Below are 72,089 nucleotides of genomic sequence, written 5' to 3'. Positions count from 1 at the left end.
AATCTAAACGGCCTTCCTGGGAGTTTCTTTTAGGCCTAGTGTCGTTTTTTATCAATAATCTATAGAATAAGACATTACAACGGAGGATTTGTAGGATTTTCCAAATTTTGGACAACCCTTTATACACAGTCAACTTTAATATCGAAATTTGTCATTCCCCAACTCGAAATTTGGTACGCAGTTGTAGGACATTATGACAATGCAACATACCATATTTCGTAACATATTTTATGTCGGAACACCTTGAAAACTAACGCAGTTCCATACCGACTTTTGCGTTAATCTATTTTACGGGAGCATAGCACGCACATATACACAGTCAACTTTAATATCGTTACGGGACTGTAGCACGCACCTATACATAGTCAACTTTAATATCGAAATTTGTCATTCCCCCAACTCGAAATTTGGTACGAAGTTGTAGGACATTATGACAATGCAACATACCAAATTTCGTAACACATTTTATGTTGGAACACCTTTAAAACTAACGCAGTTCTATACCGACTTTTGCGTTAATCTATTTTACGGGAGCATAGCTTGTATACCTATACAGTATACATACTCAACTTTAATAACATAAAACGACTTAGCACAATTAGCGTTAAACAAAATTATGGCAAAGCCGAATGTGACATCTCGTAATTATGAAGGTGCCATTATATGAACAAAGAGATGTTGCAAAATACTTTAGTGATTATATCCGCTCGTTTAAAAATCCTCACGAGCGCGAGGCGAACATGTATGACGAAGTAGCGTGAAGCCAGATAGCCTATTCCGTGTCATTACATAGCTATGTAAGACAATCCTAATTTCGCTATTGGTCTGACGCTGAAGTATCATCTAGGTTCTGTGCATCTGGAAAAGGCAGCTATCTTCGTACATCTGTTATAATTGGTTAGGCCAGGTCGTAGAGGCTATAGCGTGTATACCTTTACAAGTGTAAATACTTCGATAACATACACTGTGTAATCAATGTTTAATGAAAATATTACCAAAGAAAAAAATATTGAATCATACTTATAGAAACAAAATGTCATCAGTGTCCTTGGTCTGTACAGTCCTCGCATTTCCAAACCGATGCTTGAATATCTTCTGGTATCTTGTTTTTTGTGCATGATGGATGATACCAGTTGTTGCAATCTGAACACTGAATATAGGAACCGTAGTTCGAGAGTCTGCACTTGCAGTATAAGTTGACCGACAGTTTTTCGCGAGGCTCTTTGACTCTTCCGGTCATTTCTGAGGACAAATTGATCAGAGTTTTATCCCTGAATCCCTGATTCGCTCAGAGACGTCGTAGCGTGCGGACGAATCGTCGTTTCAGTTCATTTAAGCTTAGCAGATTGGGTAATCAAGACAAGTGTCCGACTAGCAATTGACGCTTCGGCGTGTAGCCAGATGGATATGGAGACAAGTTCCTCCGCAAAGAGGAAGTCTTCAAGTACCTTCACTTATTCTGAGGAAGAATGCGGGGATGGGGAGTGGTGCGAAGTAAGAAGCAAAATACCTGCCAAGAAATTTGCACTGATGGATAATGCAGTTGGGAAGGAACGGGAATCTAATAGCCAAAAAACAGCAAATCAGCAACTTGACGTGCTACTATCGGGGTCTGATGGAACACGCATGGGACACCAACATCCTACAAAGGTATGTGAGGCTCTTAAGATGAACATTGGCAATTTTGAAAAAATACGTAGATTGCCTTCTGGAGATCTAGTTGTAACTTGTAAGACCAAAGAACAGGTTGATAAACTTCTCACTATAGACCAAATAGGAAAGGACTCCAACTTGATCGAAGTCAAAACCTCATTATTTGGTGCCAAACCTTATGGAGCACGAGCAGTGATATCCGGTGTTCCGCTGGATATAACAGAAGAAGAGATATTGAAAGAGTTCTTTGAAATTGGCGTCAATTTCGTTAAACGGTTAAAGCGCAAAGTAGATGGAAAATATGAGAGCAGCCTATCGATTTTGTTATGTTTCGCGTCTGAGACAATTCCTGACTACGTGCATTTTTCATACCTACGGTTCCGTACAAAACCTTATAACCCGCCACCGGTCAGATGTTTTGGATGCAATAGATATGGCCACACAAAAGAGAATTGTCGTGGGAAATATTGCTGTTCAAAATGTGGGGGTCGTGATCACGAGGTGGAGAAGTGTACCAAAGATTTATGTTGCATTGATTGTAAACAACCGCACAGTGCTGCTTATGCCGGGTGCCCAGTATACAAAGAACAGGCAAAATTACAAATCATAAAAGAACGTTCCAAGGTGACTCACTCCGAAGCTAAATCAATACTAAATTCCGAAACACCCGAAACACAAGATACGCGTCTTTACAGCGAAGTGGCGCAGGATAGCGCAACGCGTGTCAACAATCAGCAACGATCAACAATCAACAACCCAAGTCACCGAGCCACCATCAGGAAGATTCCGCGACAAACAACCTCTAATCACATGAACAAAGACAATAAAAGCAACGATCCAAACAATCATCCTGATTTGCAACCAAATAATCAATCTTCGTTAGCGTATATTGATCCGATCCACCTTATCGCTTTACTGGCTGAAATAGTGAAGCTTACATTGGCGGCCTGCAAGACGGACAAGGAGTGCGACGTATACAATATAGTATCCAAAGTTTCTTTGAAATATCTCGGTCGACAGGCAGATGTTGTCACGATGAGAAACATTTTCGAGCCCTTCCATGATATCAATGACACCAATCCGATGACAAATCCCATAAACGATGGATAATATAGGACTGAACTTTTTACAGTGGAATTGTAGAGGATTATATAGGAAACATCACGAACTAAAACACTTTCTCACGACTCTGGAACATGCTCCAGATGCGATAATTCTCCAGGAAACACACCTTATCGAAAAATACTCTCCGAAATTTCCAGGATATCACTGTCACAGAAAGGACAAATCCCTTCATTATGGTGGATTGGCGATCTTCAATAAATCTTCGCATAACTCCAGCATCGAAGCAGTTGCTACAACCGACATCGAGGTACTTTGTGTGAAGCTTCACGGCCTATCATTGTACAATGTGTACATCCCACCCGACTGCCGCTTACGCGACAGTGATGCGAACATTTTCGAGACGTTACCACCAAAATCCATCGTCTTTGGCGACTTCAATGCGCATCATTGGTCGTGGAGTCACCAAACGAACCAACGAGGGACTAAACTTTTTAATGTCCTCGATCACGCAAACTTAGTCATGTTAAACTCTTCAACTCCAACACATATCAATCTCGCGAGCAATGCTGTTAATCGTTGGTCATTGCTAGATTTAACACTCGCTACTCAAGATATAGCCGCGAGATGCCAAACTGAAATATCTTCGTCGCTGCTAGGAAGTGATCATTTCGTAGTATTCACGAAGTATATGATAAACTCGGCGATAACTTCCTTTTATCGACCACCATCGTGGTCTCTCAAGAAAGCCAATTGGAAGAAGTTCTCCCGAATTGCAGATGAAATGATCGATTTGTCCGATCAACGAGATGTTGAGTCTGCAAATACTATTCTAACAAAATGCATAACGACAGCAGCGAATCGATCAATACCAAAGACAAGGAATATGGACAAGAAATCTGTCCCTTGGTGGAGTCCCGAATACGTTATAAACTTCAAAAAGGCCAGGTCCGCATGCAGAAGAACTATACTCGAAGCAAAACGCTTTTGCTGGGAGTCTTTCTGTTCCTCGCTGAATAATAAATCACGTTTAAATCACGTATGGCGGGTTATTCGTAGCATCGCTGGTACAACAGTGCATCAGCAAATTCCTCATATCCGAGTAAATGAAGTTGATCACATCGAAGACACGTCAAAAGCAGAAATAATAGGCGAGCACTTCGCTACCATAAGCAGATCCGATAACTACGCTTCGAATTTCCTCCTATCCAAGAGTGAACGTGACCAACATATCACATCGTGTCTACCTTTCAATGTGAATCTGGAAGATTCAATGAATGCGCCGTTTCAGATGTCGGAACTTAGGGAGGCACTACAGAGTCGGAAAATCTCTTCTCCTGGACGGGATTCGATAAATTATCAAATGCTGCAAAATCTTTCGACGTCCGCCCAGACCGAGCTTCTTAAGCTATATAACATTTCATGGAGAGATGGAAAATTACCTAAATCCTGGAAACATGCTGTAGTAGTTCCTATCCTAAAACCACGAAAGGATCCTTCTGAAGCGGGATCATATCGACCCATCTCATTGTCCAGCCATCTCTGTAAGGTTATGGAAGTGATGATAGTAAATAGACTTCAGTGGTTTCTTGAGGCGAACGATCTTCTTCATTACTCCCAGTCGGGTTTTCGTCACGACCGCAGTACCCTAGACCAGTGGTTCTCAACCTTTTTGGCTTCGCGGACCCCTTTTGACCGTCACAGACCCTCGCGAACCCCCTCAAGTTTTAGTTCAATTTTAGCTCTATTATGGAGCAACCTTCATCTGCCTCGTGCAAATGTGAACTGCAGGCTTGTGATAAACAGCAAAATAATGATTTTTCTTGAAGATAACATCATACTATTTATGTAGAAATTGGTGGACTTTTATTATTTCAATGCTAATTTTGCTGCTGTATTTCTTGAAGTACGTGGTCGTGTCTTGAAAATCCGCGTCTTCGTTTTGATATGAACGAGGAGTGCCGAAAACCATTTCCGCAAAGATAGATGGAGGCTGATGCAATATTAACGCATAACGCTTCCGACGATACTTTTGGTGTGATCGCAACATTCACGGCACCAAAATGAGGAAAAACATATTTTATGAACATATCACGTCCAGCATCTAGCGCAGGGACGGGCAACATACGGACCGCTGGCCGGATTCGGCCCGTGACGGCATTTTGTTCGGCCCGCAGAAAGTTTCTACCGTCAAAGTGAAATCCTAATCTAAAAGTATAGACAATTTTTATGCTCCAAAGGATGCGATAAAAGTTTTCTAACCAGAGAAAGACTGTCATGAAACGACTTGTTCTCTTCGGGTTTACTATTTACGAGCAAACATTTTCGACCATGAACAATTGAACATTAACAAGACAAGGCTGCATACCAATATAACTGGTGATATGAATTTCAGCGTTGGAGCGTAATGCTTTGATAGCAACGAAACACTCCTTGTTCATCAGAAAATCAGCCTTGTCGATAGGGCATCCGCAATAAGAATGCGCAAAATCTGATAGCCGAGCTTTAAGAGCAGGTATATCATTGTCCGATTTATGACGAGTGTCAGCCGAAAATATTCGGGTCCATTTCAATATGAATATTCAATTGTATATTAAAGTTCTCTACATCCAAGAAGCTGTTCCCTGCATTGGGACAAATTATGGAAATACTTCGGAAATTTTTATTTAAAACTACTGTTCACTAATTTGATGAGAGTAACAACTTCAAATCGAAAAGGTTTCGCAGACATTACAAAGTCACCCTGATTGACGTTACTGTATCCATATTTTCATTTTTTCCACAAACCCCCCACAAAACTTCTCTAAACAGTACTATGTTTGTATCAGCAGGTTATTGGAAAATTGGCAATGAAAATGAGTTTCCACACTACGATAGTCCATGTCAGACGATTATTATGATGATATGAGTCATGAGGTTTTAGCACTTGTGGTGCGAAACTGCCTCATGCTTTCTCAAATTAAAAAATAGAATACAAATTAGGTTATAAGTCATTTTAAAAATTTAGAGGTCTCGCGGACCCCCTGAAATTGCTTCGCGGACCCCTAGGGGTCCGCGGACCCCCGGTTGAGAACCGCTGCCCTAGACCATATACTTCGCCTACACGACACCATATATAAGGCACTGAACAATCAGAGATCAGTAGTTGCAGTTTTTCTCGACATCGAGAAAGCCTACGATATGGTATGGCGAAATGGTTTGCTCTATAAACTGTCTGCCCTCGGCATACATGGGAGGTTGCTGAAATGGATATCAGACTTTCTACGTGACAGATCGTTCTCGGTTCGCATTGGTTCTTCGCTATCCACCCCATTTCAACTTGAAAATGGTCTTCCGCAAGGAAGCTCTATAAGCCCCATCCTCTTTGCAGTAATGATAAATGATTTAGCACCCTTATTGCATGTGGGAAATGGTCTCTTTGCTGACGACTGTGCAGTATGGGACAGTGAGTTGTCGTTAACTGACGCAGTGGCGGAAGTTCAAAAATCATTAGACGTGATACACAAATGGTGCTCAGATTGGGGTTTCAAGATCTCTACTGACAAGTCAATTGCAGTGATATTCACCAGAAAAATTAAAGTTGGTCATCATACGCTAGATTTTGGTGGAGTTCCGTTGAGATTTGAAGATAAAGCGAAGTATTTGGGAGTCACATTTGATAGAAGACTAACATACAAATATCACATTGAAAATATTGCCTTGAAATGCACAAAGCGATTGAATATGATACGACTCCTAACCGGCACTTATTGGGGGGCAAGTCGATCTTCTCTGTTACAGTTATATCGAGCGATGATTAGGAGTACAATCGATTACGCGATGCCAGTATAGAGTATGACTCTATAATGCCAGCATACTTTTTTGCCGCGAAAAAACATTTGGATAGACTGAATATAATACATAATCAAGCTCTGAGGCTATGCTGCGGTGCAATGCGAAGCACTCCGATTTGCGCTTTAGAAGCCGAATGTAACGAGATGCCGCTTCACACCCGGCATTTACACCTCTGCCTTAATTATCGCTGTTTTCTTCTGGCCCATTCCGCCGACAACAATCCAGCATCGGAATTATTAGATGATACCTGGCACGAAATATACAGTTTGACAAATCCAAAATTTCGAACTTTCAACCTTATCTCAAAAATCGACTTGCTCCAACAATTCACAATAGATACGTATCGACACACAACTGTACAACCATGGAAAATTCCTGTTCCCTGCGTAGATTTTCATCTACTGCATTCCAAGTGGTCCGATACTTCATTTGAACAGTTACGTCAGAATTCCTTGTCATATATAACAGAAAAATACATTGGATACGACCATATTTATACGGATGGCTCAAAAAACGACTTCGGAACGGGATGTGCAGTGTATATCCCAAACCACGTGTCGATAACCAAACGATGTTCCTTGTATTCGTCAAGCTTCACAGCTGAACTAACTGCTATCTCCGAGGCACTGAAGTGGATTTTAGAAAACGGTTCGTATGTCAAGAAATATTTACTACTGTCGGACAGTTGCAGTGCATTGCAGCATCTACAAAAAGCGCGTTTCCGAAGGATGAGTAAGGTATCAAATGAAATTTCGACTAATCTACTTGAGCTTCAATTCCAGAAAATACATATTATCTTCGTTTGGATACCAGCACACGTCGATATTAAAGGCAACGAGACGGCAGACCAATTGGCAAAGTCCGCAGCAACGTCATCTGAAGGGCGGAATCCTACAAATACAGTTTTGACAAGGCATGAAGCTAAGCAAGTCATTCTGAAATATTGCAAGCAAATTTGGAACCAACATTACCTCGAAGAAGATAAAGGCTCTCATTTCAAACTTTTTCGTGAATCCCTTCATCATAGTACACCAAGTCTTGAAAATCGCATTTGCGACCGAATATTATTTCGATTGCGCTCTGGTCATTGCGGACTGAACGCACACTTGTTTAAGATTGGAATCGCACCATCGCCACATTGTAGCTCCTGCAATGAGCCTGAGACGGTTGGGCACTTTATAATAGACTGCCCATCGCAAGAATTTCATAGAACGTTCCTGCGCCGTGCTTGTGTTTGTATGAATATTCCATTTCGTCTCGCGAACTTACTAACGGATCCAAGCATTTTAAAATATGTGGTAGAATATGTGCTGAGTTGTGATCGATATATTTAAATTGCTGCTAAATTAAAATTTAGTAATGTCGTGGCGCACAAGACCTGACGGTGATAGGCGCCACTATTTTTCTTCTTCCAACAATAAATACATACATATACATACATCCCTGAATCCCGCTGCAATTATTTCGCGTATATCAGTTTCACTGACACAGCAAGTTGTGGGATTTTTTCCGCGGCATACGGCTTCTGCGAAAGCTATTGCAAATGGTCCACAGTTTCCTAAGCCAGCCGTCTGTATCTGAACATGTGGGAAATTGATCTCGACTTTGTCTTTACTTGGCCGAAGCAATTTTGTTATTTGAAAAATATCAAATTCGTCATAAGTGGCTGGAGCACTATCGAAAACATCGACTGTTTCGCAAATAGTTGGAAGTGAAAATATGTTTGAAACTGTGACCCAGTGATTCCGATGCACGTTGATGATTTGAATGAATTTTTCCTTTGGTGTGTAAACAGCACACCCCGTTGTACTGTAAGCACTGGAACTCTGGAGACCATCAATGTCTGGATACATCTGTTTCAAGATTTGCATGGATGAGTCGATGTGAACTGTGCAGAGCCAATTCCCCTTGCCTGCCAAAAGTTTGAAGTCTTCTTGCAACATACTTGTTATTATAGGCGTTTTATTCAAGATCCCGAATCTTGCTGTCAGACCCGGCGGGGCAACATATCCCGTAATTTGAATTTCGTTCGTACAAGTTTTCGTGCTGAAATTATTTGTTCTGCACGGACCCTTGAGTGCTGGCTTCTTGGGTTTCTGAGAGTATTTCCCAATCTTCTTGCTTGGCAACGAATGTCTGTTCCTTTTTTGCCATTTTTCGGTCAGTTCTTTTTTTGTATCTTCGTTTTGGATACATCAAACTCTCTTTGAATTCTCTCAACAGTGCTTAATTGAGAGAGTGATATTTGGTAGCAATCTCGTCAAGACGTTTGTAGCGACGGTTTTCCAAGCGGGCTCTTTTCAATTCCTGTTGATTTTTCTCCATTATCCCTTGCGTTTTGTTGTTGGTGGTGATATTTTGAAATTTCGAATTCGCAAGTTCCTTGTATTGCGATGAAAATGCAGCATAGACTGCGTTATCACCAAATCGACAAAGGTCTCCGGTCATCAAACTGGTCCATAACGAAATTTTTGGTAATTGCTCCTTGAGAAATCCATTCACCAGTTCCGGACAATAAAAAGCATTCGTCACAATGTCCGTATCGTCAACTATTGACACCAATGCATTGCTCATACATTGATTGAATAGAACTGTAAATGGATTTTTGACTTCCAGCTGCTCCTCAAACACATCATCTGACACGTCATCAGGAATGTCACTAGGAACGGTTTCAGGAAGAGATAGGTAAGATATATCCACCTTGTTCTTCAACCATTCCCAAGTCTCCTCAGCCAGGGCCGATGATTTGATGTTGAAAAGACGAACAACATGGTAGATATACACTTTCAACTCATCTAGTGAACCCATTTGGGCCATGCAACAGAAGATGCTCATGAATTCCCTTGGTCGCATTGGTAATTTTGAGAATTGTTGCTTGGTTGTAAACCTGGCACACATCCGTCTGAAATTGTTGACGATGTGACTGTAGCATAGTCTCAAAAAAGGCTTTTTCAGCATCGCTGGGGTGGCAGCTCCCGTTGCAACATGGTATGTACGTGAAGCATACTCAGCAAGAGACTCACCCATGAACACAGTTATGATTGAAATGATCAAGGCCATGCTGCCATCGCATATGATCAAGCGGGGTTTTTCACTGTTAAAGCCTTGAAACCTTGATTGGCCGTATCGTAGCGTGCGAAACATATAGTACAAAGCTACGAAGTTGATGGAGCTAACAGATTTCCGAAGTCATGATAGTCCCGCAACATTGTCACCAAGTGCAATGAAATCGGTATGGTCAAGAAAATACAAAAGTATCTTTAATGTGATGGATAACAGGCTTCATATTCTTTGTGGTGGCATAAAAGGTACATAGTTAAACTATAGAAATTAAACATGGAACGGAAACGACCGATTTTGCAGCTTCGTTCACTTCGCTGAGGCTGGAGTGGAGAATTGTTTTGCGTAAGCGACTGTAGGATTTATGGCAATCCAAAAGCTATCTTCCCGAGCACAGAAATTATTGAATCTGGTTTTGATCGAAAGCTACTGTTGCACCGATTCCGAAAATATGAATTAAAATAATGATCAGGCACTGATCCACCTAGAATCCGTCCTCAAGTCTGAAATATCGGCATTGTTCGAACAATCGGAGAGTCGCAACGGGTCATTGTTATGGCCATTGTGTTGCGGTTACCCGATTGTTCTGAACAATGCCGATATTTCAGACTTGGAGGACAGATTCTAGGTGGATCAGTGCCTGATCATTATTTTAATTTATATTTTCGGAATCGGTGCAACAGCAGCTTTCGATCAAGACCACATTCAGTAATTTTTGCGCTCGAGAAGATAACATTTGGGTTGCCATAAATCCTGCATTCGCTTACGCCAGTGGTTCTCAACCTTTTTGGCTTCGCGGACCCCTTTTGACCGTCACGGACTCTCGCGGACCCCCTCAAGTTTTTGTTCAATTTTAGCTCTATTATGGTGCAACCTTCATCTGTTTTTTGCAAATATAAACTGTAGGCTTGTGATAAACAGCAAAGTAATAATTATTCTTGAAAATAACATGATGATATTTATGTAGAAATTGGTAGCCTTTCATTATTTTATTAATTTTGCTGCTGTATTTCTTGAAGTACGTGGTTGGACCTTGAAAATCCGCGTCTTCGTTTTGATATGAACGGGGAGTGCCGGAAACCATTTCCGCAAAGATAGATGGAGGCTAATTCAATATTAACTCATAACGCTTCCGAAGATACTTTTGGTGTGATCGCAACATTTATGTCACCAAAATGAGGAAACATATATTTTATGAACATATCACGCCCAGCATCTAGCGCAGCGACGGGCAACATACGGGCCGCGAGTCGGATTCGGCCCGCGACGGCATTTTGATCGACCCGCAGAGAGTTTCTACCGTCAAAGTGAAATCCTAATCTAAAAGTATAGACAAATTTTATGCGCCAAAGAATGAATCCAAGTTTTCCAACCTGAGAAAGACTGTCATTAAACGACTTGTTCTGTTCGGGTTTACATATATATATTTACGAGAGGATACATTTTCGACCATGAACAATTAAACATTAACAAGACAAGACTGCATACCAATAAAACTGGTGATATGAATGACAGGGTTGGAATGTAATGCTTTGATAGCAACTAAACACTCCTTGTTCATAAAAAAAACCAGCCTTGTCGATAGGGCATCCGCAATAAGAATGCACCAAATCTGATAGCCAAGCTTTAAGAGCTGGTATATCATTGTCCAATTTATGACGAATGTCGGCCGAAAATATTCGGGCTCATTTCAATATGAATATACTATTCAATAGTATATTGAAGTTCTGTACCTCCAAGAAGCTGTTCAAATAGTGGTTATGTATATATTACAGGATATAATGGGTTTGGTGGCGAGGTTTCAATTCCGGCGATGGGACAAATTAGGGAAACGCTTCGGGAATTTTTATTTCAAGCCACTGTTCACCAGGGTTGTATTGACTCGAGTCAGACCCGAGTCACGATTTTCAGATGACTCGACTCGACTCGAGTCATTTTCTCAAAATACGGAAATGACTCGACTCGACTCGAGTCAATCTGTGTATTGACTCGACTTGGACTCGAGTCATCGCGCATGACTCGAGATTCAGACGGCTAAGACCACATTGCATTGTAATTTCGAAGCCAACACACTTTTGGGATTTAGTTTGTTGGCACTAGTGCTTAAAAATGCGACCACAAACTGCTGAAAGTGAGGAAAATCGATATATTATAAATGCGAACCATTCGATATCACCAAACAGAGTTTAAAAAGTGGGTTTAGGAAGACTTTAACTGGAAACTGAGCAGTCAACACAATGACCTGGACTCGGACTCGAGTCATAATACCATGACTCGGACTCGATCCTCTTTTCGCTGACTTGGACTCGGACTTGACTCGGTGGTAATTGAAAATGACTCGACTTGACTCGAGTCAAAAATATAAAAGTGAGATTGACTTGTGACTCGGAGCCTTGTGACTTGGTTACAACCCTGCTGTTCACCAATTTGATGAGACTGACAACTTCAAATCGAGAAGGTTTCCCAGACATTACGAAGTCACCCTGATCGACGTTACTATCTCCATATTTTTATTTTTTCCACAAACGCCAACAAAGCGTCTCTAAACAGCAATATGTTTCTATTAGCAGGTTATTGGAAAATTGGCAATGCTAATGAATTTCGACACTACGATAGTTCATGTCAGACGATTATTATGATGATATGAGTCATGAGGTTTTAGCAGTTGTGGTGCGAAACTGCCTCATGCTTTCTCATATTGAAAAAAAAAATTAGGTTATCAACCATTCTAAAAATTTAGAGGTCTCGTGGACCCCCTGAAATTGCTTCGCGGACCCCCGGTTGAGAACCGCTGGCTTACGCAAAACAATTCTCCACTCCAGCCTCAGCGAAGCGGAACGAAGCTGCAAAATCGGTCGTTGCCGTTCCATGTTTAATTTCTATAGTTAAACTTTCACATATCACGTTCTGTCATGACGTCATAATGAGTGATACTCGATTACTCGACTCGACTCGAAGCATATTACGTGATTCAGAATCGAATCACTCCGGTACTCGATTTTGCCCAGCCCTAGTAATTGCATCCCGTCATGTTATTATTATTATTATTATTATTACACACAGTACTACAGTGACGCTTATCGCCGTTTAGGCCTTGTGCGTCACAACACAGATTTATTGTACAGTTCAGATGCATTGACTTTGTACAGTTATGAATGTTCATCTTCATCTTCAGCTTGATCATGGGACGTCTTTCAATCACTCTTTCATTCAGGGCTGCTAGATTACGATACAAAGGGTAATTGCCCGATTGCAAAACGGTAGTTTCTAGCGTTTTATGGCCGTAGTTAATGTGATGAAATTTGATATGGGCGACAGTGCCGTATGAGCGGAACCACACAATATGGAACCCAATTTATATTCACCGACATTTCGTGGAAAACGTATTCGTCAATTTACAACGACTGTGCGCGAAGCGAAAAAAATCCTGGCTTCACTTGACTTTGATGAAATTTTAATGTCGGTACTCCGTGAAACAGCTCTGAAATTCCTCAGGCTATCTTCCTTATTGGAGGATCACACTACTTCTACTTGACAACTGAATAGCGAAAAGTAAGCAAGTAGATCACAAAATATTACGAAGTAGAAGTAGAAGTAGAGAAAATCATATCTAGAAGTACTTCGTGACGGGTCACCTATGTTGACGTGACGTATAAGGCAGGTAATTCGATAATTCCAAATTAAATAACAAAGGCAGCACCTAACAGCATTTAAGGCCGTAAAAGTGTAATAACGATATTGGCGACATGAGAAGCATACAACTCACGCAAGTATTGAATTAAAAACATGCGGAGAGATAAGTGTGATAAAATGCTATCATAAACCTTCCAGGCTAAGGATCCACCTTACTGGACAATCTAAGAACGTCTAAGTAAGCTACGTGGCGCGTCGATTCAACTATATACTTTACAATCATGTAATGAGATTGGAATTTGAGTTACAGACGCGTTCTGCGAAATGAGAATGCCATACTTATATAAAAAATAATTATTGAACATTTTTCGTGGGATACGGATATTTAGAATATTTGAACCGAAATGAGCTGTTCCGTTATCTATAAGTAGCTAGACGTGATTTCTGATCAATGATGAAATTCCCATGACAAACCAATTACGGTGCACTCCATTGGCGGTGTCAACTTAAATTTAATTATAATGCAGAATTTGCAATATGTGGAATAAGCGATTTCTGAATCGCATAGCCTATATTTGATGATCAACGTTACATTCGAATGTATTCAAATTGGACACAAGATTTCGTATTGAGAATCAGATCGGTTCTGTACCTGCAGAATCGTCGCTATAACAAGTCGCATGCTAGCTCTGTGGTCATTGAGACGTGCTAGCTAGTCACTATCTCAACTTCCGCATGTTCCCGACTGAACAGCGGTTCGGTATGAGGAAAAAACCATTACCAAACATCTGAAACTCAAACACGGTGACTTCATCTCAATTCTTGTTACATGAGGTAAACGTTGTCCAAACTGCATTAAATGGGGGAATTCTTGACAGCAAACCGGGGGGAAAGCAATTATTGCGCAATGAGCTGAAATCCCATACATCGGCGATGCTAAGATCATATAACAATGTCCTTCATTCGATAAACAAAGTCAGATAATCACACAATTCGGAACGCAATTTGAGGTTAAAGAACCGTATACCCATTTTTAAAGCATGTACAATCAATTACGCAGAAACCCTATATGTCTAGTTGTCCACTGGACGCTCAAGGCCAATCCAGTGTCGTATGAAATCGAATATGGCGCGTTACTGAGCCAACTTCTCTATAACTACCCAAGTGAACGCACTAAGCGCTCTAGGATACCTCAAAAATAAACGAAGTTTAGCAGAAAATTTATAATACGTACTAACGCAAGATCACGCAAACGTGAGAGGTGAAAGCAATTCAAAACCACTTCCTGTATCGCGGCGCGTGAACATGTACGCTTGTAGAAGCAGTTAAAAATGGACGGCGTGCAATTCTAATTACAACGTCCTGAGTCTGCGATAAGCGCTGTATCGCTGAGAAATGTGAAAGGCAAAACCAATTTAATAAGTTTGCCTAAATGTCAAAATTTAGCTCGCATAATATACCTTGTCAAGCCTGTAAGAGGATCTGAGACAATTCTATATGAAAAAAAAACCGAGCACGTGTAATTTTGAATTAGCCGCGCCAGGTGAAATCTCGCGGAGTATATCCTGTTCGCGACACTAATACGTCCTGTTCTATATCGCGGGAAACAGGAAAAGGTTTCATGTAACTCGAATTTGAGTGGGAGCAATCATGTTCTGAAACAAAAATTGTGGTCGTCTGGCTGCAAAAATAAGAATTTTCCCGCGGTCTGTAAATTGCGACATGTATGGAAACGTGTCTCTGACGTATAACGTCCACGTGGTACCGACTGCACCACGCCCATGGCTGAATCGGTGAAATAAAATATGGCGCTTTTAAGGCCAAAAGGAAATCATGTTCACGAAACAGTCTCATGTAAAATGGACCCTGTAAAACTAAAGACAGAACAAAAATAACACGGTCAAATTCCGAAGCGGGCAGAGCCAGATGCTGTAACAGATTCTACCACAACTAAAAATCCTGAACCTGCACTGATTCTGTCAATTTTTTTACAAAAATCAATCCAGTGCCAAGAGCGAACATCAGTACATTGGCGTGCCTTTTTATCGTAATTCGTGTGACGCCAGTACATAATGTGCCTTCTCGCTGCAAATTTAAGCGAGTTTTTGATTGAATGAAAAAGCTGTAATGCTTTCCGAATTCTACTGAGAGCCAATTTGAAAGGCATGAATCGCACGGTTTGCGCACAAGCGCCCAAGCCCGCTACATTATTCTGCTGTGCACTATCTAACATTTGAGCAGAAATAAATTGGGCCATAGTTAGCAGCGCGTAAACTAGACGCAAGCGTAATCTAGTCGATATATCAAGTTGTGCGGCGCGCGCGTTTGTATTCAACTGCGATTTCTCGTCATAAAGAAAACTGTCCTTGACGACGTTGGTGGCAATTTGTGAATTAACATTTAAAATTAAACTATCCAACCAACGTTCAACGTTAGCGTGAGTATCAACTACTTCGTCACGCAAAGCGGAAATATCTAATTTATGATCCTCAATATCACTTATATTAGACACGCTCTGTGAAGCTGAATCAAATATAACCACAGGAAAGATCAAATCTGAGAAGTTATCGCTGTTAGACACATCGTCATTCATTCCGTTAATCTTACCTGGTAAAGCTCTTACGCTTAACAATGTTAGGGATATCAACGTTAGAATTAACGACTGTAGGTAGGTGTAGTTACTAGCTAAGGAGACATAATAACATGCGCACAATATATAATAATATATAACATGTAATACACGAATTGGCTAGGGAATTATAGGCTGTCGCGATACTTATTTCAGAATGCAATATAAGCACGTACCGTATATTGAATAATGTCCGGAAATTGATAGTTCGATAGTTCGATGGCAACGTCGAAAGTCCTCGTACTCAACGTAGCAGCGTTTAAGATTTCACTCGGGGCACCATGCCGCAGTATAATGGGTTGTGTCCTGGTGAGTAGAAGTATAGCTAACCAAAGTATTATAGGGTTAGCTGGCTGACTACTTAACCTGGAGTCCTGTACTGTTCCTGGTGAGATCTTCTTAAGACGCCGTTATACGCAAGACATACGAATATATTTCAGACGTTGTTACAAGTAGGTTTAGCAAATGAGTCTCCTGATCCGAGAGAATCAGTAGTTTTATACTAGAGGCAAATTACTCTAGAACAGGATGTCTCTCGGTTACGAGATATATACATTTCATGGTTGAACGACAACAGGGCTCTGTTACAAGGCATATATCCTCTTTCATGCGTTCGTCTTTCAAGTCACGGCTGCCGACTTTTTTAAGAGCGTGGCTTATACTCTGTGTCTGGGCTTTTCAATACGCTGCTAGCACAGCGGGATCGGCGGTGAGGAGCCCAGACAACCTCCGGTACATAGAAGGGTAATTGCATCCCGTCATGATCTTCTTGGGGGTAACGTTATGAAAAAGGTCAAGAGCCACTGACTTAAAGGATCGCTCACACGTACCGCAACCATTTAAAAGAGAAATGTCCTTGGTGGGATTCGCTCAATTCTGAATTTGCATTTATTCACAAGCGCTATATTTATTGCCTCCGCTCGTCGCATTGGTACGATGGGACTCAGGTTGAAAAGACTGGGCCGTCCGCGCGATCTTCGACCAAGGTAATTCTATCGCCATGTGTTAACTAAACCTATCTGCATTAGGTGTCTTGTTGGCGCCTAATGCTTCCGCAACCGCAGCCAGCACACAGTCACATTCAATTCTGCACATCAGGCGTATGTTTATTTAGGTCTATTATTTATTTTGATTTATCGAGAGACGAGTACCCAACAATCAAATTATATAGCCTATCACACAACGCGCGTGGAAAAATTTCAAGTTGAATACATCTGCTAAAACATACTCCACCTTATATTAATTTAAGAAAAAGTTTCAAATATTTTGGAGAGGCCATGGCCCCTCTGGCCCCCTCCTGGCTACGGCAATGCCACCTATACAAGGAATAAATGGTTAATGAATTTATTAACGTTATGTATACTTTGATAGTTGTTGAAGTCGAAGAGACATCTGTGGTCGATCAAAGTTTTCAACTAGTTCTTTGAAGTTTGCCTGCGCGTAGGACGTACTAAATCCTGCATGTGAAAATAAATTAGATTGTAACGCAGCTTTGTCTTGGTAATGTTCATGGTCGAAAATATTTGCTCGCAAATGTATGTAAACTGTAGACCCGCGTACCTCATTATCATGTAAGACCGGAAAGCGTCTACGGGCCGTTGAAAATCCCTTCGCGAACCGATATCTGGCTAATTGAGCGGTTCCGGGGCCATGAGCGAAATATAATTTATATTTTCGAAATCAGTCAGTACAGCACAATTTGATTGAATTGCAACCCTAGCTTTAAAGATTATCAAATCTACAATTATTAAACTGCAACATTGGAATATTTTCTTCGTGTTCTGTGCTTATTCGGCTATTTCATAGCCAGGTGTGTTTAACTCTACGTTATACCGCGCCAAGAGATAGAGCGGATGTAAGACATCCTGCATACCGGAAGTGTGAATTGTTATTGTTGCTCGAGGAACTGTGTCGGTCTTTGTTACGTCACAGGCGCAACACAATTCCAATATTTCGAAGTTGACTAGCTGATTACTAACATTTGGTCCTGATGAGAGTTATTCGAAATGCATTGAGTGGAATAAAATAGGGCGTATGAATATATTGTTTGCTTTGATATGAAAATTATGCCCTTTTTAAAGTGAATTTAAATCACAAAAAAGCACAAAACTTCAACAAATTCCAGTAGGTGTCGCTCTGGGAGCCTTTGTATATAAATAGGCTTGAAAAAACGAGGCTTCGCAGAAATTTTAACTCACGAACGCGAGTCACGTCTGCTTCTCGAATTCAGCGATTATAGCTCGAACTTCAGATTTCAAAAAGTGAATATTGTGGATATGGATTTTCAAAAGTGAGTAGCTCTATTCCTAGTTGCACATTTAAAAAAGAATTTCGGTCACTTGTCGTCATTTGATAGTTACTGTGATGTTCTTGATTGCATCATAGCATCACGGCATCTTGATCGCAGGTCACGGGCTCGATCCTGGCCTGGTCAGACCAAAGACCAAAAATAACATTAAAGATTACTTGGTGTCTTTTTTCGTTTAACTTATGAAAATCCGTTGGATCGATAACAACAGATATCTTATTTCTACCAAGTTTTGTAATACATGTTGCGATACGGTAGATCGAGGTTTCGGGGCTTCTACGGCAAAAATAGTATTGAAACTGTAATTCTCTTGAACGAACATGCCTCTTCAATTGCACTTGGTGAAAATACTGAGTCAGTCGCGACTTCAAAGATATCGCTGTTGCAGTAACGTTAGTTTCATATGCTTCAATACGACCAATCCAGCTCGACAAGGCTTGTTTACAAATAACTCATGCTGGCAATGAGCATATAGCTTGAGTACCGTACTTGAAATAGTCATATCACACTATACTTGACTTGAATGATTAGAGTCATTACTTGATTCAGGTCCGATTGCTCGTATCATTGTACCTATCATCCAGTACTGCACATACATTAGTAATTTTGAGTACCAGTGAGGCGTCTTCACATTTTCATTAGTTCGAATTTAACCTGCTTATTTACCAACAGGGTCCGGGAATCCAAGGAAAGCCAGGGGGAAGGTGTGTATGATTTGTCGTTGCTCTCCCTTCTATGATCTCCGGCGGATGGATAGCACATGCGTATTTTTTCAGGTGATGAGATTTCCTCCACCTGCAGTGAGGTGTCGACCGTCGACTCATATTCTATGGGTAACCTACTACCAGGAAATGTGCGTCAACTAAAAAAGAAATTTCTTCTCAGGTGAAAGAGTTTTTGAAAAATTCTGCTTGAGTTTGTATCGGCGATATTTGCCTGGCACGAGAAAAATCTCATTAAGAAATATTAGAATAAAATTGTTGTACTTGGTAAAGAGTGAGCCTAATTTGTCTAAATTATAAGATATAAACACCACGCAGAGAGACAATTGTATCACGACACCATGGAACCTGTAGCTATCGTACCAAGCCTCATATAAACATTTCCAGTCAGCAGCATATGTTAGCAATGTAATTCACTGCTTTCAATTTAGAAATAAAACTCTTATTTCGTAAAATATACTCTAACCCAGCGGATATCAACCCTTTTTTTTATCTTGTGGACCCATTGGCTAAGATTGGAGCCTAAATTTTCCCTCGTAGAAATCATCCGCTCTCTACTCGGCTTTAATCTTTAGAATTCTTTCTCGATTCTGATTCAATTACTCCAATGATTGTCTTCATCATCCAACATTGTCCATCGGCATTTTCAAGTACTTGTGAGGAGTTTATTTTCCTTTATGTTTCTGGTTGGTTCGATTTTAACCTTCAATCAACAAACAGCAAAACGAGATCTCGCAGTCCCTTTGTCGCATCGGTGAGAGAACAGCAGGATTTGGCAGGACCGAGTACCGGAACATCAGCAAGGTGGGCAGTTGTTATTCCAACAACCGAGCTAATTCATCGTCAATTTTATGAATACATAACAGATTCCGCATTGAACATTCTAATTTGTGAAATTTGATATGATACGGAATCGAGATCATGTTCTTGTTTGAACGAAAAATGGCAAGATCTTTGTGTTGTAACTTGATCGCGCTGCTTCACTTTTGGTAATCAAGAACAAATTATACCTTTGTTTCTCTTTCTGCTGTTATCTTTGCTTACCATAGCGGTGCTAGGCCTATATCACGGCTTTCAATACAACATCCATTGCAAAAGAATATTCATTGAACTCGAAGAATTTTCGGGTGCCTCTTTTCAAGAGTTAGCTGCACACTTTTACAATGGATCTTGAATTGATAGCTATAATCAAGTTCTTTACCACTATAGATAACTAACCTACGGATAGATACCCAACACCCGTCGTCACGCTTGCTTGCCCGGAGGAAATTACTGCTCAGCAATCTGAACGCGGCATAATTGCTAATCCCATAGCTGACGACCCGCGCGCCTGAATGCAATAAAGTTGGTCTTATTTGAAAGCTAACGTCGCACTGATTCCGAAAATATACATTAAAATCTCATCAGGGCAATGAAACCCCCTTGAAATACACCTAAAAGTCTGAAAATATGCATTGTTCTGAACAATCGCAACCACGCAAGGACCATTGTTATGGTCATTGTTATGCGTCACTGCGATTGTTCAGAACAATGCCGATTTTCAGACTTTGAGGTGTATTTCAAGGGGGTTTCATTGCCCTGGTCTGATTTTAATGTATATTTTCGGAAGTAGTGCGACAGTAGCTTTCAAAGAAGATCAACTTTATTGAATTTAGGCGCGGGTCGTCAGGTATGGGATCAGCAATTATGCTGCGTTCAGATTGCTGAGCAGTAATTTCCTCCGGGCAAGCAAGCGTGACGACGGGTGTTGGATATCTATCCGTAGGTTAGTTATCTATAGTACCACGAACCAGCTTTCAAGTATTTCCTATATCTTATTAATACAACTGGCTTCTTTGGGTCTGCTACGGGCTGAAATATAAAAAGATTGAAAGGTCGGGTATGACATATTCTGACGGGATGCATTGCCACGTGTGAAACTGGTCCTGTTGTATGATATCAAATTGAGGTTGCTGCTTATTTGAATGCGAAATCATAAGGTCTCTTGCTACGACATTGGCGGGGTTATGTATGGTGTTGTTATTATGTGCGATATTGTGTGATTCTTGCAGTAGAGGCATTTGTACATATATTTAGTGTTACAAATCTGATATAATTTATAACATCCTATTCTTGAAACGCCCCTTTTATTTCTCTGTATGAAACATGCTTGCAAAATAGGCTGTGATATATATTTTTTGGAGTAACTGAATTTATTTTCGAATATCGCTACAAGTCATTTTTTGTTAGTAGCAGGTGTGAGGAGACCGTACGGTCTAAGGAAGAGAAAACGAAGTGTCTGCAGACCTTATTGGACTCTCTTTCGTCGGCAGCAAAGCCCACTGCTCAACAGCTTTCAAAAAGTGAGTCCAACTGTAAGAGTATCGATTACCAACCTAAGGATAGATATGCAGCTCCTGTCGTCAAGCTAACATACACAATGAGGTCGACTGCTGGGCCGGGCAAAATCGGCGTTACTGGTCGTCCTATAGCTGGCAACTCGATCGCTAAAATTCAATCAAACTTGACTTAATCGCAAGCTAGTGTCGTACTTGCTTTAAAAATAATTGAGAAAATCTGGCCAGTTTATTAGAACCAACCTCAAAATCTGAACTTGAGGATCGTTGCAAAGACTGGTGCTGGTAGTTTGTTCAAGTTTGGTGATAATTCAGTGGGTTGATCATAACTTCAGAGAAGTGTCGTTTCCGCTACTTGCATGGAGTTGTACGACGTGTATCGTAAGCTGTGTTACGGCCAATCGTGGTCTCAAGGATTTCACTTTATTAGGACAACTATTATTCTCGTTGATAAATTCACTCTTAAGCATCAGTCACATTGTAAGTAAAATCGTATGGCGTGTAGGGCGCGTAAAGCATTTCTTTAGTTTCTTTCCTTTCTTTTCTCTCGTTTGCTTGGCGCGTAAAAAGCCTCCTCTCTCTCGTTTTTTACGCGGACCTTACGCAGACCTTATGCGGGGAGAGCGATTCGTACGAGCGTATTGTGGACTCGACGAGCTAAATTGCGAGAATTGATACCCGCAATAAGAGGTCGCGAGAGGCTCGGCTGACGCTAGGCAGCGACAACATGCGAAACAGCGCTACCTTTATTCTCACTTTTCGTTCAGCGATTACGTAATCGCTCATTTTGGCCAATTTAGTGAGATGGTGAGAATCGTACGCGGTACGATTTCACGAGAATGTGACCCAGTCTTTATTGACAAGGATCGTATAATTTCAGTACTCGACCCGAATCATCAGAATCAATACTTTATTCAGGTTCCAGCGACCGCATTCCAGGATTGCCACGCAGGGGATCTTCCAGGCAAGGTACTAGACGCGGAAAAAGGCCCGTCTCGCCATCACCTGGTGGAAGCTGGCCTGCGCCAAAGCCACCCTCGGCACCTGAACATGGATCTGAAGGTCAGTATAAGATTTCGCTGGTCAACAGCCAAATTGCTTCTGAGACCAGACTTGGAAAACTAGAAAATCTTAAACTTTACGAAATGGATTAGAATTACAATTAGAATTAGAGATATGCGTTTTTTCCAAATTACATTTAGAATTAAAAATACAAATTTTTTTCCAAATTAGATTATTATTAGAATAAGAGCTACGCAGTTTTACCAAATCAGATTGGAATTAAAATGGCACACTTATTTATGAATTAGATTAGAATTAGAATTGAAGCTACAAAGTTTTTCTAAATTAGATTAGAATTAGCGCTATACAATTTTCTCCAAATTAGATTAGAATAAGTTAATTCGCATATATATTGATTGAAATTCCGAATGAGCAGCAAAATTCAAGTTCAGCTCACAGCAAATCAAGCATGATAATGATCAACTTCTGTACGCCAAGCTTGGCTGGTTTAATGATACTCTCTCTCTTAAACCCACCGTACAGTTCTCTTGCATCCATGTCTGAAAACTCTCTCCGATGGAGGTGATGCTGTGCGCACACTTGCGAGTTCTCGTGCTGAGCTCCAGTAACTCTAAACATCACATTCTGTGTTCTCAAGCTCTGCTGAGAAATGTCTTTCCACTTCATTCCCTAATATATTTTCTTTAGATAGATCTGAAGCAATCTTCCACTTTTTACTTGATGTAGTTGAGAGCATGTGTAAAAAGGCCTGTGTTAACTAAGGCTTTTTCTTCTGTAGTGCTGTTCTGTTGGTGATTATACCTAGAAATTGTTCACAGGCCACAAGATACTGTGCCTGCATGGGTATTTTATTCGTCTCAATACCTACTATGACTGTATGATGTATGACGTCCTGCAAAGTGTCACAGACATATAGCATTGGAAATATTTGACACCAAAATTCAGTTGCGAATTCCACAACAGATCACAGTTCACGGGAGTCAACTACAAGACATGCTGGGAAGGCCAAGTCAAAGTTGACGCCCAAGGCCAAGTTGACCTCAAAGTCGACGCCCAAGGCCAAGTTGACGTCAAAGTCGACGTCCAAGGCCAAGTTGATGTCAAAGACGATGCCGAAGCTCAAGTTAACGTCAAAGTCGACACTAAAGACCAAGTTGACGTCGAAGTCGACACCAAAGTCGACACCAAAGACCAAGTTGACGCCAAAGTCGACGCCAAAGACCAAGTCGTCCAGGTGAGGTTGTGCTCGGTGAATAAGTTTTGCCCTGGGTTCTAATGACTCGAGTTGCAATTTTTCTTTGACTTTACTCGAGTCATTTTGTTATACAGGGAAAATCACGTAACTTGACTTGACTCAAGTTTTGTATTAACCCGACCAAGTCATATGACATTCAATATGGTAGGAGTTGGCGATTATTATCCCCGCGGGCCAAATGATCGCAGAAAATAAGTTGGTGAGCCGAGTCAAAAATTTTAATTATATCCTGTTTTTTTTTGTATTTCTAAATGGAAAGCAGTGAATTACATTGTTAATACATGGTGCCCTGCGGATCTGTTGGTATTTGACAACGAGGAAGTGTTGGTTAATTATCAAATATAGTATTTATTCGCAGTCATAATTCAAAACAATGGTCCAAATGATAAATTTTAAACTCTTTTTCAACCCTCTGACACAATTTTTTATTGGGATAATGAAAAATGTATTGAAGATACTACAAAGATTGTCTTGGTCGCTGCCTCTGGAGCAGTCTACAGCCTGGTGAAATAGACTTTATTGTTGATGGAAAGTAGCAGTGCTTCCGAAACGCGTCCTCCATTAGCCGAGTGTCTGTCTTTGTCTTTTTGCCGTAACACCGACTTAAATTATAGTCCAAGGCGACCTGCTCGGGACAAAATAATAAGACGGGTCCGCCCCCGACTCCAATAAACGAAGATTTAGTGCGCCAAATATTCTTGAAATTTCGGCCATCCGCCCGCTCATCGTTTCATCGCCTGTTCGATTACACTTTGTAAAAATGCTGAATCATTCATGACTTAACTGATATCTCTGCTCCACCAACGTTAGTTTTGTATGCTTCAATACGACCAATTTAACTTGAGAAGGCTTGTGACAAATTAACTCTTGGTGTAAATGAGCATTAGGGTTGTCCAAAATTTGGAAAATCTTACAAATCCTCCGTTGTAATGTCTTATTCTATAGATTATTGATAAAAAACGACAATGGGCCTAAAAGAAACTCACAGTAAGGCCGTTAAGATTTCGTGCAAAGCGTTTGAAAGTAGCTGCCTAAGAATGGGCGTGCCACCGACCATAGAACGGCGTGAAGACTAGTAATCACGAAATCACGGCTCTTGATTTGCCAATCGGCTATGCTTCAATGGCCACGAGAGCAGCAGCTTGTTGATTAGGTGATCAAGAAGTCTGCTACCGGCGGCGATTGTGAAAGCGCATTGCATGTAGGTTGGCAGATAATGGTTTGGGATTGATTCAGGGTATGTTGAGGTAAGAAATACATGAAGAACAAACAACAGCTGCTTCACAAAAACGTCCAAAGCATGACCGCTTTATTGTGAAGGAAACCGCCGCAGCCTATATGCCTTGTTTTCAACGAGGGAAAGCATAGGCGCTTATGCAAGTGGCGATGGATTCCTAGTTTTAGAAAGGATATATCATTATTGAATACAAATATAAAGCTTAACAACGACACTCTTAGTGGTGTGATCTTATTGGGCTCAGGTGGTAGTACATAGTTGAAGTTTTGAATGCTCTAAGAATCGGCGGGTTATGCTTGGTTCTTATCAGGTGCTTACATCAAATTGTATTCACTTGCAATTGTTGTCAAAGTCCTTAATGATGAACCAGGAAAGCGGTGTAATAGTAAGCACATACTATGCTGGATATGATATGTCAATGATGTGGCAAAGTCCTTAATAAACGCGCAGAAAAGGAATGTAAAGGTAAGCACAGAAAATACTTCATACTGCATAGTATCCAGCATAGTTTGTATATCATATCAAGCACAGTATGTGTGTGCTTACAAGTGAATTCAATTTGCTGTAAACATCTGCTAAGTGCCAGGCCTAACCGTCTGATTCAGCCGATCCCTAGAGCATTCACAACTTCAACTATGTACTACAACCTGAGCCCAATAGGATCACACAAATTATAGTGTCGTTGTTAAGCTTTATATTTGTATTCGATAATGATATATCCGTTCTGAAACCAGGAATCGATCGCCACTTGCATAAGCACCTATGCTTTCCCTCGTTGAAAACAAGGCATATAGGCTACGGCGGTTTCCTTCACAGTAAAGCGGTCATGCTTTAGACGTTTTTGTGAAGCAGCTGTGGTTTGTTCATCATGTATTTGGTTTGTTCATCATGTATTTCGTACCTCAACATACCCTGAATCAATCCTAAATCATAATCTGTCAACCAACATACAATGCGCTTTCAGAATCGCCGCCGATAGCAGACTCCTTGATCACCTAATCAGCAAGCTGCTGCTGTCGTGGTCATTGAAGCATAGCAGATTAGCCAATTAAGAGCCGTGGTTTCGTGATTACTAGTCTTCTCGCCGTTCTATGGTCGGTGGCACGCCCATTCTTCAGCAGCTACTTTCAAACGCTTTGCACGAAATCTTAACGGCCTCCTTGTGAGCTTCTTTTAGGCCTAATGTCGTTTTTTATCAATAATCTATAGAATAAGACATTACAACGGAGGATTTGTAAGATTTTCCAAATTTTGGACAACCCTAATGAGCATATAGTTTGAGTACTTGAAGTAATCATCTAGTCATACTTGACTCGAATCATTAAAATAATTTTTCGATTCAGACTCGAGTGTTCATATCATTGGCGTCTTCATCCAACACTGTCCATTGGTGGTTTCGGGTGCCAGTGAGGCGTCTTTACATTTTTATTAGTTCGATTTTAACCTGCCTATTTACAAACAGGGTCCAGGAACCCAAGGAAAGCGAGGGGGAAGGTGTGTAGGACTTGACGTTGCTCTCTCTTCTCTGATCTTGGGCCGATGGTTAGCACATGGGTATTTTTTTTCAGGTGACAAGATTTCCTTCACCTGCAGTGATGCGTCGAGTCACGACTCGTATTCCATGGGTAACCTACTACCAGGAGGCGTGCGTCAACTAAAAAAGAAATTTCTTCCCAGGTGAAAGAGTTTTTTAAAAATTACTGATTGAGTTCGTATCGGCGATATTTGATGCCTAAATAAAATCTACCCCAGCAATGGCAAAGTTTGGAACAGACCCGGTTGAAATTGTACGACTTTGCATATTCACTTTGCACACACATCCTGTAAATGTGATTTCCTATTGTAGCGATTCATGCCTGGCACAAGAAAAATCTCATGCAGAACTATCAGAATAATCAGAATAGAGATTAAGCATAATTTGTCAAAATGATAAGATATAGACACCACGCAGGAAGACAAATGTATCATGCCACCATAAAACCTGTGGCTATCGTACGAAGACCTTTATAAACATTTCCAGTCAGCAGTATGTGTTGATGAAATTCACTGCTTTTAATACAGAAATAAAACTACTGTACAAAATATACTCAAACCCAATGGTTCCCAACCTTTTTTCATCTCGGGGACCCCATTTGCCGAAGTTTGAGCCTAAATTCGCCCTCGTAGAAATCGTCCGATCTCTACTCCGCTTGAATTTTTAGAATTATCACTCGATTCTTATTCGATTACTCGAATGATTGTTTTCATCATCCAGCACCGTCCATCTTCAGTTCCGTGTACTAGTGAGAAGTTTATTCTCCTTTACGTTTCTTGTTGGGTCGATTTTAACCTGTAATCAACAAACAGCAAAAAGAGATCTCTGTGCTGTAACTTGATCGCATTGCGTCGGGTATAACATATTCTGACGGGTTGCATTACCATTCTTGAAACTGTTTCTATTGTATGATATCAAGTTGAGGTCGATACTTATTTGAATGCGAAATCATGAGGTCTCCCGCTACGACATTGGCGGGGTTATGTATGGTGTTGTTATTATGTGCGAGATTGTGTGATTCTTGCAGTAGAGGCATTTGTACATATATTTAGTGTTACAAATCTGATATAATTTATAACATCCTATTCTTGAAACGCCCCTTTTATTTCTCTGTATGAAACATGCTTGCAAAATATGCTGTGATATATATTTTTTAGAGTAACTGAATTTATTTTCGAGTATCGCTACAAGTCATTTTTTGTTAGTAGCAGGTGTGAGGAGACCGTACTGTCCAAGGAAGAGAAAACAAAACGTCTGCAAACCTTATTGGACTCTCTTCCCTCGGCAGCAAAACCCGCGGCTCGAACGCTTTCAAAAAGTGAGTTCAACTATGGGAGTATAGGTTACCAACCTGAGGATAGATATGCAGCTCTCGTCGAGCTAACATACACAATGAGGTCGACTGCTGGGCCGGGCAAAATCAGCGTTATTGGTAGTCCTATAGCTGGCGCCGCGAACGCTAAAATCCAATCAAACTTGACTGAATCGATAGCTAGTGTTGCACCTATTTTGAGAACACATATTAAAATCTCAAGAGCTTCTTGAAGGTACAGAACTTCAATATACAATTGAATAGTATATTCATATTGGAATGAACCCGAATCTGGCCAGTGCATTGAAACCAGGGCTTTGGAGCCGGAGCCCGGAGCCGGAGCCCCGGAGCCGTGCATTTTCACTGGAGCCGGAGCTCTACATAAAATTTAGCCGGAGCTGGAGCCCGTTATTTGAGGAGTAGCTCCGGCTCCGACATATTTCATAAGATGCTATTATATATGCAACAACCACATCTGCTGATTTATCGTAATTGAACACCAGGCATGAATTTCAATGCTATGCACACTTGCACAGCAATGGCACGGAGTAAATAGCGTTCTAGTGCAACTATGATGTTGTCGAAAATTGACAGGTATTCAGTATGAAGTCACAAGCCGGCACGGCTGCACCTATATGTATTTGTTGCTGCATCGAATGTTACTGACGGCTGATGGACTCTAGATTACTATAGATAACTAACCTATTAGTAGATTAGTAATCTATATAGACCAGGAATGGCCAACCTCTTCTGCTAAAGGGGCACATGCAATTGACGAACGAGTGCGCGGTTCACTAGCCACGCCAAGCGGGTAAAATTTTCTAAGTTTATAAATAAACTAGGTGAGTATTGCGGGTCTATTGTATACCACCCGCTAGGCTCAGTTTGCAAGGACACGACTATTCGGCGTCTGGACACATCGATATCGAAGGTCTCCGATAACATGCGACACTCATTTTGTGCCTACATTTCACCGTCGACGATTTGTATGCGAGCTCAAACGCGAAAAGACTTTCTTCCGTAATTGCGAATAGATTCAATCGGGCAAATTTGGCGTTTTTTCATTTTCAGTAGGGGTAGGCTACCAAGCAAGAAATCGTGTGACAATTAAACACGCGAAGCGTGAAGAAAAATTTCGCTACTATTTTAGTTTATTGTAATGTACGACGATTTACTGAAAATGTGACTGGACCCTGGATCTGCCAATGCGTCGGAACTGATATTTTAGTCATCAACATCCCAAGTGTCGCAGCCAGAATTGCAATTTTTGGTTGGCATTGCAAGTTCACAATCTGAGCAATTCATTTTCCGTAATATAATAGGATATTACCTCGCGGGCCACGCAAAACCCTCTCGCGGGTCACATTTGCGGCCCACCCCTGATATAGACAGGACCATTCGATAATTTCAGAGCCGGAGCAGTGGTTATAATGCGGCTCCGGAGCTGGAGCCGGAGCTAATGTATGATAAAAGAGAGCTCCGGAGCCGGAGCTGGAGCAGTTTAAATTTACGGCTGCTCCAAAGCCCTGATTGAAACCAACCTCAAAATAGGTTTCAAGGAAAAGTATGATTCTCGTTGATGAATTCACCCTTAGTGACAAGGATTAGAGCTGCCTAGTTTTTTCCAAATTACTTCAGAATTAGAATTACAGCTACACATTATTTTACAGATTAGATTATAATTGGTTAATGCGCAAATCTTGAATGAAATTCCAAATGAGAAAAAATTAACAGCAAAATTCAAGTTCAGCTCAACAAATCAACCATTAGAATGATTAACGTCTGTACACCAAACTTAGCTCGTTTAATGAAACTCTCTCTCTCTCTCTTTCGCGCTTTCTCTCTCTATTTTTGATGGAGATGAAGAGGGAGAGTCCTCAAGCAGCAGCCTTTGGATGAGCAGAATTCCACGCTCTCAAGCTTTGCTGTGAAATATCTTTCCACTACATTCCCTAATATATTTTCTTTCGACAGATTTGAAGCAATCTTCGTCTTTTTTCTTGATGTAGTTGAGAACATGTGTTAACCATGTCTTTTTCTTTGGTGCTGCTCTAACTACAGGTTGTTCGCAGGCTACAAGGTACAATGCCAGCATGGCTGTTTTATTCGTCACAATAACTACTATGTCTGTACGATGTGCGACATCCTGCAAAGTGTCGCGGACTTATGATAGTCTTGGAAATATTTGACACCAAAATCAGTTGCGAATTCAACAACAGATCACAGTTCACGTGAGACAACTACAAGACCTGCTGGGAAGGCGAAGTCACAGCCGATGGCCAAGTCAACGTCAATGCCCGAGGCCAAGTCGTCCAGGTGAGGCTGTACTCGGGAAATAAGTTTTGCCCTGGGTTGTAATGTCTCGAGTTGCAATTTTTCTTTGACTTGACTTGAATCATTTTGTTATGCATGGACAATCACGTAACTCGACTGGTGTCACTTTGTGTATTAATCCGATCAAGTCATATGATGTTCAATATGGCAGGGGGGGGGGGGCAATTATTTTCACCTAGGGCCAAAAAAAGCAAAAAAAATAATGATGACGGGCCGAATCAAAATTTTTTACCAGATCCTGTGGTGTACAGGCTGGTGAAATGGAATTTATTGTTGATAGAAACTAGCAGTGCTTCCGACACGAGCCCTCCCTTGGCCGAGTGACTTTCTTTATGGTTTTGGCATGATGCCGACTTAAATACTCCACCGCGACCTGCTCGCGACCAACTAATAGGACGGGTTCTCTCCGACTCCAATAAACGAAGATTAACTGGCCCGAATATTCTTGGAATTTAAGTCGCCTGCTCAGCGTTTCATCGCCTATTCAATCGCACTTGGTGAAAATGCAGAGTCATTCACGACTTCACAGATACCTCTGTTCCGCCAATGTTAGTGCTTCAATACGGCCAATCTAGCTTGAGAAGGCTCGTCACAAATTAACTCTTGCTGGGAATGAGCATATAGTTTGAGTACTTGAAATAATCATCAAATCATATTAGACTCGAATCGTTGGACTCATTCCTTGATTCCTGTTCGATGACTCATATCGTTGGCATCATCATCCAGCACTGTCCATTGGTAGTCGCGAGTGCCAGCGAGGTGTCAGTACATTTTCATTGGTTTGATTTCAACCTGCCCATTCACAAACAGGGTCCAGGAATCCAAGGAAAGCGAGGGGGAAGGTGTGTATGACTTGACGTTGGTCTCCCTTTTCTGATCTTGGGTGGATGGATAGCACATGCGTGTTTTTTTCAGGTGACTGGATTTCCTTCACCGAGACTGAGGTGTCGGCCGACGACTCGTATTCGAACCTACTACCAGGTTTTGATCAACTACAAAAGAAATTTCTTCCCAGGTGAAAGAGTTTTTGAAAAATTTCAGCCTGAGTTCGTATCGGCGATATTCAACGCCTGAATAAGATCTACTCCAGCTATGGTATATTGTACTTGCGAAAAGTTTGAAACAGAAATTGTCCGCCCTTGCATATTCACATTGCACACAAATATTTCAAATGTGATTTCCTATTGTAGCAATGCATGCCTGGCACGAGAAAAATCTCATTAAGAAATATTAGAATAACATTATTGTACTTGATAAAGGGATGTAATGACTCAAGTCATGTCATGACTGAGTCCCATTCGAGTCACGATTTCTGATGACTCGACTTGACTCGAGTCAATTTGTGTGTTGACTCAACTTGGACTCGAGTCATTGCGCATGTCTCGTACAAAGTCATATGACTCGAGACTCTAACGGCAAAGACCGACGTTTCATTATAATTTCGAAGAAAAGTAAAGTACCCACGCTAATGGGATTTCGGCTATTGGTACTGGTACTTGCAAATGCAACTAAGAACAGCTAAAAGTGAAGAAAATTAGTATATTATGAATGCGAACTATTCGATATCACCAAACAGAGGTATCAACAGTGTGTGTGCCAAGACTGTAAGAGGAAACTGAGCAGTCAACACAATGACTTGGAGTCGGACTCAAGTCAAAATACCGTGACTTGGACTCGACTCTCTTATCGCTGACTTGGACTCGAACTTGACTCGGTGGTGAATTGAAAATGACTCGACTTGACTCGACTTAAAACTATAAAAGGGAGGTTGACTTGTGACTCAGAGCCTTGTGACTTGGTAACAACCCTGGTAAAGAGTAAGCATGCAGAGAGTCAAATGTATCATGTCGTCATAAAACTTGTACCTATCGTACCAAGCTCCATATGAACATTGTCAATCAGCAGCATATGTTAACAATGTAATCCACTGCTTTTAATTCAGAAATAAAACTCCCAATCCACAAAATATGCTCTAACGCAGGGGCGGGCAACTTCTCCAAGTCGGCGGGCCAGATGGCCGGATTGCTGAATCGATACATTATTCGCCCATTTATTCACGTATACAAGGAAGAAATTGTATTTAATGAATGTATTTTAACGACAGCAATGCAACTTCAAAGCCATTTCTCGCCAATAATGACGAAGACAATGTGGATTTGAGAACAGCACTCTCATACAGCAGGGGTGGCCAATCTTTTTGCCAGTCCCGGCCGCATTTCGACTAGGCTACTCAACTCATGTAGGCTACGGCCGCATTCCAGGGAATAGTCGTAATGAAATAGCAGGACGCCAAATACTCATGTTAAAGTGTCTATGCCCATTTCCGGCGAACTCCGTACTAATCTATTAAATAATGTAGGCTGTTCAGTGTTCATAGTCGCGAAAATTTTTTCAGATTCATTAATGAATTTCGTCATGAAAATTAGTAGTTCTACAATCTACCTATTATTCCTCATCCCATGTGATCAGATTCACCGGTAGAGTTGGTGGAGGGTCGGTCAGGGCAGGGCAATTATTATTAGTCACTTTGTTGCATGCTGTTCTTTGCATGTCTTGACCTCCCGTCAGGATTGTCGTTATAGTGAGGAGAACACGATTCCGAGTTGGTATTTCTATATGTGGCGCATCTGTTCGCAACTGTACTGTGGGGCTCTGATTGCAAAGTGCGTAACTATATCAAAATCGAAAAATAAAGTCGCATTGAATCGCGCGTTGCGCGAAAAACTTTCAAGAAAAATTAAAATCTTTCAAAAAATCGGGAGTCAATTCGTAAATTCAAATTCCACGTCGACGGCCGCCAACACCTTCATGGTGCAATCCTTCATTAAGATTTCAAGGCGTTCAATAAGCCCGGTACCCCATATTTACCAAGATATCAATGCATTAGGATTAAGTAGGTGACGAGATAGCGTGGTTGTTAAACTGTGCGGCCTGTCTATCTCGATATTGAATTCGTGCGGGCCGCGGCCTCGTGATTTGAAATTGGCCCGCTGACCCGTTTTCAGTTGGCGACACCTGGCATAATTGGTGTCTTACAAAAGCCTAAAAGTGTGGGACGTGCTACAAGTCGACGGTTACGGAATCAAAAATAAGAAATATCGGCCTGGTGTAAATGACCATTGTCGTCGACAAAACCATTATTACCACAAGTGACATTAGGGTTCAGTACATCGTAAATGCCGATAATGCAAGTCTTCTCGCTTCGACGAACTTACGCGTAAGCTCCACCCTCGCTCGCTGTGCATACATGTGTATAAAAACATACAATCACTAAAATGTCTCGGAACACTGGAACCGGCGGGCCATATTATCATGTAAGACGAAAAACTGTCCGCGGGCCGGAAGATCAGCAAGGTGGGCAGTTGTTATTACAACAACCAAGCTAATTCGTCGTTGATTTTATCAGTACGTAACTGATTCCGCATTGATCATTCTAATTTGTGAAATTTGATATGATACGGACTCGAGATCATGTTCTTGTTTGGATGAAAAATGGCAAGATCTTTGTTTTGTAATTTGATCGGGCTTCTTCTCTTTTGGTGATCGAAGACAAATTATGTGTTTGTTTCTCTTACTGCTGTTATCTTCGCTTACCGTAGTGGTGCTTTATCTTAATGATACAACTGGGTTCCATGGGTGTGCTATGGGCCGAAATAAAAAAGATTAAAACATCGGGTTCTGTTGTATGATATCAAGTTACGGTCACTACTTATTTGAATGCAAAATCATAACGTCTCCTGCTACGACATTTGCGGGGTTAATATGTGCGAGATCATCTGATTCCTACAGTAGAGGCATTTGTGCATATATTTAGCCCGATAAATCCGATATAATGTAGAACATCCGGTTATCGAAACACCTCCTATTTTCTCCCTTTGCTACACGCCTGGTGATGGTATGTTGTTTTGTATAACCTCAAAGTACGAAACATGCTTGTGAAATATGCTGCGAAATATATGGGTTCAGTAACTAAATTTGTTTTGGAAAATTTCTAATAGTCATTTTCTGTTAGTAGCAGGTGTGATGAGACCGTGAAATCTGAGGAAGAGACAGCGAAATTCATGAAGAAGTTATTGGACTCTCTACTCCCAATAGCAAACCCCACGGCCCAACAGGTTTCGAAAAGTGAGTCTAACTGTAGGAGTATAGATTACCAATCTAAGGATAGATAAGCGGTTCCTGTTGTCACGCTCACATGCACAATGCAGTTAACTGCTGAGCTAGGCAAAATCAACATTATTAGTACAGAAAATTTTCATATGTTATGCACAAAATTTTACAGATTTTTTGTCCTAAAATCGAGGGTGCACAGGTGCAACAAGCATTAAAAAAATCTCCCTCGAAATAACACTTGAAATTACGCCTTTCCTCATTGTCATTTTAATCGCGCATCACATTCAGCCATCGTGCCCAGTAATTCGTATTATCAGTGTTACACGCTGCCAATTACTGAGAAGCGTCTGCACTGCACAACAGCATGCGATCTCCTAAGTTGGTTAGCCGTTTGTACGAGAGCGAAATTTGGTTAATGATTGCTGCATCCCTGCTCGGCAATCCTTGCTAATTTTTCGCATCGCCGACAGGCCTGAACATTCGCATATACAGCATGCCAAGTGCGCAAGATGTAATCGCTGGCCTGAACACTACAGACGCATCTTCAACATCCCTGGTGCGCACGACATAACCTGAGAAATCGCATCTGTAATAGACCTCTTGCGCCAGATGTTTGCTGTTGGCCTGAACTATCGCAGGCTTCGCATGCTTTATCTGCTATCTACTATCGTTTAGAGACAATGCCGATAATTGTATAATGATCTGAGATCGTTACGTCATGGTTGTTCCAAAGTGACACCACCAAACAGAATGATTTCGAATACCAAACACAACTATTCATGTACTGCGAAAGCAGTGTATGTACTATACATGGGTGCAGGCTTTTTTCCAGAATGTGCTTGTCATTTGAAGTATGCGTAGTATACATCGGTTCGTACTATACTCGGAAAGTTACGGTAGTCCTATAGCTGGCAACGCGAGCACTAAAATTCAATGTAACTTAACTTAATCGAAAGCTAGTGTTGTACTTATTCACAAATACATATTAAAAACTGGCCAATGCATTGAAACCAACCTTAAAATAGCCCTCAAAGTCTGAACATGAGGATCGTTTCTAAGAATTGTAGCGATAGTTTGTTCAAGTTCAGTGATAATTCAGTGGGTTGATCATGACTTCAGAGAAATGTTGTTTCCACTACTTGCATGGAATTGTACGTCGTTTATCGTACGCTGTGTTAAGAACTATCGGGTTTTCAACGATTCCACTTTATTATGAAAACCATAATTCTCGTTGATAAATTCACCCTTAGTGACAAGGATCGTATAAATTCATTACTCGACTGGAATCATCAGAATAAATACTCCATTCAGATTCCAGTAACCGCATTCCAGGATTGCAGCAAAGTGGTTGTTCAAGGCCAGGTACTACATGCGGGAAAAGGCCCGTCTCGCCATCATCTGGTGGGAGCGGGGCTGGGCCAACGCCTCCCTGGGCACTTGAATATGGATGTGAAGGTCAGTATAAGATTACGCTGGTCAGCAGCCAAATTGCTTCTGAGACCAGACTTGGAAAACTAGAAAATCGTCAGTTTTACCAAATGGATTTGAATTACCATTAGAATTAAAGATACACACTTTTTTGTTTGAATTAAAATAGAATTAGAGCTACACAGTTCTTCCAAATGAGATTAGAATTAGAGATACACAGTTTTAACAAATTAAATAAGAATTGGAGACATATATTTTTCTTCAAATTAGATTAGTATTAGAATTACTGCTACACAATTTTTCCAAATTAGATTAGAATTACATAATTCGCAAATATGAATGAAATTGCGTATGAGACAGAATTAGCAGCAAAATTCAAGTTCAGCCCATCGCAAATCGGACATGAAATTGATTAACGTCGTGACACCTAGCTTGGCTGGTTTAATGAAACTCTCTCTCTCTTTCCCACTATACAGCTGTCTTGCTACCCTGGCTGAAAGCTCTTTTCGCTGGAGATGATGAAAGCAGTCTCTTTGCCGAGGCAATAAGAGAACAGGAGGATTTGGCAGGCCCGAGTGCCAGAACATCAGCAAGGTGGGCAGTTGTTATTCCAACAAACGAGCTAATTCATCTTAGATTTTATCAGTACATAACAGATTCCTCATTGAACATTTTATTTGTGAAATCTGATTTGATGCGGAATTGGAATCATGTTCTTGTTTGACCAAAAAATGGCAAGGTCTTTGTGTTGTAACTTGATCGGGCTGCTTCCCTTTTGGTAATCAAGGACAAATTATGTCTTTGTTTTTTTTGCTGTTATCTTCGCTTACCATAGTTGGGCTATATCTTAATGTTGCAACTGGGTTCCGTGGGTGCGCTACGGGCCGAAATAAAAAAGATTGAAACATCGGTTTCTGTGTTATGATATCAAGTTAAGGCCCCTACTTATATGAATGCGAAATCATATCGTCTCCTGGTACGACATTCGCGGGGTCGATATGTGCGAGATCATCTGGTTCCTGCAGTAGCGGCGTTTTTTCATATATTTAGCCAGATAAATCCGATATAATTTAAAAAATCCTGTATCGAAACACCCCCTATTTTTCTCCCTTTGCTACGCGCCTGGCGGTGGTATGTTGTTTTATATAACCTCAAAGTACGAAACATGCTTGTGAAATATGCTGCGAAATATATATTTGCTACGGTAACGAAATTTATTTTGGAAAATTGCTACAAGTCATTTATTGTAAATAGCAGGTGTGAGGAAACTGCACCGTCTACTGGAGGGATAATGAAACCTATACAGGCCTTAGTGGACTCCCTTCTCTCTGCAGCACAACAGCGGCACCAAAACAGTTTTCTCTCGGCAGCAAAGCAGGTTTCGGAAAGTGAGTCTAACTGTAGGAGTATAGATTATCAACCTAAAGATGGATAAGCGGCTCCTGTCGTCACGCTCACATGCACAATGCGGTTGACTGCTGAGTTAGGCAAAATCAACATTATTAGTAATGAAATTTTCTATTTATAATGCACAAAATTTTACAGATTTTTTGTCATAAAACCGAGGGTGCACGGGTGCAAAAAGCACTAAAAAAACCTCCCTCGAAATAACACTTGAAATCACGCCTTTCCTCATTGTCATTTTAATCACGCATCACATTCAGCCGTCGTGCCCAGTAATTCGTATTATCAATGTTACGCGCTGCCAATTACTGAAAGGCGTCTGCACTGCACAACAGCATGCGATCTCCTGTTATGTTGGTTAGCCGTTTGTACGAGAGTGAAATTAGGTCATTGATTGTTCCTAACCTGCTCGGTAATCCTTGCTAATTTATCGCATCTGCAACATTCCAGGTGCGCACGACATAACCGTTGGACTGAGCAATCGCATCTATAATAGGCCTCGTGCGCAAGATGTCTTTTAGCTGCCCTGAACTATCGCAGGCTTTATCTGCCATCTACTATCATTTAGAGACCATGCCGCTAACTGTATAATGATCAGCGATCGTTACGTCATGATTGTTGAACAGTGACACCACCAACACAATAACATCGTATACCATAACACAACTATTCATGTACCGCGAATGCAGTGTGTGCACTATACATGGGTGCAGGCTTTTTTCCAGATTTTGCATGTCATTTTAAGTATGTGCATTATCAATGGGGACGTACTATACTTGAAAAGTTACGGTAATCCTATTGCTGGCAACGCTAGCGCTAAAATTTAATCAAACTTGACTTAATATTGTACTTGTATTGTACTTATTTCAAAAATACATATTAAAATCTGGCTTATGACAGTGTTGGGATGACTCGAGTCATGACTTGACTCGAGTCACCTTTTTCGTATGACTTGACTTGACTCGAGTCACTTTGCTAAAATGACTTGACTTGACTTGACTCGGCGTATCAGAAATGTGGATTAACTCGAGACTCGGAGCAAAATTCACGAGTCAATTTTGAGTCATCAAGCAATCGATGTTGATAATAATCATTGTATCTTGCATACGTTCGGATAATACGTGAAAAGATGATGTAACCCATGAGAGCGACCAATCATTCGATGATCGTGGGTTTTACTGAGCCTCCATTGTTCCCTCACAAATAAATTGATCGCAAACAAAGTGATCGAAGCTTACAAATTGCGTTGTCGTGAACTAGTATAGTAAAGTAATTGAATAGCAAAATGTATACTTCTGTTCTCAGTTCCTAATTTAACCAAGCCTCCTGTTTTATTGAAATTGAATTCCAATATAAAATTATACAGCCAGCAACCATCGGCGCAGGCTGGAATTGTATCATATCAATTTGTAAATGGGCAACGTATTGCATCTAATCAACTCGTTTCTCTATTCTCTATTTTGGCTGGTAACTATAATAATCAGAGGGCGATTATGCTTACGTAGTTAAGCATTTCTACGTATATGTGAGTAATAAAGCACCTTCTTGCGTTTATATTTAACTCTATTTCTTCATAGATCCAGAATCAATAACCACTCAATCTGTATTTCAGACAGCTAGCAAAATGCAATGACGTCATCATGCCTCATACTTCGAAAAGGCAACTCGACTTGAATTGTGACTTGACTCGTGACTTGACTTGACTCGACTCGACTTGACACGAGTCAGCTCCAAAATTCAAGTGACTTGACTTGACTCGAGTCAAGTTCGAAAATCGATTGACTTGACTTGACTCGAGTCAAAATGTGCAATGACTCGAAATGACTCGTGACTCGAAGGTAGTGACTTGATCCCAATGATTGAAACCAACCTTAAAAAGCTCTCAAAATCTGAACATGAGGATCATTCCAAAGAATGGTGCCGATAGTTTGTTCAAGTTTGGTGATAATTCTGTGGGTTGATCATGACGTCGGAGAAGTGTCGTTTCCACAACTTGCATGGATTTGTACGACGCGTATCGTGCGCTGTGTTACGAACTACCGGGGTTTCGAGGATTCCACTTTATTATGAAAACTATTATTCTCGTTGATAAATTCACTCTTAGTGAAGGATCGTATAATTTCATTACTCGACTCGATTCATCAGAATCAATACTCCATTCAGACTCCAGTGACCGCATTCCAAGATCGCCGCGAAGGGGTTGTTCCAGGCAAGGTGTTAGACGCGGGAAACGGCCCGTCTCGCCATCATCTGGTGGGAGCGAGCCTGCGCCAAAGCCACCCTCGGCACCTGAATATGGATATGAAGGTCAGTATGAGAAGACGCTGGTCAACAGCCAAATTGCTTCTGAGACCAGACTTGGAAAACTAGAAAATCTTCCGTTTTACATGATATATTAGGATTAGAATTAGGGATATACGGTTTTTCGGATGAGATTTGAATTAGAATCGGAGCTACACAGTTTTTCCAAATTAGATCATAACTAGAGCTACACAGTTTTTCAAAATGAGATTAGAATTAGAGGTACACAATTTTCTTCAAATTAGATTAGTATTAGAATTAGAGCTACACAGTTTTACCAAATTAGATTAGATTTATTATTGCACGGTTTTTTCCAAATTTGATTGAATAGTATATTCATATTGAAATGAACCCAAATATTTTCGGCTGACACTGGTCAGGGGTAATCGTCAGCAACTAGTAGAGAATTGGAAAGAACGTTGTATATCAACAATCGTATCACGAAATATGACGTCACCAGCATGAAATTTCGAATGGGAGAGCGTTCAATGTACTATTTTTGAGTGGTACACGAAACCCTTTTGTTGGCAGAGTTTTGGTTGGTGTTTTCTGATAAAAGTCGACTCCAAGGCACACACACGGAAGTGTGAACGACCCCTCCCAACGACACGAAATCTGTCGTCTCCATAAATATTCGCACAAATCGTATTATCTAACAGATGTTTGCCGATCACAGAATTAAAGGCCTTTGATAGGTCAGCATCAAGTTTCAGCGGATGAGTTAACGGTGAGCTTTTCACCTAGCGTGTTACATGTGCTCTGATGAATATGGGGACGCGGTTGTTTACACGTTCCTGCAGACGCAGTGACGATCCCGATGATCTGATTCTGCCATCGGCAAACATCTGTTAAATAATCCGATTTGTGCGAATAATTATCCAGACGACAGATTTCGTTTCGTTGAGAGGGGCCGTTCACAATTCCATTTGTGTGCCTTGGAGTCTACTTTTATCAAAATACACCAACCAAAACTCTGTCAACAAAAGGGGTTCGTGTACCACTTTAAAATAGTACATTGAACGCTCTATCATTCAAAAGTTCATGCCGCTGACATCATATTTTGTGATACGATTGTTGATATGCAACGTTCTTTCCAATTCTCTACAAGTTGCTGACGATTATCCCTGACGAGTGTCAGCCGAAAATATCCGGGTTCATTTCAATATGAATGTACTACTCAACTGTATATTGAAGTTTAGTACCTCCAAGAACCTCTACAAATTGGATTAGAATTAGTTAATTCGCAAATATTGAATGAAATTCCGAATGAGAAAAAATTTAACGCCCGTACACCAAACTTGGCTAGTTTGTTGAAACTATCTCTCTCTCTCTCTTTCGCGCTATACAGTTCTCTTTTTGATGGAGATAATGTTGCAGGTACACCTACGAGTTGTCGAGCAGCAGCCTTGGGATCAGCAAAATTATTTCTTTTTTATGGTAACTCAAAACATCGCATTTCACGCTCTCGAGCTCTGCTGCGGAATATCTTTTCACTTCGTTCCCTAATATATTTTCTTTGGACAGATCTGAAGCAATCTTTCTCTTTTTTTGATGTAGTTGAGAGCATTTGTTAAAAAGCCCGTGTTAACCATGATATTTTTCTTGGGTGCTGTTCTGTTTGTGATCGAAACTAGAAGTTGTTTGCAGGCTACAAGCTACCATGCCAGCATGGGTATTTTATTCGTCAATAACTATTATGACTGTACGGTTTATTGCCTCCTTCAAAATGTCGCGGACATGTAGTATTGGAAACATTTGACACCCAAATTCAGTTGCAAAATCAACGACAGATCACAGTTCACGGGAGCCAACCGCAGAGCCGGCTGGGAAGGCCAAGTCCAAGCCGACACCCAAGGCCAAGTCAACAAGGTGAGGCCGTGCTCAGTAAAACAGTTTTGCCCTTGGTTGTAATGACTCGAGTTGCAATTCCTCTTTGACTTGAGTCGAGTCATTTCGTGAAATGACGTAACTATCTGTGTATTAACACGTCCAAGTCATATGACCTGAGACATTCAATATGGCAGGGGTATATTCGCCGTCATCATTCCAAACAAAAGTGAAACTGATACATTTTGAACTTTCTTTTTCACTCACTGACATGATTTTTTTATTAGGATCATAAAAATGTGTTTAGGATACTGCAAAGCTTGTCTAGGTCGCTGCCTCCCGAGCAGTGTACAGCCTGGTGAAATAGACTTTACTGTTGATGGACGGTGGCCTCCCCACGACAAACTGATAGGACTCCAATAAATGACGATTTGGTGCTCCAAATATTCTTGGAATTTCAGCCGCCCTTCCGCTCATTGTTTCACCGCCTATTCAATTGCACTTGGTGAAAATGCCGAGTCATTTGGACTTCACAGATGTTTCTGTTCCGCCAATGTTAGTTTCGTATGCTTCAATACGACCAATCCTGCTTGAGAAGGCTTGTGACAAATTAACTCTTGGTGTAAATGAGCATATAGTTTGAGTCCTTCAAATAATCGTCAAGTCATACTTGACTCGAATCGTTGGACTCATTTCTCAATTCATGTTCGATGAGTCATATCATTGGCATCATTATTCAACACTATCTATTGGCAGTTTCGAGTGCCAGTGAGGCGTCTTTACATGTTATTAGTTCGATTTTAACCTGCCCATTCACAAACAGGGTCCAGGAACCCAAGGAAAGCGAGGGGGAAGGTGTGTAGGACTTGACGTTGGTCTCCCTTCTCTGATCTTGGGCGGATGGATAGAACATGCGTATTTTTTCAGGTGACGAGATTTCCTCCACCTGCAGTGATGCGTCGAGTCACGACTCGTATTCCATGGGTAACCTACTACCAGGAGGCGTGCGTCAACTAAAAGAGAAATTTCTTCCCAGGTGAAAGAGTTTTTAAAAAATTTCTGCTTGAATTCTTATCAGCGATATTTGACGCCCAACTAAAATCTATCCCAACAATGGCATAATCTACTTGTGCAAAGTTAGAAACAGACCGGGATGAAATTGTCCAATCTTGCATAGCGTATTCACATTGCACACACATCATGTAAGTATGATTTCCTATTGTAGCAATTCATGCCTGGCACGAGAAAAATCTCATTAAGGAACATTAGAATAAAATTGTTGTTCTTGGTAGAGAGTAGGGATGGTGTGAACCTCTGAAAGGTTCAGGTTTGTGTGAACGTGAACCTTTTTGAAAGGTTCTGTGTGAACGCGAACCTGAACCTCATGACGTCATGTGACGTAATATTGGTAATTCCTTGCCTACATTTCAGTGAAGTGACAGCGTATACAAATGTATAAGTTGTACACGATGCCTAGCGATGAGTCGGGCCACAAAATGCTACAATGCTCAAATACATATTGACGTTTTAAATATCGCCAAATGTATCAACTGGGGCAATCAAATAATATAATGATCCCATGAAATCCATATCTGCTGTCGCTTTGACAACAAATTCGACGACGTCTTGCAAGGAATATAATCTTACGCCGTAACGGTCTAGGCCGGTCCAGACAATGTATTCGGAGTGTGATATTTAGGGTGCAAAGCGGGATTCTATACTTGATGCTAATACTACCCCATTCACAAGTTACACAGTAGTAGCCAGCACCCCAATCGCACGGATTTGGTTTTTACAGTATATTATATATATGAAGTCAAGATTGACCATGTACGCCCGCTAGATTTTGTACATCAGACAACGATATTAATTTCGTTGATTGGTTGGATAAACATCATTCGCCGACTATATGTAGTGTGTTTCGCTTTTGACGTTGTGTCATGGCGGGTCAATCTCACAGCAGACATTTTTGAGATTGTCAAGGTGCATGCTCGTTAAGTGTTGATTGTTTTACGCTGCCGGCGCCATGCATTGAGTTGACCGCAATTGAAATGCAATCAATTTCAACCAAAGATCTTATAATGTAGCGAAAATTGTAATATATGAAAAAGGTTCACAGTGCAGAACCTACCAAGGTTGGATATAGCATATTCTGACGGGATACATTACCATTTGTCTAAAGGGTTCTGTTGTATGGTATCAAGTTGATGTCGCTACTAATTAAAATGCGAAATCATGCGAAATCCCGCTTCGTCATTGGCAGGGCTTTGTATGAGTGTGGAGCTGTTGATATATGCGAGATTATCTGATTCCTGCAGTAGCGGCATTTGTGCATATATATAGGCCAATAAATCCGATATAATTTAAAACATCCTGTTTTTGAAACACCACCTAGTTTTCCCTCTTCGTTCGCATCACCTCTAAATATGAAAATGCTTGTGAAATATGCTGGAAATTGTATGTTGTTACAGAATCTTGATTCATTTTCGAAAATTGCTATATGTCATTTTTTATTAGTAGCAGGTGTGAGGAGACCAAACTGTCCCAGGAAGAGAAAACGAAAGGTCTGCTGACCTCGTTGGACTTTCCTCACTCGGCAGCAAAACCCTCGGCTCAACAGCTTTCAAAAAGTGAGTCCAACTGTGGGAATATAGATTACCAACCTAACGATAGATATGCGACTCCTGTCCTAACGCTCACATGCACTGTGCGCTCGAATCATCAGCATTAATACTCTGTTCAGATTCCAGTAACCGCATTCCTGGATTTCTCGCAGGGGGCTCTGCCAGGCAAGGGACTAGTTGCCGGAAAAGGCCCGTCTCGCCATCATCTGATGGGAGCGGACCACCGCCAAAGCGTCCCTCGGCACCTGAATATGGATATGAAGGTAAGTGTTAGATTTCGCTGGTCAACAGCCAAATGGCTTCTGATACCAGACTTGGAAAACTAGAAACTCTTCAGTTTTACCAAATTGGATCAGAATTAGAATTGCACGAATTTTATTAGTATTAGAATCAGAGCTACGCAGTGTTTTAAAATTAGATCAGAATTAGAATTGCACAATATTTTACAGATTAGGTTAGAATTAGAATTGGAGTTACACAGTTTTTCCATATTAGATTGGTATTAGAATTAGTGAATTCTCAAAAATTGCGTGAAATTGTGAATGAGAAAGTATATGCAGCAAAATTCAAGTGTAGTTCGTTCATATCGAATCAAGCACGAGAATGATTAATGTCTGTAAACCAAGCTTGGCTCGTTCAATAAAAATATCTTTCTCTTTATCCCTATGCAGTTCTCTTTGCATGGCTGAAAACACTTTCCAACGGAGGTGATGTTGTAGTCATGCGTACGAGTTCTCGAAGAGCGGCCCTGGGATGAGCAAAACGATTTTTCTTTTCCAGTAACTCAAAACATCACAGCCCATGCTCTCACTGTCTGCTGCGAAATATCTTTCCAGTTCATCCCACGATATGTTTTCTTTTTGGTAGATCTGAACATGCCTTTGTTAACTATGTCTTTTTCTTCGCCGCCGTCCTGTTTTGATAGAAAATAGAAGATGTTGGCAAGCTCAAAACTTCATCATCATCATTGGTTCTTCTATACCAGCATGCGTATTTTATTTGTCACAATAACTACTATGACTGTACGGTGTGAGTAATGCCATGGCGGCTTGACTCTGAATTTCCCCGCACGAAAGGAATGTCCTTGTGAACATCCTGCGAGATGTTGCGCACATATGGTATTGAAAATATTGGGTACCGAAATTCAGTTGCAAAATCAACGACAGATGACGGATCACGGGGTCCAACTGCAAGATCTGCTGTGAAGGCCAAGTCAAAGTCGACGGCAAAGTCGAAGTTGCCGCCAAAGTTCCAGTCAACGCCCAAGGCCAAATCGACGCCCAAGTCGTCCAGGTGAGGTCACGCTCGGTAAATATGTTTTCCTCTTGGTTGTAATGACTCGAGTTGCAATTCTTGTTCGACTGGACTCTAATTTTGTTATACATGGAAAATGACGGAACTCGACATGAGTCATTGTGTTAAAATCGACCAAGTCATATGACCCGAGACATTCTATATGGCTTGACTCGAGTCTTGTGTTTTGATTTGAAACTGGCTTGAACTCGATAATGAACTGCGAACACTATGGCTTGGATCCTTTGCCCCATGACTCGGACTCAGACTTGACACAGTGATGAATTGAAAATGACTCAACCTGACTCGATTCATACTGTATGAGTGAAATTGACTTTTTTCTGGGAACCTCGTGACGAGGTTACAACTTTTACCGAGGCGGGTGAAATGTTACAAAATCTGTCCCGGCCGTCAATTTTGGTAAGAATTGAAACCGCTGACGTAGATTTGACATGTTGGATGGCGATCTTACATTCTGACAAGCTACCAACTTTTCAATATCCGCAACTAGAACTAGAACTAGAATTACTGTAATTTTCCATGGGATGTAAATTCTGGAAAAAAGCCTGTACGCATGTATAGTACACACCCTGCATTCGCAGTACGTGAATAATTAAGTTTTACTATTCGTATATGTCATTCTGTTTGCGATGTCACTGTTGAACAATCATGACAAAACAATCGCTAATCATTATACACTTAACAGCATTGTCTCTGTGAAACAATAGTAGATAGCAGCCAAAGCCTGCGAATTACTGGGCACGTTGGCTGAATGTGATGCGTGGTTAAAACAAACAGGTGTGATTTCAAGGGATCTTTTTTTTAAGGCTAGTTGTACCCATGCATAATAGGCACCCTTTCGATCTTGGGACAAAAAAAATTTGTTAAATTTGGCGCATTATTCATGGAAAATTACGGTACTCTCTGTCCAACTAAAAAAGAAATTTCTTCCCAGGTGAAAGAGTTCTAAAAAAATTTTCTGCTGGAATTTGTATCGGCGATATTTGACGCCTGTATAAAATCTACCCCAACAATGGCATATTCTACTTGTGCAAAGTTTGAAGCAGACCGGGATGAATTTGTCCGGCCTTGTATAACCACATTGCACACACATCATATACGTGTGATTTTGTTATGAAGCAAATCAGGCCTGGCACTAGAAAAAAAAAACGATTCAGAAGTATTTTAATATAATTATAGGCCTACTCGGTAAAGAGTGTAAGCACAATTTGTCTAAATTAGAAGATATAGACGTCATGCATGAAGAGTTGAAGACACATGAATCATGTCATCATAAAATATGTAGCTATCTTAGCAAGCCCCGCATAATAATTTCCAGTTAGCAGCATGTGTTAATAATGTAATTCACTGCTTTCAATTTAGAAATAAAACTTCCGCTTTACAAAATATACTCTAACACAGTGGACCCCATCGGCTGAAATTAGAGCCTAAATTTCCCCACGGAAAAATCATCTCTCTACTCGGCTTGAATCTTTAGAATTATTACTCGATTCTGATTGGTTTACTCGAATGATTGTCGTCATCATCCAGCTCCGTACATCGGTAGATTCGAGTTCTAGTGAGGAAATTATTTTCCTTTACGTATCTTGTTGGTTCGATTTTAACCTGTAATCAACAAACAGCAGAAATAGAGCACGCGCTCCCTTTGCCGAGTCAACCGCGGTGGCAACGGAACAGGAGGAAGTGGCAGGCCCGAGTGCCAGAAGATCAGAAAGGTGGGCAGTTGTGATTTCAACAACTGAGCTAATTCGTATTGGATTCCGCATTGAACATTTTAATTTGTGAAATCTGATATGATGTGAGCTCGCTATGTTGTAACTTGATTGTGCTGCTTCGCTTTTGGTTAAATTATGTCTTTATTTATCTTTCTGCTGTTATCTTAGTTTACGATAGTGGTTATATATCCTAATAATACAACTGGGTTCTGTGGGTGTGTTACGGGCCAAAATAAAAATGATTGAAACGTCGGGTTTAACATATCCTGAAAGGATACATGAACATTCGTGAAACTGGTTCTGTCGTATGATATCAAGTTGAGGTCACTACTAATTTAAATGCGAAATCCCGCTTCAACATTGGCGGGGCTTTGTATATGAGTGTAGAGTTGTTATTACGTGCGATATTATCTGATTCCTGCAGTAGATGCACTTGTGCATATATTTAGCCTGAAAAATCCGATAGAATGTAAAACGTCGTGTGTTCGAAACACGTCCTTTCTTCAAAACACCCCCCTTTTTCTCGGCTGGCTATGTGCCTGTTTTGTGGTATGTTTATTTGCATAACCTCAAAGTATGAAATATGCTGTGAAATATATGTGTTACGGTAACTGAATGTTTCGTTAGTCGCAGCGGGATTGCCTTGTCCGCATCGCCGTCCAAGGCCGAGAAGACAAAACGAATCCAGTCCTGGTTGAACTCTCTTCCCTCGGCGAAGACACACGGTGCTCAACAGCTTTCGGAAAGTGAGTCCCACAGTTGGAGTATAGATTACCAACCTACGGATAGATATACAGCTCCAGTCGTGCGATTGACTGCTGAGCATGGCAGAATCAGCGTTATATGTAGTCCTATAGCTGGCGAGCCGTGCGCTAACATTTATTAAAACTGGACTTAATCGAAAGCTAGTGTTGTACTCTCGAAAATACATATTAAAATCTGACCAATGCATGGGAAACAACCTCATAATAACGAGTATTGTGTAATTTCAGTACAGTCAATTCATCGGAATTAATACTTTATTCAGATTCCAGTAACCTCAGTCCAGGATTGGCAACAAGTGACTCTTCCGGGCAAGAGAGTAGACGCAGGAAAAGGCCCGTCTCACCATCCTCCGGTAGGAAAGGGCCAGCGCCAAAGCTTCCTTCGGTATCTGAAATTGGATATGAAGGTCAGTATTAGATTACGCTGGTTAACAGCCAGATGGCTTCTGAGACCAGACTTGTAGAACTAGGAAACCTTCAGTTTTTCCAAATTAGATTAGAATTTAAATTGCACAAATTTCTAGAAATTATAATAGTGTAAGAATTAGAGCTACACAGTTTTTTAAAATTTAATTAGAATCATGGATACACAATTTTTACAGATTATATTAGAATCAAAATGAGTAGTAGTATTGGAAATATAGGACACCAAAATTCAGTTGCCAAATCTACGACAGATCACAGATCACGGGAGCAAAACACAACACCCGCTGGTATGGCGAACTCCAAATCGAAGCCAAAGTCCAAATCGAACCCGAAATCCAAATCGAAGCCAAAGTCCAAATCGAACACGAAATCCAAATCGAAGCCAAGGTCCAAATCGAACCCGGAATCCAAATCAAAGCCAAAGTCCAAATCGAACCCGGAATCCAAATCGAAGCCAAAGTCCAAATCGACGCCGAAGTCCAAGTCAAAGCCTAAGTCGTCCAGGTGGGGTTGTGCGCTCGATAAATAAGTTTGGCCCTGGGTTGTAATGACTCTAGTTGCAATTTTTCTTTGACTTTACTCGAGTCATTTTGTTATACATGGATAAGACTTAACTCGACCCGAGTCACTTTGCGTATCAACTTTGATCAAGTCGTATGACCCGAGACTTTCTTTTTGACTTGATTCAAGCCTCGTCTATCGACACATTCAATATCGATCAAGCTTCAATGGCTTTGAAGAACTGGGCTGAACCTGACTTGAACTCGATAAGGAACCGTGATCACTATGGCTCTGATCCTTTGCTCGGTGCCTAGGACTCGGACTTGTCGCAGCGATGAATCGAAAATGACTCGAGTCAAAACTATACGAGTAGAATTGACTTGTTTCTCGGAACCTTGTGATGTGGTTACAATCGTGTTTTTTGAGGGTGTGATATGTTACACACAGACAAAATCTTTCCTAGCCGTGAATTTCGGTAAGAATTGGCACCACTGACTTAGATTCCACGTACGAGATGACGATCTCAGGCAAATTTGACTGCATCATAATGGGCTTTGTTACGCAACACATTTGCCCTATGTTAAGTCAGAGTCAGTGCCTCAGTAATATTTCTCCCCTATTACTTTTAAAATCGCCAGTCTCATCCATTTTAAAGACATCATCTATTTTCCAGGAGTCTGTCAAAAGTTCAGAAGCCGAACCGTATTGTGGAAGAGCTCCCAGGTAAGCCATGAACTGATTGGTGGAAGACTAAAACCAATAAAATACAAACGTTGCGCTACCTCAACAATCACAATTCAACTAGAAGATGGCCCAATCGCCTGCTACCAATGAAGGCCACGCAACATTAGCAAGGCCTATTGATATTCATAGGGTGATGCAATATTATGAAAGTGTCATCACTCTCTCTACGTGACATAAGGGTGCTAGGTTGATGTAAAACTCAACTGCTTGATCTGGCTAGTGATGTTTTGAAGTGGGGAATTCAGTGCTTTGCGGTATGAAACACACACTAGTATAGAAATTAAATATAGTATATAAAAATGTGCAGAACGGCGAAATACACTCCCACCGCTATAGAGGTATGGATGGAGGAACAAACGATAAATTTCTGATAATGTAAGGACAAATAGGCGTGTTAATGATTTTAACGATTGCAAAACGTTCCACGCTTGGCCCATTACCATGAAAATAAATGAATAAATAGAAAGACTTCAAGGAATATATGGTATAGCTTATGGTATAGATTATATGGTTATGCAACTAATACATAATACAATGTATGTGGAACAGGTTACAGTAGATACATAAAAACCACTAGATATACACAAGGGAGCGAGTGCGACATCTAAATCATACTCTTCGAACAAGCATTTTCGACCATGCTTTTAGAATAGATGCTCAGGTCAATTTCTGAATTTGACTCGTAGAGAGCTCCTTGTCCCGGCACTGGTATAATCGAAACTGCGTGTCCGTGCGGGAATAATTAGGTCCATACCTCTTGTGAATTCATCTTCTTTTTGTTGTCAGTTCCGATCCTGCCCGTAGGCACTGCAGCCGGACGGCGTCGTAGTCCGAGGATAAAGCTTCCAGTTGAACCAGGCGTTCAATACAACTTCCGATATTCGTAAGTGGATTTCTAATCGTAAATGCTATTTTTTTCAATTCCAAAGTTTTCTAACTGCGGTAACTTTGCTAATGCGAGTCGGGATTGAGTCAAATTTGTTATGTATCATTTCTAGACATAGATATATACAACTGACAAGATATCGTATGGCTTGATCTGTAGGTCGTTGGTTCATTGCCCAGCCGGGTCAGACCAAATACCTGATTAGTAACACTGGTATTCACGACTTTCCCACTTGGCTCAGAATAACATAGATATCATAGATGGGCGGTGTAATACTTGAAAACCTATCCTATCTAACAATGCAAATCTTACCAACTTATTCCGGCGACAATCTTACACTAACGTTGATCTTAACCACTAAATATACCTGTAGAAAGGTAAACAATTGTTCAATATGACTAATAGCATAGCTTACATCTAGATTGCACGCATGGCTCGGTATCTCTAAATAACGATGGTATGCTATCGTTACAATGACTTATGGTTGGAATTCAGCCTATGTTGTTGTGCAGCGTTTTTTTGCAACCAATCTAGCAATGATATCCAGTAGCAAGTATAATTTAAAAAGATTTATTTGAAGTTATTATTTATTAGTAGTTCACCACTCCTATGTTTTTGTGTTGTTGCAGCTCTGACTTCGATGAGGCCGGCTTCAAGAAAGTCATCGGGATTACAAAGATCACTTATCCAGGTATGCCGACACGTTGCAGTTTGAAATGGTTGCATTTATGTATCTCTTTTCTCAGATGATCCCGCACGACTGGCTGCCACAGTTACAACTAGGAGGGCATACAAAAGAAGAGCGAGGAAAGCTGTCCGTGAAGGTGCTGTCATTTATTCCAGGGTTTCAAACATTCTCATCCTAATATCATATGTACTGAGCAGACAATGCTGCACCCGTGTCCGATAATGTTCCGCCCGTGTCTGATACAGGTCCAAGGAAGAGGACATACAAGAGAAAAGCGAGCAAAGCTGCCCGTGAAGGTGCTGTCATTTTTAGGGTTTTACACATTATGATTGAAAAATTATTTGTAGTATAATGGAATGCAGCTTCATGATCTTTCTGGTGCCATCTAAATCGCACATCAAGTGCTACCAACCTATTGAAATCAAAATCCCGCCAAGTTTGACTCTGGAATTAACGGAACTTCGAACTACCTAGAACTTTCCTGTGGCTTTTTTGACGCATGTTAAATTTTCTTCGATTAAATGCATTCAACGGAGCCAAAAATCAGCACAAATCTCAACAAACGGTATCAGAAACCATGTTTATTGCGCTCACAGCCACTTGCAATATTTTAGACACACCTTAGTGCAATACTTATATAACAAATCGCCGTTTTTTGGTGTAACATAAAAGTGTTGTTCTGATGCGCATTTGGTATTTGGGTCGTTCTTCAAAAATTTGGAGTAGGTTCCAGATCCGCTTCAGCCACATCATCATTCTTGGTTATTGCTGACATATCACAAAGCTTATCAGATAAGATTTGCATAATGCAATCTCGAAACTAATCCTCGATTGGCATATTTTTATAGCATCGGCATTTTGCAAGTAGAAGATCATTCACATTCTAAGAAAACATGCACGGACCATCGTCGACATGTTGGTACCCTCATAGAATAGTGTCTTGCAACCTGGCCAATGATATCCCTCTGGTTTTGTTGCGTTATAACATTCAACCGTCACTGGTTACTTGTTAGTGTTGTTTCTGAAAGGAACAGTTACCTCCGGTTGGATTGAACTCAATAGATCTGTGTACAACTTCGATCTCTACACTGGCATCTCGCCGTTACGCTTATCAACAAGATGTTGGCTTTGAAAAGTGTGACTACATGAAGCTGTCTGTGTTCCTTCTGGTCCTTGGTAGCTTCAAGCAACTTTCGACAATAGTGTCAACTGGGACTTCGTTTGCTTCTCCGAACGTATACAGTCACATTCATGCAATATTGTTTCAAGATGGATCACATCTGACTCTTCACATTACTATGCTTGGCAAATGTATAGATTATAGAAGAGGTGTCCTGTCCTATCCTTGCCTAAATATGAGACTCCCTTGTAGAAATACTTGGTAGCAGCAGCATCCACCATCTGACATTTGGGCTACCCCAATTATTTGCTGGCATTGCGACCATGTAATAAACGAACACAATATTATCTTTATCGAGTCCACACCTTTTTACTCCTTATTTCAATAGAAAGCTCTTGACTTCCGTGAACTTGTTCCTCGAGAGGGTCTGACTGAACATAATGCACTCATGCCCTAAGTCCTCATATGTATTCAATTTACAAGATCTAGCTCCCTTTTCCCCCCGAAGATCCATCTCGTAGACCAGAGCACAACCCTAGTATATTAGTATGGACAATACAGATGTCTGCTTGACCTAATGGAACATTTCAAATGTCATGTCCTGTAACACGTTGAGCTTCAGGAATATAATATTACAGAGCTTTGGTGACTTGGAACGAGGAAGATCCAAAGCCTTCTATTACATGGGATGTTGTTGCTAACACAGATGTTTTTATAAACGACTTTTCTGCGTTTAGCAGATACATAACCACTTTCAATAATATGAAACTGCGATGCCTTAAGGTAGAAAAACCGTAATACGTCAAAAAGGCCACTCGGTAGTGCTAGGTAGTTCTGTTTTTAAATTTTTTATTTGTACTAGATGAGTGATGAGAATCATAGGTAAGGTGGCCTGCATAAAATAAATAAAAGTCGAGAAGTTTCAGCCGAACAGCATAAGATATGACCGAATGCCAGCTCTTCAAAAATGAAAATGCGTCAAAAAAGCCACTTGATCGTTGTAGTGTTAAGAACCAGTATTGTAAATGAATCAAGTTTATATAAGATATATTCCGAAATCAGTGCCTCTAATTCAAATTTCCTTACCGGTATGTTACTTGTCTTATTTTGATATGGGCAAAAATAGGTCAGGCCGTATTTTGGCTCCATATTCTGCTTTCTGCCAATGTGGAGAACTTGAATCACCTGCAGTCGGTCAGTTACGCTTCCACGTTACACACTTTGACAATAACTATGTACCTCCAAACAGATGAACAGGAGCCATCCGCGAAGACAAGGAAGATCGTCAACATGATCAATGCCTCCGACAATAATGAACTGTGGCCCATCGGTGGGTATGCATTTGTGTCATATGTCTTGTCCTAGGAATGTCTTTGACGTCACGTTCATCATTTTGTTTTAACTGCGGTGGGCACAATGTTTTGATTACTCGAATCTGAATCGAGTATTACTTGTAATCATTGGAGTGGTGACAGCCGATTTTTTTTCGTAACGTGAAAATATATTTTTTTGGGAAAGTTTTTCCACTGTGAAAGTCTTGAAACCTCGAAACAGTGCCGCATAATCACAGAATCTGTTGATTTGCAGAGTGTTGAAATAGTTGGTACAAAATAATGACGTCTCTTGTAATATTGTAACCGCATGCGTCTCATGAAATGAGTTTTTCTTTTCATTCGATGTTAGTAGTACGTGTCACCGATAATGTGTGACAGTACGTAACAAAATCTGATGAAAGTCCTTCAAACGAGCCATGAGTGACCGCTTTTGCTCAACTAATTCGATCGATACTATCAATGCGTGGTATAGCGTTTCATTACAAACACTCATGCATCAGCTGGGTCAGACCGCGGTTCATGGTGAAATGCTCTACAGCAGGGGCGGGCAACATATGGCCTGCGACGGGATTTTGTCCGGCGCGGACAGTTTCCCGTCGATGATAGTGTGACCCGCGGCCCCACTGTGCTGAGATTCTCCACTACTTGCTTGAACGTCAAATTTTAGTGAATGTAGAGTGCAGAGTGGAGCTTACACGTAAGTTCGTCGAAGTGAGAAGACCCGAATTATCGGCATTTACGATGTACTCTACCCTACTGAATCGTTATCTTGGTCAATTTGGGGTACTTGGCTTATTTCTATATCACATTAAAGACCGTAGCTATTTCATGGCACTGTGTTACAATGCTGTGGATTGATCTCAAATACACGGGTGTCGTTTCCACCAAGGTGCTTGGCTATGTATGACGTGTTTCGCATCCCGCAATACGAATAATCGAGGTTCACAGCCCTCCGCCGTGGAAAATAGGACCAAAGTATAATTCTCGCTGATAAGTTCACTCTCGTGGCTGGGAGCTTGTAATTTCTGTACTTGAAATAATCATCTCTAAATAGTCGACTTGAATCATTACAATTAACGCTCGATTCAGATAAGAGTGGCCCGAATCATTGTGGCCAGCCCTGATCGCGAACAAGTCACACTAATTGGAGAGTGAATTACCTGAAAAAGCACCTTGTAACCAACTTTACTTATTTTTTGGCCAGTCTTTAATGCATCGCATGGACTTTTCACCGTTGAAAAGTTTTCCGCCATGCAGACTCTGGTATGCTACAAGTCCTGTTCTTTACCAGAGCTTTCACGAGTCGTTGTTCATGGGACCGGCAAGCCGAAGCAAGAAGAAATTTCGAAGGGGGTGTTCCTGTCGAAAAACGTTGATATAACCAGAACCGGCATATCCAGAGTCGTCCAAGGGCGAATGGTCATCAGGCCAAACGTGACAAAGCCCGAAAGGACGTGCCCGGGCACAGCGGTGAGTTTTTTCTGTACCATTTATCGTCTCTCTCGTGGTTTTTGATTACTTGAGCTGCCAGGAATAGTTATTGACCCGAATGACCTGAACAATCGTTTGTGGAAATGTGTACAGTATATTTAAAATAAAACTAGTGTATTGACGTTAATTCTTTTCTCGTTGTATGTTGCCTAAAGCAGTGGTTCTTGATTGTGCTTCTTGGAGCCAGTTTGAGGGCGCTCTGGCCCGTTCTGGCTACCATTGGCGACAGACAATTAGTAGCGAACCGTAGTCAGAATGTGACTGCTGTGGAGGTACGTGTGCAGTGCTGTATGCGGGAGAGATTAGGACTCAAAATCGAAACCTATTCGTGCTCAATTGCCGATTTTATCTCCAATATTTATTTGGTCAATTGCAGTTTGGCAATTGATATCACGCTGATCAAGTAATACGTTGGCACTCTCTATGGCAAAACCCAGCTTTTCTAATTCCTAACTTTTGTTTGAAATGGAATATCAGAAATTGCAATGAATATTCATTAGAATGATTTCATTTTTATTGGTTTAGCCAGGGGGAAAAAGACCGTTAACTTGTTCGTGAAATTTGAGTGTCACTATATTTCTGGATTTTATTAACCAGCTGGCGCCGGCGAACTTTCCAAAAAAATCTGCTTGATTTTCGAAACTTGAAAACACGACCTCGATGGAATTCGAAACCGACAGGTCATATATCGTTGGACGCTGAATGTCAACGCGTGTGTATATAATCGAAACCTAGTAGGTTACTAAATAACATGCTTTAACGATGTAATTAACAACAATGAACCCGCCCAAAGTGACCTGTGACACTTGAAAGATTTGCCCCCTAAATATTTTTCTGACTGTATCCTTGCTCATTTTGTATACAAGACGAGCCTAAAAGAGGAGCTACCTCTTTCGTAGGACGCAGACACCACACAATTCTAAGCTTGCATTTATTTACGGGATGCAGCATTTCCCTCTCCGGATAGCATTTAAGGGGTGCTCAGATTGCCAAGACAGAACTATTCAGCGCTTGTCAGTTATGCGCCTAACCGCCTATATGAACAAAGGACAATTGGACATAACCTATATCAAAGGTATCAGCGAACAATCGACAGTCTTCCCGGTTTGCTGGAATTTGTTGGCCGCACTAAATCGTCTTGTTAGCCGCACTTGTACCACTAACCAGGAGAGGAAGAATGGCATTTAAGCGTATTTCGAGCGCAAAAGTAATGCATGTTTCAGACAGCCCAGTTTCAGGCTCAGTAGTTGTTCCATAAATAAATATCAAGTTGTGCAGGTCCCGGTGTGCCTCACTTTACTGCCTTAAAGTCGAATTCTCCGTTGAGAATTACTCCTAGGTTGGGTATCACTGTTCTGACATGTGTTATTAGTGTTTGTTTACGCCTGAGTCCCAAGTAATCAATATTGTCTGAACGAATATAATCTTTTTACAGGCCTATTTGATCGAAGAAGGAGCCGTTGAACTGACCCTCGGGGGCCAAAAGATAAAGCTTGGAGAAGGATCCCAGTTTCAAGTCCCCCGAGGGAACAATTATAAAATCAAAAATTTAACAGCAAAGAGCGCCGTGCTCTTTGCCTGCTTTCAATTGCCGTAATTCGGAAACCGTGTGAAATGCCAGAAAGAAATCAGGTCCAGCTCCACAAGATATTCGCATCCACTTGATGCAGCAAGAATGGAAACCACTCTCGAGATTCCAACACACTGAAGTACAACGACATGACTCTTCGCGGCATCCACGGCGAACGTCAATTTCAGGGCTCATCCAATGGTACGTGCACTTGTATATCTAGAGCTCTCCACTGGCCTACAAGCAGCTCAACACTGCGTACAGCGATGCTTATCCCTAGGGTATGATTGGGACATGGCATTACGCGGTACATTTCGTTGTAGCTTTCCGTTAAGAGTGCCGAGCGTATATCAGGTCTGGCTCATCAGACAGTGGGCAGTATCCCTTTGTGGAGAGTGCGAACGTACGGCATAACCACTAGTTGAGCAAGGTACTATCTGTCAGCATGGGATTGTGTCTTTCGGGTATCTCTGAGATGTAGCAGGTATCACTAAGGTATCTGACCGAGCAAGATAGTGTAATGGTGATGCGTCCGGCTTCTTGATTGGTAGGTTGTGGGTTCGATCCCCGGCCAGGTCTGACGAAAAACTCAAAAACTGGTGGCTATCCTATTTGGCACTTAACATCCAAGGAGAACATGAATGAGAAAAGATGGGGGTGCAGACTAGGTGGCTTTTCGGTCGTATCGCATCTCGATGGTGCAGTCGAAAACGAATACCCCACTTCTAACTCTCTCTCTCTCCTCCCTTGACTGTGTTTACATATTTACATCATCGTCAAGCAGTTGTTCAGAACAATGCCGATTTTCAGACGTTAAGGAATGTTTCGAGGTAGTTCCATTGTCCTGACAAGATTTTTACTTTCTGTTGTCGATTAAGGCCAGGTTTATTAATTTTAAATGCTAGGGTCATCAGCTATACCGCTACCGTACCAATGATGCTGCATTTAGATTGCTTAGCAATAATGCTGCCTGCCCAAGCGTAACGGCGGGAGTTGCTTATCTATTCATAGGTTTGTTTTCTGTACTATGGTCGACAACTCGGGTATCATGTCTGGAGTGCGTGCAAGTCTGTCTAACGCTCATTTATCCCTCTGAAGTGTGTGTGTGTGTTAATTAGGGTTGGTCAAGCAACTGTTTTCCAAATTCACTCGGCTCGGTGAAAAAATTGTTAAGGAGCTTAGAAAACGCCTAAAACCAAAATTTGCTCATTTTGAAACAGTAGACGCAACGTCAATAATATTTCAAATTTCAACAATTTTATGGAATAATGTTATCTACCGTGAAAAATTTCTTCTGTGATTTTATTTCAAAAAATATGTGCACTGAATAAAACACACGTGACCGTATGCATTATGTGAGAGATATTTCCAATCGGAGCATATCTTGGTGCTGTGAGGGTGTGATTTCAATATTGTGAGCTACTAGAGTTGTCACATGTTATATTTCTGATATTTACGTTGTAATCATGAAAGGACGAGTTCGGAATAGTTGATCCTTTGCCGGTTACAGATTATATTTTCATCTGCCCGAGACACACACAATATACAATGTGATATACAAGTCACACAACGCTTGCGTTCGCGATCAGTCCATCATCTCTTGTAGGCGTTTTGCGATATCTCTACTGATTAGCTCCGTGATTTGTTCACGGGCCACCTATCTATTTTTGATGTTGAGTTGTTTATTCATTACCAATATCCAGTTCTTGACTTAGCGTCGTTATTTTGTGCGGTCCGTCGTAGGCGTAGTACGTTTCTTCCATGATAGCATTGAAGTCCATTTTTACGAGGTCTTCGACATCGGCACTAACAATGTGAATTTTTTTTGTAAGCAATGCATTTCATATATATATGCTTCATCGTATCCCCGTCGGCGCTGCAGAGTTTGTATTTGTTTTTCTGCAGTATGTTTGCGGTATAAGTCCGGCTGGATTTTTTTTTCGCAACCGTGAGAAATGCTTCATTTGTGATTCTGTATGCAAGCACTCTATCAATATTACTGAAGCAGGCTTTTACGTCTCGCTTAGTTAGCCGTATTTCCTCCTACATAGTAGTCTCGGTGTTTGGTTGGGTGGAATCGTTGACCAGAATTTCGTAATTCGTATACTTCCTTTTGCGGGATTTCCGTCGGGTCTTCGCATTTGACTTGTGTCGTGCAAAGGGTTTCGATCTCCTTATGGTAACTTGTTATGAGGCATACCTGTGAGGCATGCTCTTATGGTAGGGGTATTTGCTTACCTTCCGACTTCAATGCTCAAGTTGTAGATTGCCTCTTGATGCCGTTCTGCATAGGTTTTGCATTCTTGCGCTCCTGGTTTTGATCTGAATATTAATGTCAACCATGTTAATGACGGTACGGTACAATAGTGAGTGTGTAACTGCTCATTGTCATTACGTTTTGACATATCTGGATAACTAGAGCCAATCAACAAATTCCAAGTTGATATTCATGAATAGCGACCCCAAATAATGAAGATTGCCCACAACCGTTTTAGAAGCAATTATGTTGACTAGTGTAATCTAATACTGACATTAGCCTTCATATTCAAGAGGCAAGCTCTGAGTTGTACGACATTTGAGCGAAGGATTGCTTGCCTCAGACGACGATGATGAGATGGGTCTTCTCGTGCACCCCATTCTTTGCCTGATAGACATCTGACCCATGTCTGAACCAGAGCCATTTTGTGGCGACCTCATACTCTGAAGCAATTTGGCTGTTGAGCAGTGTTATCTAATACTGACCATCATAATCAGGTGCCATTGGTCTGGGACTTTGGTGGTGTACGACGCTTTGGCGCTGGCCCGCTCCCACCAGAAGATAGTGACAGGGGCCTTTTTCCACGCTCCATCCCTAGCCTGCCAGAGCCAGTTGATGGCGGACTCGGGTTACTGGAATCTGAATAAAGCATTAATTCTGATGATTCAAGTCGATGGCTGAAATTATACGCTACTTGGCACTAAGAGTGACTTAATCAACGATAATTATAGTTTACTATGTCGTTCTTTAGTGGGGGGGGGCACTGCATTTCTTTGCCTCGTGGCCCTTCTAGTTGCGTTTTTCACAGTTTATGTCTTCGATCCAAGTCAGGCATTTCCTGATTTGCTCTGCCGTTTTTGTCAGACAAGTATATCAGGCCTGTTTTCTTTTTAGAAACTCTCCTCACAAATATTTGTATATTTTTTATTTTATAATTGTTCCCTCGGGGCACTTGAAACTGCCACCTCTTTTCGAGCTTGATCGCTTGGCCTCCGAGTGTCAATTCAACGAACCCCTCTTCGATTTATAATTGTTCAGACAAGATAGATTATTCTGGACTCTTCCTGTCAAGCACTATTGACACATGTCAGGACAGTGATTCCCAAGCTAGTGGGAATTCTCAACGAGAGGGATTTTGACTTTAGGGTACTAAAGGGAGGCACACCGGGACCCGCCAAACTTTAACATGTATTTATGGCACAACTACTTAGCCTGAAACTAGTTCGTCTGAAATGTGTATCACTTTTGCATGATTTCTAGCTTAAAGTACGCTTAAATACCATTAAAAGTATTCTTCCTATCCCGATGCACTATACAAGTGCGTCTAACAAGATGATTTAGTGCGGCCAACAAATTCCAGCTAGCCGGGAAGACTGCCGCATATTCGCTGATACCTTCAATATAGGCTATATATGTCCAATTGACCATTGTTCATATATGCGCAATGCGCATAGATGTCCTGTCTTGCCAATCTGAGTAGCTCTTCAATGATGCTGCATCCCATAATAAAATGCAAAATTGGAATTGTGTGCGCCCGACAAAAGAGGTGACTTCTCTTTTAGTTAAGTCTTGTACACAAAATGAAGGACTTCGGTCTTGGTTACTTATAGATGTTCTCTTTTGGTGATGCTCGAGTAGCTGTTTTTTTGGTGTTTCTTCGTACTGATATTCATATCCGTCATTTTAGTCGGTGTTTCCATTGTTGTAATCCTCAAGCGTATCTCCGACGAGTATTCTGTCTATTTGGTGGGCTATGCCCAATATTATTCCTTTACGCTGTAAAGTCTTGGTCCCCAGAAAAACCGTTCGTCTCCCTCACAGTCGTCACTCACCCATGTTCAAAACACTTACTCCAGGCTTAGTTGCTGGAAATTGATCAGGCTTAGTTGCTGGAAATTGGTCAATGTGATCGAGATAGTATCGTTATACGATGGTGTCTATCAGGCGCGTATCCAGAGCGCGAAAAAATAGGGGTTTTGCGTTACGAAATTGGCTATTGTGGCGTCATCATTACGATTACTCATCTCCACGCCGTGGCGGAGATGTGCGGTGAGTGGGAGATGAACGAATACGATACAGACATTGCCTGAAAATCGCGTTTCTTTTACGGTATGATTGAAAGAAATTCGTAAATGCTCACATTTAGTCATGAGCCGGCAAACGCCGCCCGTCTTCAAGCGCGACCAGAGATGCGCGATTTTGTTGAGTTTTGACGATATTATGCGCACGGTCGGTAATATCGCAGCGGACGAACAAGCGCGGAATAAGGCGGTAGCGTAAACGAGGCCGATCGCGATCACCACAGAGAGGTGTAGTGTGAACAGTGTACGTCGTACACGAATGTTTGCTTTTTTATGGCTTTACTAGCCATACGGCTGAGCGTGTAGTACACGCGAAGATAATTAGACCTTAATTGCAAGCACGCAAGTCAGTCAATTAATACAGAGTACATACTGGGATAATAACTTGATCGACACAGAAACTTGTCAGCTGGTATAATTAGGTTAACTTGACTACTAGGCCTACTCATTCTCCCGTTCAGCGACAACATAGGCCTGTATTTGGACGACAGCAAGCCACCTAACAATCGGGAACGTGGATTGCTAGGCTTGTATTTTGAAATGTGAATGTCAATCGTAGGCCATTTCTCGCCAATAATCGCGAATACAATGTGGATTTGAGAATAGCATTGTCGTACTGGTGTCGTCGTGTCTGCGTCTCGCTGATCAATCAACGCGCCGTGCAATTCTTAATTAGGATTTCAAGGCGAGCAGGTGCAGCGAATTCGCGAGCGATGTTAATTGCCGACAACTTCGTCTTTGCAATTACGTATCGCGTCGGCCAATTAGATTAGATTTTCCTAAAATGCGTCTCTCGTTTTAGCAAGGCGAGAGAGAAATCGAGGGAAGAAAGATGAGAACGGCAGCAACTGCCACAGCTGAAATGTAGCTGAACAAGCACAGATTTCGTATGGAATTAGCGAATTATAATGACCTAGTTTATCCTTTCGACTAATTCGGCGCATAATTCCAATATTCTGTAGGGGTGTTAGTCCCCTTAAATAACATTAAGACGCCATATTCGCCTTCTCATACATAAAAACGAATATGTTAAACTGATAAATTAGCAAATATTAGAGGCTATATTTGACATCAATTTTTAGGATTTTGAAAAAGGGAGGTTCCGACCTCCTAAAACCCCCCTGGATACATCACTGGTGTCTATCGCTGGCGTTGATAGCAAACGGGGTGGTATAGGCTTATAATGCAGCTGCTCTATACTGAAGCAGCACAATATGCAGTGAAATATGAAAAATCTATTCACTTTGGCATTGGTTATTCAATCAACTGCATACCGGAAAAGTGCATTGTTACTTCACAAAATTGATCCTTCCTATCATCAGATAGAATCACCACAGAGTGTGGTTCATTTTATGCAGTGAAAATAACGGAGTATTTGAATCCTACTTCGTACACACCGAGGTTCGGTGTCTGTTGAACGGCTTTTACCGAATTTTACTCAGTCTCGCTCACATATCTGATGTTGACGTTGAAGCAGACAGCAACAACAGACTGAATAGTAGTCGATCGATTCCGTGGAATCCGTGAACATGGAATTATTGAGGACGAGTAGCAATGTGGAACAATTTTGATCGCAAACCTAAGCTCATTATCTCGTAGCATTCGTTCAGGATACAGAAACGAATCAAAGTGTAATATCCTCTATCTGGAGGTTGATTGAATTGTCCTTCACTGCCTGAGTGGGGGACGCTTATACTTAATTTATTGTCCGTGGATAACAAACACTTTTTAGCTTATTTTAATGTTCAACTCAACAAGGCCGGAAAAAACGCCTTACTTTTGTCTAATATCCCCAAAAGACGAACCGATTAGCTTGATTCATTTTAACGTCAGATGGTAGTAATCTTATCGGGATAAACTAGAAACCCTTCTTACTGCCCTGAACAGTATTTCCGCTTTAGTGGTAGCTCGGAAATGTACTTTTCAAATAAGCCGTAGATCAATGTATAGTTGTTGGTGTAGCAGCCCTCCTGCGCCCCCTATTCGGGTTCGCTATCGTTCATACGCTGTCTATTCGGAGAAGAGCATGAGCTGGTTTTGCCTTTTGGGTTGTGTCGGCGGTGCGGTTGACAGTATTACTGGTCAGTTAATTGGTTCTTGGATCTGTATCGTCTGTCGGGTTGCAGTATATTTTGTGAGCTGAATAAACCTCCATATCGGACAAAGGCTATAACTTAGAAGATATCCAGGCCCCCAATTTCTATGAGAAATTTCGTACAAAAACTATTCGGAATACAACCGCAATGGTTATACACTGGAAACAATTATATGGAAATTCATCATCCAAAAGGCTAAATTCTAGTCTAAATTCAGGGGAGATATCAATGCCGATCGTCTCAAGCAGAGATCGGATCCCCACTCCAATGCCACCAAGTCTGTTGGTATCACTGAGCTGACGAGAAACACAAGTGAGGCAAGAATTCATGTTTTGGCTCGCATTGTTGTTATCACTGTTGATTGTTTTTCTATGTTGTTGCATTTGTTAATCTATTATGTGTTGCAAATAAACGCTTGTTAGCAATTTGTACCGTGTCGAATAGTTTGCTCCGGGCATATGATAGAGGAGTAGTTTTACGGAACAAAATGGAACGTGGTTGACAACGGTTGAGGGATCTCGTGATACATATCAGAGCTACGTTATTTGAGCAATTTCGAGAAGAGGTTCGATTGGAACAGCAGGGTGAAGATTTGAAACAAATGGTATATTGAATGCATGGCTGGAGCGACTGTGTAAGACATCTTCCAATGTGGTCCACACTGCCCCGGTAACTGGTCTAAGCCAATTGATTCATGAATGGATGATGATAAAATGGCCCATTTATTCCTGACAAATCAATCTCGGGTGGTCTACGAAATATTGCAGAATATATATGCAGAGCAGGCCGATACGGAAAAGATGAATAGTATTTCCATGGATGGAATTGACCTTTACATGACCGAGCACTATGATCCGAACCAATTTGTGATATGAACCGTGAACCAAGAGCGGCTATACCTGAATTAGTTGCTTGTATCAGGCAAGACGTGATCAGCTGTGATTTTGGTTAATCAAAAATCTGTTGGATGAACCGATGTATATTTATGTGTTATTTTCGAAATAGAGCTGTTCTGAAACGAGTATGTATACTGAAAAGCAAAAGAAACACCTGTTTCAAACTAACAGTCAAGTCTTCTTATACGAAGAAACGTAAACAAGCTGTTCAGACTTTCGATGGTCGAGTTTTTGGATATGAAGTCGATATGAAGCGCCAACTTTATGTATCAGTTCCACTGCGGTCATTGCCCTGAATATTTCAATGACTTCTTTACCCCGGAATGAAAAGCTCACAAGTACAACACACGCTCGTCCACATCGTCCAAATATCATATGATCGACCGGAAAGATCATCGCTCTATCAAATATGCCGGACCTGGCCCGGCCATCTGACAGTCGACGAGCAAGTCCACATTCAAGTCGAAATACAAGCAATTTCTACTAAATGAATACTAGTCCTCACTCAAGATTACCGGACCAAGACCTGACCTTTCGATTTCCCGTGACATGCCACCCCATTTTTATTGCATGCTTTTCTATATTGTCTTCTTTTACTCTTCATTCAGTGTGCATGTCTCCTCTATACATCGCCTAGCTAGGCCAAGGTGAGTGTCTGATTCCAAAGACTACACCAAGTCGTTTCGACACGTTTCTATCTTTTCATTGTATGACAATTCAAGTGGTGTACTGAACTGATAAAAATTGCTAATAAACCGAACAAAGAAAGCTTCGTGATAAGTGTTGACACTTACCTCATGGATGCTAATATATAGTGTGACGATATGCTATTACTGCATACCGGAATTAGCTGCTCGTATCAGGCAAGATGTGCTCACCTGTGATTTTCGCCAATCAAAATTCTGTTTGATGAACCGATTTATATTTATGTGCTATTTAGGAAAACAAGCTTTCTGAACGGAGTGTGCATACTGAAAAGCAAAAGAAACACCTGTTTCAAACTAACGTAGTCAAGTCTTCTTCTACAAAGAAACATGGGCTTTCAGGAGTTTTTGGATACTATGTGGAATAAAGACAGCTTCCTGATAAGTGCTGACGCTCACCTCATGGATGCAAATATATACGGGCTCTATGCCATCACTACATTAGTAGGGGTGATACTCAACCACCATATCAAAAACAGGATATGTTCACAGGAAAGGTTTTCGAAGGAGTGGTTGTATTGAAGGTGTAAAGCATACTCAAGCGTATCCAACATCAAAGTAATTGAGCAGTGAATGAATACTGGATACTGGCGCATGTCTGAAGACCTGCTGAGCTTGAATCTACATCATTGCATAAGCTGAACACTTTGGGTGTATTCACACCTATGAATATTTTACTAGCAGATGTAAATAATCCATCTGAAATATCCAATTTTCAATTTATTGTTACTAATGTACTTAATTAGAATTGATGGGCCCTAGTGGAATAAAGATACTGAATATTGCAATTGATACCCTCCTTTACGGTAGCAGAGTCGTAAACTCACTTTCCAGTGTTCATTTCCGAATTGACCAAGCGCTGTGAGGCTTTCACCGGTGCATTTTCGGTTTGGTTGATTGAAGGATTGTCTGTAAATACTCTGCAGTACCGTTTTCTTTCCACAATGAGGACGGTGTATATTGCTTTTTGAAGATTGACTATGCTGTTGCATATAACCAAGTTCAATAGAGCGATGATAGTCTAAAATGTCTTACTCTTAGCACAATTCGTTTAGTATTGCTGCAAATGAAGATGCCGTTTGGAATCTCTTCAGCACCAAGTTATTTCACGGAAATCATAAATCAGCTGAGTCAAGAGGCGTTGCAGTTTTCCTGGATGAGATTCTGGTCAGCATTGCTGAAGACACATCACGAGAAACGTCTCTTATGCCGAGACAAAAGCTCATATTTTCACAATAGTCAGTTGAAACACAGGTCTGAAATAACGATTGTCAAGTGCCGGTAGTTTCAAAGGTTCAAAATGGAGGCAGTGTTGAAACTAAATTTTATTTGAGACCTAAGAATTTTGTTGACGGTTGTGCGAATTTGTACATTTCTCTTAGGCATCAGAGACTTTCCTCTTGAAGCTAGTAGTTCCAGAGGTTTGAAAATGGTGGCTCTTGCTAATGTTTTCAAATCGTTACCTGGCCTGGTACAATTCTACAGTAAATTTTTACCCAATCTGTCAGCGATGACTTCTTACAAGAAAGGGAATCCTGTGATTTTGGTGTTGACTATAGGCAAGATTCGTTTGCAGAATTGAAGAAGATTTTGGGAGCAGAATTACTGTTGGTTCATTTTGATCTGACAAAGAAGTTTGGATTATCATGTGACTCGTCTGACGTAGGAATTGTTTGCGTGTTTTTCACCCTTCTAATGTTGATTGTGAGAAGCAATTTCCGATATATTCAAAAGACACTCCATGAAAGTAGGACCAGATATAACAAATATGTTTCGGTTATCAATGTTGCTTTCCAGAACTTCAATCAATATTATATCAAGTACAGTTTTTATTGACTTTACTGCATTGTTTGGACCACACAAAGCTGTATCATGCCTCGCTGAAAACAGCCTAGCCAAATGAGACTGGCAATCAATACAATTATGATATTGAATGTCGTAACACAAAGTAGCAAGGTAGCGCTGATGAATTGAGCCGCCCATGGTTCCTAGTACAGTGTCATAAGATTCCATTGGCGCTCCCGTAACATCTGCTGTGATTACATGCATCAGAATTGGCTTATCAGCGCCAGAAAAAGACCCGATGAAGGACGTGTACAAAGAATCAAATGAAAAGAACAAGGTAGAGAGATTAAAGAAAATATAGCCGGATAAAGATTGAGAACAAACATTGTTGCACTGAGCGCTAGCCCACGATAAATATCGGATTAAGAGACCGTAGCTGGCCATATCGTCATTCTTTCAACCGTTTATGACATCGCATTGCACATTGCGTGTCATAAGCAGTTGAAAATATATAATTGAACGAATAAAGCAATGAGAGAAGTTGAAAGGCAAATTTACAGCAGTCAATCACTTCAAGATTGGAACGCCCTGCTGTGCTCTGTATTACGGACGGACGGACGAAAAATTCTAAGAGGGCACCGGTGACAGTTAACAAGGCGATTGGTTCTTGCGCTGCCAAGGTGGAAGTTCATCCGTGGGGTCCTTTGTAGAGAAGACACATTGATCAATTTGGCATGGATTGGAATTGAAGAAAACAGTGGAACTGGCATCACACCTGATGTATGAGAAATCTATGTGCCATGCCTCTTCAGATGTCCATGCACTATCGGAAGATGAACCTAATAATATGAGACACTCACTCATAAAAAGACAGTAATACATGAATTAATGGAATTACTTTGTATTTGATTCATTTGCCACTAATTACATGTGCTGACAATTCATCGTTTTTGTATATTGTCTTTGGTAATCTATTATGTGTCGTTTTGAATAAACGTGATCGCAATTTGTACTGCATTGATCGGTTTGTTGACCATCAAATCGATGCCGTGACACATCGAGGTCGCAAGTGGAACCGACTGTTGTGGATGACTCGACGGCTATTGCATTATATCGAAACAACAAAACCAATGGCATAAAAGACTGGATGCCGGGAACTTCTCACAGGATGGACGAGAAAGACTTTGACAATTCAGGAATCGCATCACTCATCATATTTTCAGGGCTTAGAGGCAAAGATATATGAAGATTCTTCCTCCGAGCGAGATAGTGTAATGGTTATGCGTCCGGCTTCTCGAGCGGTAGGTCGTGGGTTCGCTCGCTGGCCGGGTCATACCAAAGACTCGAAAAATGGTATCCGCAGCTATCCTGCTAGGCGCTCAGCAATCACGGATAGCATGGAGGAGAAAAAATAAACGGGGGCGCAGACTAGATGACCTCATGGGGCCGTATCGCAACTCCGTCACCAAAAGCATCTCGATGGTGCATCTCACTCTCTCTCTCTCAAAAATATAGAGGAAACTCCAAAGACCTTGTGAAGATTGACTCTCTCTGGCACCAGTCAAAACTTACCAGTCCTTTTTTTGGAAATCGTGAACTTGAATACCGGTGAAAAACTGTCCCTCTCAGAACCAGGCTAAATGCTGGAACGATATTTCACTCTAAAATGTTTTACCCTGTAAATCTAATATCTAAAAAGAGGCCATCGGTTATGATCTAATTCCAGCCTGGTTTCAGAAAATTATCAGCTTGCATGTTGATCATTTTATTTCCCTTTCTCCAACATCATAATAGAAAATGGTGTTTCCCCAGTTTATCTGCAAACAGTCAGAGTGGTATCAGTATTCAGGGCTGGGCAATAATGCATTCCTTGCTGGGGTTCTGCCAGTGAGAATACAATTTACCACTGCAAAGACTTCATCATCAGGCCTCTGCATCATATACAGAACCCACAGAAGGACTTGGGCCCGTATTCACAAAACCCTACTCAGTGCTCAAACTCGTTTTGCGTCAACATTGCGTAAAATCGGTATTCAGAAAGCAAAGCAAGAGAACGAGTTTAAATTCGACTGGAGTCGAACTCAGCGCTCTTTGGAGTTGCACTTTTGTGGTTATGGTATTCAATGACGATCTGAGGTCGGAGTGGATCTCAAAATGTAGCGTTTGAGCAAGCGTTTTCCGAGTCAAGCCGTTGGCAGACTCAACGCCTTACTCATTCACTTTTTTACGTCTGGCCGTGAATATAATGTGGAAATTGCGCTGTGAGCATGTTTGGCGCCTGAATTCACAATTTCAACTGTAATATATGGCATTGCCATAAGAAGGAAATCGTGTTCTAGCGCTGTATGGCTTCATCGTTGGCTTGATAGGCTATTCCCAAATTGGCGGACGTTTTCTATCAGAAAGGCTTCCAATGGATTAGCGAAAGCGGCTAATTCCTCACAACGCCATGTTTTATCATTTAAATATAAAACGTAGCATCAGGATATGTAGAAACGAATGGGGGATGAATATTACTGAAAAACCAAACACAAGCTGTTGTCTACTCTAGAGATCTACCAATCCTAACATGAACCGAATCCGTGGCGATGCGGGCAGGCAATGCGGCGCCTCAGCAGGCAAATACAATAATAGATGACCTGGAACTTTATGAATGTACGCAATGTTACATCATCGCAATACCCTGAATAAAACCGTCTGTCCCCGTGTATGGCGGAAATATCGACAACTTGGTACCACTACCCATCATCAGTAATCCAATAACTTGTGCTTATGCCTGAAGACTTCGAGATTGAAGGCAATGCTAGGCAACTAACATGATATCTAAACCTGCGGATTGCCAGATTGCGAGCAATTAACAAAACCGCAGACGTCTGCAAGCAGTCATCTGCTGTCAAACACATAAAACTGATCAACGCTTGAAATCCTAACCGAATACCAAACGTTCTCTCTAATTAAGTTGGACTCATCCTGTGCTCCGTTGAGCACGACATGATTTTGAGATAGAGACGTGTCTCCGAATACTGCCCTTGGTGTACGACCAGCAAATTGTTGCATAACTTTACCTTCAGGCATGACAGGAACACATTGTTTGGTCATGGTAGAGTGACGATATTTCCACTGCGAATAATTTTCTTTTAAATTATTGAAATTTCAAATTGGTATCACCATAAGTCTACTGGTTGGAAATGAGCCAAACGTGATGTAAACCGTTTTTCAATGGAACTTGACAATTTCTTCATCATTCGATGAAGCCATTTGATCTACTGTGTCGAGGTGATCAGGTGGTGTGTGCGATCTCCCATTCACCGCAGAATATGTCGTATTGGCTGAGGAAACAAGGTCCACCGTCACTGACTATTTCTTAAACGCTTCCAAATAAATTCAGGATCCGTTTCAATTTGTTAATGACGGATTTCGATCGATCATAGTTCTTGTACGATGGGGTACCTGGAAAAGTAGTATGAAATGATCAGAAAGTTCCTACCTTTGATCTTGAAAATGTCACCTCCCAATTTTACCCAAGGTTTTGGTGGGCGTTCCTGCATCTTCATTGTTTGTTTTGTTTGTTCCGGTAGGAGTTCCTGGCGTGATTCGCACTACTACCATAGTGTTGCAATGTCATTCTTTATTTCAGGCCAATATATGCCCAGTGACTCTCATGCAGTTTTTGTAGTATGTCTGGTTGCAGACGTGTCAAAACAACTGTCGGATTTCCTTTGAATATTATGTCGTTTTCGCGGGCTACCTCACCGTCAGTCAATGTAAAGTAAACTTACACCCATTCGGTAATCTCGCGCTACGCACAAGACTTTAATTTTCCAGATACAACCGGTAGATCCAACTTACATGTTCTAGCTCTAGTTTCACCTGGCGTTGCACGCATAATATATATCATTTCAAATGCAGCCATAGCTCGGAATCGAGATAATGCATGTTATAATTGTAGTTCGTTTGCTTTGGCACGTTTCGCATATATTAGCCTATCGCGTGTTGCTTCGTAGTTTTCGCGCTCGTTCGGTTATTTTCTCTAAGATTTCTTCCGTTTCTTCCTCATTTCGGCTTCTTCTTTCGAGTCTTCTCATTACGGAGTAAGGTGTTTTCCATATTTTCTTATTTCTTGCCGTCATCACGGCTTGCTTAAACATTGATATTAGCTTTATCAGCGACTGGTTTAGCAGAGATTCATTACTGACTGTATCTAATGTATTGGAGCGAAAAGTTCCTCATTTGAGGGGCATGGGCCCCAATCATATCTATCTAGCAGTGAAAGAAATATATCTAAGCTGTGGTCTGATAAATGACAGTTTTAACTTCTATGAAGAGTATGTGGTGTCACAGGTGACTTTATAAGTCTACTTATATCCCAGAATTAAACAGAAAATGCGGCGAATGAAATATTTCAATCATGAAAGTTGAGTCATCTGGGTGCTTTGCACAGTCGTGGATATTCACTGTAGCAAATGTTTATGTAGTACTGTACCTTTTACAAAGTGTATCTCATTCGAAAGACAAAATAGAATTGTGGATATTCACGGTAGCTAATACTATGTAGTACTGTACCTTTTACGATGCGTATCTCATTCAAAAGACCAAATAGAATTATAAAAAGGCAAAATTATGGTGAAATACCAGTAGGAAATTATGTCCAGCTGTACAGAGAAATTGGCATACACTCGATGCGACAAGAAAACAAACCACTTCAACAGGCCTAATGTACGCGGAGATGACTTTTCGTTGCACCCACTGCAGCTGCTGATTTCAAAGCTCCTCTGGTTCTGCGCTCTTTAGTATGTGCAGGAATTCTTCACCCTCGAAGTTTCTAATGACGTCGAAGCAGTATGAAAATGATTTTTTTAGGTCCTCAATGGTATCCACCCTAGGCAGCTTCTGCTCTGTATGAGGAGCCTTGTCCATGATACTGCATGCGTGCAGGTTTAGTGTTACAAGATCGAGTGCCTCGCAGGTGGTTGGGCCCAGGATGACTGGACTGTCAGTGTCAACCACATAGAATTCATTCTAACGATACTTCTTGCCATGTGGCTATTTAATGTGGAGAGTTATTGATCCAAAGTACTCAATACGTAAACCGCAGTAGTTCTTGAGTAAAACATTGGGTTCCGGATGTGAGGGTGTCGGTTTGAATTTCGCGAATAATTCCTTATTCTTCCAGCTCCCCGTCAGCTTCGGATTTATATGCCTAAAATGAATCGTATGCTTACTTACCAGGGTTCTTGCAGCCGTTTACAGCTCCAATGGTGATCGATGAAATTGTGTTTGTTGAGCCATCATCACCGTCAGGGATTTGACTGTCGGTACTGCTGTTGTCAGTGTCATATACTTTTATTTCTGCTTTTCGAGTCTTTTGATGTTTCTTCGACTTTCTCGGCGCTTTACGTTGGTGGCTATCTTGTTGCTTGCTTCTCGAATTGGCCTCATTATCACGCTTCTTTGTTGCGCAGAAATCTTCCCAGTGGCCATAGTTTTCGCAATAGTTTCAGGGAGATCTAAATGCTGGGCATTTCCAACCGTGTGACAAGTCCGCATTTGTTACAGGTCTTGTGTCCATATTTCCGTTGCGATCATATCAATACTTGTAGTTGATCCTTTAAAAGCATCGTGGCTACTGTTGTATGTGTGTAGTGCTTCCAAATCTAACCTTTGGGCTTCCTTAGTCGTGAATTTTTTTCCAATATCTTTGCTCTTAGTTACTCGATTTGGGTGGATGCCACGATTCTTTCCACTAATCTCTTCTACATCATTGTCTTCAAAGTCACATTTCTTAGCTTTTTTTCATGATTCTGTGGAGAAGGTCTGTCAGTGACTCATCCTTTAATGGGCATGACTTCGCAAATTATAATTTGTGAACTCTGTAGCTCACTCTGTCACTTGTATCGATCTCCAGTTTGAATAATTCCCTTATTCGTTCGGGGACTTTCATGTCTTTAGCGGACAGTCCCGATTGTTGTACTTTTCTGGCGCCTTCATCGCCTGATCCCGTTTTTATGGTGTAGGCTCCTTGGCGGTATTTGTAGTGGCATTCAGCTCGAAGTATAGATTTATCATATCCTGTAACGTTTCCAGAGCC

At 41.1% G+C, this 72,089-nt stretch overlaps 3 protein-coding genes and 2 long non-coding RNA genes across 6 annotated transcripts; 4 read left to right on the top strand and 1 right to left on the bottom strand.

The window, feature by feature from the left end:
• Positions 1–12,717: 12,717 nt before the first annotated feature.
• LOC145459678 (uncharacterized) lies at positions 12,718–16,462 on the bottom strand. Its single transcript, XR_013921532.1, has 2 exons — positions 16,238–16,462; positions 12,718–16,177 (listed from the first exon to the last, which is right to left on the bottom strand). It is a non-coding gene; the product is annotated as an uncharacterized LOC145459678 (long non-coding RNA).
• Positions 16,463–21,097: 4,635 nt separating this feature from the next.
• LOC145459603 (uncharacterized) lies at positions 21,098–23,839 on the top strand. Its single transcript, XM_080338185.1, has 2 exons — positions 21,098–22,299; positions 23,224–23,839. Exons 1-2 carry the CDS (start codon positions 22,042–22,044, stop codon positions 23,278–23,280), a joined length of 315 nt encoding a protein of 104 aa, XP_080194311.1. The 5' UTR covers positions 21,098–22,041; the 3' UTR covers positions 23,281–23,839.
• A 5,887-nt stretch (positions 23,840–29,726) lies between these two features.
• On the top strand, positions 29,727–39,987 carry LOC145459748 (uncharacterized). Its single transcript, XM_080338298.1, has 9 exons — positions 29,727–29,914; positions 30,743–30,774; positions 30,848–30,947; positions 33,948–34,057; positions 35,357–35,500; positions 35,950–36,067; positions 36,731–36,861; positions 39,041–39,184; positions 39,923–39,987. Exons 1-9 carry the CDS (start codon positions 29,874–29,876, stop codon positions 39,985–39,987), a joined length of 885 nt encoding a protein of 294 aa, XP_080194424.1. The 5' UTR covers positions 29,727–29,873.
• Positions 39,988–40,616: 629 nt separating this feature from the next.
• Positions 40,617–43,019, top strand: LOC145459591 (uncharacterized). The gene is made up of 3 exons (XR_013921469.1): positions 40,617–41,047; positions 41,829–41,860; positions 41,933–43,019. It is a non-coding gene; the product is annotated as an uncharacterized LOC145459591 (long non-coding RNA).
• A 287-nt stretch (positions 43,020–43,306) lies between these two features.
• LOC145459776 (uncharacterized) lies at positions 43,307–54,571 on the top strand. 2 transcript variants are annotated; one of them, XR_013921556.1, is made up of 13 exons: positions 43,307–43,635; positions 43,749–43,892; positions 44,796–44,922; positions 46,566–46,658; positions 47,286–47,404; positions 47,686–47,829; positions 48,100–48,352; positions 49,023–49,072; positions 49,880–49,976; positions 50,609–50,670; positions 50,726–50,963; positions 53,037–53,117; positions 54,413–54,571. XR_013921556.1 is itself a non-coding variant. In XM_080338324.1 (11 exons), the coding sequence occupies exons 1-11, from the start codon at positions 43,506–43,508 to the stop codon at positions 50,887–50,889; spliced, it is 1,383 nt and encodes a 460-aa protein (XP_080194450.1). In that variant the 5' UTR covers positions 43,307–43,505; the 3' UTR covers positions 50,890–51,134. The 2 variants fall into 2 exon arrangements, 1 of the variants encoding a protein (XP_080194450.1); XM_080338324.1 differs by lacking the exons at positions 53,037–53,117; positions 54,413–54,571 and having other exon boundaries at positions 50,726–51,134.
• The last annotated feature ends 17,518 nt before the right edge of the window (positions 54,572–72,089 follow it).

The sequence above is a fragment of the Botryllus schlosseri genome, unplaced genomic scaffold (genome assembly GCF_051294905.1).
Source record: "Botryllus schlosseri isolate E-star unplaced genomic scaffold, Bs_hap1 Bs17a, whole genome shotgun sequence".
Classification (NCBI taxonomy): domain Eukaryota; kingdom Metazoa; phylum Chordata; class Ascidiacea; order Stolidobranchia; family Styelidae; genus Botryllus; species Botryllus schlosseri.
The sequence above is the reverse complement of the archived record's forward strand: the minus strand, read 5'-3'. Positions and strand labels throughout refer to the sequence as shown.

Bases quoted from the DNA above. Each gene is read 5' to 3' on its own strand.
- LOC145459603 (XM_080338185.1), top strand. From the start codon at position 22,042: ATGGTGAGAATCGTACGCGGTACGATTTCACGAGAATGTGACCCAGTC. The intron at 22,300-23,223 runs GTCAGTATAAGA...ATTCCACAACAG, and splicing joins ACCTGAACATGGATCTGAAG to ATCACAGTTCACGGGAGTCA.
- LOC145459748 (XM_080338298.1), top strand. From the start codon at position 29,874: ATGGCCAAGTCAACGTCAATGCCCGAGGCCAAGTCGTCCAG. The intron at 34,058-35,356 runs GTGAGTCTAACT...TACTCCATTCAG, and splicing joins GGCCCAACAGGTTTCGAAAA to ATTCCAGTAACCGCATTCCA. The intron at 35,501-35,949 runs GTCAGTATAAGA...CCCACTATACAG, and splicing joins ACTTGAATATGGATGTGAAG to CTGTCTTGCTACCCTGGCTG.
- LOC145459776 (XM_080338324.1), top strand. From the start codon at position 43,506: ATGTCATTTTTTATTAGTAGCAGGTGTGAGGAGACCAAACTGTCCCAG. The intron at 49,073-49,879 runs GTAAGCCATGAA...TTTTGTTGTCAG, and splicing joins TATTGTGGAAGAGCTCCCAG to TTCCGATCCTGCCCGTAGGC. The intron at 50,671-50,725 runs GTATGCCGACAC...CTCTTTTCTCAG, and splicing joins TACAAAGATCACTTATCCAG to ATGATCCCGCACGACTGGCT.